At 37.8% G+C, this 71,441-nt stretch overlaps 3 protein-coding genes, 3 long non-coding RNA genes and 1 pseudogene across 9 annotated transcripts; 5 read left to right on the forward strand and 2 right to left on the reverse strand.

Moving 5' to 3' along the window:
* The first annotated feature begins 16,517 nt into the window (after nt 1-16,517).
* LOC147496946 (uncharacterized) lies at nt 16,518-19,289 on the forward strand. The gene is made up of 3 exons (XM_086562708.1): nt 16,518-18,194; nt 18,355-18,762; nt 18,906-19,289. Exons 1-3 carry the CDS (start codon nt 16,518-16,520, stop codon nt 19,287-19,289), a joined length of 2,469 nt encoding a protein of 822 aa, XP_086418834.1.
* Nucleotides 19,290-19,834: 545 nt separating this feature from the next.
* On the forward strand, nt 19,835-20,575 carry LOC147496947 (uncharacterized). Its single transcript, XM_086562709.1, has one exon. It carries the CDS (start codon nt 19,835-19,837, stop codon nt 20,573-20,575), a length of 741 nt encoding a protein of 246 aa, XP_086418835.1.
* A 10,441-nt stretch (nt 20,576-31,016) lies between these two features.
* On the reverse strand, nt 31,017-33,077 carry LOC147496948 (uncharacterized). The gene is made up of 4 exons (XR_015196680.1): nt 32,681-33,077; nt 32,284-32,549; nt 31,601-31,882; nt 31,017-31,072 (listed from the first exon to the last, which is right to left on the reverse strand). It is a non-coding gene; the product is annotated as an uncharacterized LOC147496948 (long non-coding RNA).
* A 5,557-nt stretch (nt 33,078-38,634) lies between these two features.
* Nucleotides 38,635-48,299, forward strand: LOC147496949 (uncharacterized). 3 transcript variants are annotated; one of them, XR_015196684.1, is made up of 6 exons: nt 38,635-38,764; nt 38,851-38,922; nt 39,011-39,031; nt 39,135-39,221; nt 40,396-40,853; nt 47,905-48,299. XR_015196684.1 is itself a non-coding variant. In XM_086562503.1 (5 exons), the coding sequence occupies exons 1-5, from the start codon at nt 38,698-38,700 to the stop codon at nt 47,952-47,954; spliced, it is 312 nt and encodes a 103-aa protein (XP_086418629.1). In that variant the 5' UTR covers nt 38,635-38,697; the 3' UTR covers nt 47,955-48,299. The 3 variants fall into 3 exon arrangements, 2 of the variants coding, with proteins under 2 accessions (XP_086418629.1, XP_086418630.1); XM_086562503.1 differs by lacking the exon at nt 40,396-40,853 and having other exon boundaries at nt 47,890-48,299; XM_086562504.1 differs by lacking the exon at nt 40,396-40,853.
* LOC147496950 (uncharacterized) lies at nt 41,300-43,598 on the forward strand. 2 transcript variants are annotated; one of them, XR_015196682.1, is made up of 3 exons: nt 41,300-42,271; nt 42,349-43,396; nt 43,486-43,598. It is a non-coding gene; the product is annotated as an uncharacterized LOC147496950 (long non-coding RNA). The 2 variants fall into 2 exon arrangements; XR_015196681.1 differs by having other exon boundaries at nt 42,349-42,639; nt 42,748-43,593.
* LOC147496951 (uncharacterized) lies at nt 43,695-44,584 on the forward strand. Its single transcript, XR_015196683.1, has 2 exons — nt 43,695-43,927; nt 44,039-44,584. It is a non-coding gene; the product is annotated as an uncharacterized LOC147496951 (long non-coding RNA).
* A 4,495-nt stretch (nt 48,300-52,794) lies between the features above and the next one.
* LOC147496952 (putative aspartyl aminopeptidase) lies at nt 52,795-53,931 on the reverse strand (annotated as a pseudogene).
* Nucleotides 53,932-71,441: the final 17,510 nt, after the last annotated feature.

Here is a 71,441-nt window from a genome sequence, read left to right on the forward strand (position 1 = left end):
TCCTCAAGCAAATATGAGAAATTAGAATAAGTAACCAAAAATGGAATTCTAACTAGTCTCGTTTCGCCGAGTGCGATTGCATTGACCATATGCAACAAGGCCTTAAACCACTAGGAATTCCTTAGTGGACGAGTTATAGCCTCGTGAGAGTTTTCCAGTCAAGGTACTCACAAACTTCATCTATACTACAACGACTAAGAAATAAAACTATTGTTTCCTTATTTATGTCTCAATTATCTATACATCTCACTAGCAATGAATACAGAATAATCAAGTCGAAACCTATGCTAATATATGCATAATAATCAATCATCTACGAATAAACATATATACAATGAGTAATACTATGAACTGCACTAACAGGTCCATTTCTGAAACTTTGGAATAACGTTCTTAAGTAGGTCCTCACATAAAAGTCAAGACAAAAATACTCTGATTTTTCCTCTCAAGTTTCGCTACTCCAGTGTGCAGTGGGCACACTTTACCTTACAAACTTAATGACACACAAGGAAGCTGAAGTCGATCAAACACATCTGCCACTTACTATCACACTAACCTATTCCTAATTGAGCTAGATGTCTTTATTAGGTGTTACGGGGATTAGAAGATGGTTTAAGAATGAAGAAAATGGATATTAAAAAAGAACAAGTCTGAGATAATAGGGTCTTCATATTACGTAACTAGAGAAACCTTTGTTCTTTTGCTTCTACACTTTGTTTCCATCCTTAGCCTTTTTATTTTGGCTTTTTGACTCTTTTTATTCTATTTTTGGAGTTTTTATTTTGTTTCTATTTTTATTTTTCTTTTCTTTGGATGGAAACTTCTTTTCTTTTTCTTTTCGGAAGCAACTAACTAATTTTTTTTTACACATGTTTTTCTCTTCTCTTTTCTTTACTCATCCTATTCTCAGACTCGTTCTAAAATGGGTAGGTTGATTTTTTATTTTGTTTTGTTTTTGTAAAAGGGTAAAGGAATTGTGGTTTATAAAAGGCTAAAGAAAGGCTCAGAGGGGCAACTAGCGGAAAATAATTCATAGGTTTGAATTTTTGGCTATATCGATCCAAAGAGGACCTAAATTCTCGCTTAGGATATGGTATAGTGATCAAGCAAGTGGACGTGTGATTTCTCTATCTGGAATTAACTTTCCCTTGAGACATTTCTCAAATATTTCACTCATATAAGGCTTTAGGATATATTCTCACAGGATTTGTAAAATAAGTACTCTAACCTAGATTTAAGAAACTTACTGCCAAACAATCATAGATACTCATGTAATATATTTATAGAAGATGCAAAGATTATTACCTACATATTAACCTAAGTTTCTAAAAACTATTCTAATGCAAAAGCTAACGTGAGACTTCTAGATTATTAAAAGCATAGAGAAAGAAAACAATACCAATATTCCTAAGTGTATAGCATAACTTTTTATTTTTTTATATTTTATTTTTTTTTTTTGAATTTTTGAACTTTTTACTAGAAAACAAGTGCATATTGTACATATCTATATCCTAATAGGTGTCTTAATTTACGCGTGTTTCTATGCTACCCCCAAACAAGAAGCATGCTTTGTCCTCAAAGTAAAGAATTAAGGAGGATATGAGTTACCATTGAAATGCGTCAAAATTTAGAGCATCTGCAAAACAAAGTTAAAACATACTAATATAGATAAAGAAAAATAGACGCAACTCTATATGAGTTCCACCCGTTATGGGGTTATAAGAAGTAAATTGCTAGGGACGTAAGCAGACACTAACTAAAATAAAAGCTTACCACTTATCTAGCATTTAAGTGTCATCACTCTCCTCTTCATAGGACCAAGGTTCTTTTGCGTCCTGCCATGCTATGATAACTTGCCAAGCCCTTCGCCGTGTATTATCAACCCGTGCTAACCTGTAAAGTGTTACTTGGTCTGATGGGGTGTAAGGAGCAACCAAATGAGGTTGCACCTGCCATCCCGGCCAAGTCATAACTCGAAAAGAATGAACCATGCAATTGGTGGGTCTCATGATTTCAACCCTAACCTAATCCATGAACTGGGTACAGAATTTAGGTAAACAACTACGCATGATGCGGCAAAACCAAAATAAGCATAAGAAGATACTTATGCCTCATGCTATGGGCTCTCTTTAGACTAGCCACTAAAACTCTGGGAATGTCATATAGGCGACGTCCCTCAGCTAAAGCAAGGAAAACGTCACCAACGGTACTATTTGCAAAAGTAAACTGCCACTCCCCTAAAATATTCATCGGGATGAATAACATGGTGGTGCCTACATTCAGGGACAGGCTACCAAGGGCTATGTTATATCGCCCTTGGTCCATTACACGAAACACCCTTCCCCCATAATACTTGTGGAAATACGCATAGTCATAGAGGTATGCATTATCAGTCATATATCCCCACGTGTTTGTAGGATTAGGCAAAGACAATCCCTAAACTAACGTTACCAAAGCTTTGTTGAATTCCATTGTCGTGTCATTAATTATGACGGAGAATTTTTGTTCTCCATCAGGTTGACAAAAGAAATTAACATTATTATAGAAATATGCAGTAAGCTGAGGTGAATACGAGTTGTCATCACTTACCAGTAGATGCCGCCATCCTAACTGCAAGATCCTGTTGCGGAACCAACCTCCATAGGTCTCGCTTCCCAACAAGTCTTCGAAAGACTGCTCATATATGACTGTAGGAGATGTCATCACAATAACTACTCTCTTTAAGTGCTGCAAAAACCCCTGGAACAACTCACAAAAAAATAATTCAGTGGCTACGAGGGTAGGGCGCGGGGTGCGCTCCGAAATGGCCTTTGAAGGGCGCGGGTCGCGCTCCTTTCTAATCTCAAGTTCTAGGCATTTTAGCACTAGGCGCGCTCAGAAGTAGCCTATGTAGGGCACGGGGCGCGCTCCGTGTGCTCTGAGCAGGATGAAGTGAAAAACAAAAGGAAAAATTTAGAGGTTCAAGGTAAGAGATGCTAGTGAGATGTGTGGGTTGTGAGTGTATAATGAATCAAGTATATATAGGGTTTTAGTTTCTAAAACGAATTAATAAGTTGCCCAAAAATTTTAAGGCAATTGTCAAAAATAAAATATTTCCAAAACCTAAAACGAAAACAACCCAGATTCATTATTCCAAAACAAACCTAATATCTTTTACATTGAATTTAGAATAGCAACTTCCTAACTCATTGAAATTTCATCCTACCACAATATCTAATCCTAGCTATACCAATATTGGCAACATTCTCAACCAACTCATTGCAAAATTACTTCTAAAATGGTGTATCAGATAAAAGCAATGCTAAAAATAATAATACCACCCCCAAACAATTCGGGAAGGTAGGATTTACGCAAAACTCATCGCATGCTTAGACAAAACCCATTTTAAATTAAAATAGAAATTCAAATAACAATTAACTACAAAATTCAAATTTAACTACTGAATTTAACAACTTAACATCCAATCTACTAAAAACAATAAAAACAACATCAAAACAACAAATTTCCTAAACCACTAGCCACGAGATGAAGATGGGCCCTGAGATGAAGATAGGCCCGAGCCATCCGTCCTTCGGCGACGACGCTCATGCCTCACAGACTCCTCTGAGGAAGAACCCCCCATGGGTGGCATGCATTCTAGAATTTCCACTTGGAACCGGCGTTGTGCCTCCATAAATGCCTTCATCTCTACCCAACACTCATCCTCACGCTTGACGATAGTCTCCATGTTAGCCTGGAGATCCATTTGACCATCGTTGAGCAATTCAAAATTTGTCTGAAGGTTCTTTTAGTTACGTTGAATTCTAACCTACCTAGTCCGTAAGTCTTCACAAATATTATTAAGGGAATGCAAGCCACGATGCAGCACTGACATGCATTCTACATCAGAAATACACCTCTCCAAGGCATTGGATTCAAAACATGTCGTATCCTCCTCCTCATCATCTGAATCAACTACCCTATCTTTCGACAACCTCCAAGTCTTCTGGATACACTCCGTATAAATAGTTGCATTTGAATACAACTTTAACATAATACAATCAGATTTTGTAACAGCCCCAAAAGACATCATGATCTTAGTGATCAATACAGGGAAGGGTGCAATACATTTTCCAACTCCTCTAATCATATTTAATATAAAATCAAGGATGCAGAATTTATACCTCTTCTCCTGCAATATCCAGAGAACGTGCAGACAGTTCAAACCGATGTCACTGACTTTCTCCTTCCCAATGACGTTCTTACCAATCCACTGAGCTACAGCCAGCTGGTTGGGTCGCAGAGATGACTGTCGGACACAATGTGAATTCGGATTGTACTGTCCCTTCATGACAGTGTCTCTCATCAATGCAGGAACTCCAGCATATTGGGATTCCTGCAAGGTGGCTTCGAGATAGGATTATGGCGTAATGCCTAAAATATAAGCCAACAACTCTCTAGAATCTTCTTTCCTCTTCCCAGTCACCTTCACAAAAAAATTCGGACCCTCCAACTCCTTCTTCTTATAAAATTGCGACACCAAATCGGAGTGGTAGAAGTGATTCTCCGAATACCACAAACCTTTCCAATTCCGTTGAATTATTTCATTACTGTAAAATAGCGCAAAGTGGTTAGCTTTAAAAGCTTGTTCCAGCAAAATTCGTCGTTTTTGAGCCATTGAAGTTTGGAGTCGATTTGTGGGCTTGAGTACAATGTGGGGAATGAGTTTGAATCAAGCTTACTCAAAATTTTGGAGTGGGCACGGTGGTGTTTGGAATTTGTTGGGTTTTTTTTTAATATATTTTCGGTGGTTTAAACTGTTGAGAATGGTGGTAGAGATGATGTGGAGAAGATTTGGAATGGGGGAAACCTTTTTGGCGTGGTGGTATTTGGATTTCTCTTTTTTTTTTTTTTTTTTTTTTTTTTTTTTTTTTAATTTTAGGGTTTGGTTGATGTTAATGGCGGAATTGGAGAAACTCACGATCTGTTTTTGCGTTAGAGGAAGGAGACGCACGTGTGTGGCACATGCGTGCGAGATTTGGGCCCAAGCCCAATCAATTTCGAAAATTTCCATTTTATCCTTATGCGTGCAAACTTCAAACTAAAATTTCCGATTCGTTACTAGTTCGATTTTTGCGAATGAGTTATGAAAACGATCAACAGAGGATTTCCAATGATCCATAAATCCTTTATTCTAAACGTGGTTGACATATAAAAAGGTGTAAAATATCTCGAAGTGCGTGAATGACATAAGTTATGCGAACAAATGAAATCTAAATTCATAGATAATGTCAACCCGAATCAAAATATGATTAAACGGCATAAGCAACCAAAAAGGGAAAGTTAAGCAATCAAGGATGGAAAGGCCAACATCCCACCCCCAAACAAATTTTATAGAACAGAGTTTAGAAAATTTGTTTTAAATGTGGGTCTTTTAAAGTCAGATTCCAAAGACTTCCTAAATTACTATTTTTATGGTTTTAATATATATATATGAATTATGTTTAATAGAAGGGAAAACGATAAAGTAATAAAGACGTAAATCACTCCATAGAGAAACATGACTCAAAAACCGAGAAAACATACAAGAGTGGAAAGCGTGAATTATGTTAAATGTAGACTTAGGATCCGGTACTTATAGCCACACACTCCATAGGGAGGGCCCGGTTACCTGAATAGTGCACTCACCAATATATGGAAGTGAAAGGAAGTACACCAAACAACAAAGGTTAGTCCTCATAGACAAGGTCCTGTAAAAAGACTTCCTCCACATCAGGGGACATTAACTCGTAAAAATGTTTTAACCATTGGCCATTGAATTGAAAGGTACTGTTGTCCTTGGGATTTACCAAGGTGATTGCCCCGTAAGGGGTGACTTCAGTAACCAGAAAAGGACCAGACCAATGGGTTTTTAATTTCCTGAGAAAAATATGCAAATGGGAGTTATAAAGCAAGACCTTTTGACCAACCATAAACTCTTTGCGCAAGATTTGCTTATCATGAACACATTTCATGTTAGCTTTATAATCCTTTATGAGATCATAAGAATCGCTACGGATTTCTTCAAGCTCATTCAATTGCAACTTGCGCTTGACACCCGCCTCATCAAAATTGAAGTTAAGGCTTTTTATAGCCCATATAACACGGTGCTCCAATTCAACGGGCAAATGACAATGTTTCCCAAATACAAGTCTGAAGGGAGACATACCTATAGGAGTTTTAAAAGCATACGCCCATAAGACATTAGTTAGATGCTTAGACCAATCTTTCCTATCAAGATTTACAGTTGTTTCTAAGATTTTTTTGATTTTCCTATTAGAAACTTCTACTTGGCCGCTAGTTTGTGGATGATAAGGAGTTGCCACCTTATGTGTAACTCCATACATTTTAACTAGAGACGCAACAACTTTGTTGCAAAAATGTGTTCCACCATCACTAATGATGGCTTTAGGAATGCCAAACCGACAGAAAATGTATTCCTTAACAAAAAAACACAACTGTCTTATGGTCATTGTTACGGCAAGCCATGACCTCTATCCATTTAGACACGTAGTCCACGACAACCAGAATATATATAAAACTATGGAAAACACGAAAAGGACCCATGAAATCAATGCCCCATACATCAAAAATTTCTACCACAATGATTGGATTTAATGGCTTCAATTACGCTTAGTGATTTGCCCAAGTTGTTGGCAACGAACACATGTCTTGCAATACACTTGGGCATCTTTAAAAAGGGTAGGCCAATAAAACCCAAATTAAAGAATTTTAGCTGCTGTTTTCATACCACTAAAATGTCCACCACACTCTTTGTCATGGCAGAACGATAAAACCTCATTATATTCCCACTGGGGAATACAACGACGAATAATCTGATCTGCACAATACTTAAAAAGGTAGGGCTCAACCCAGTAGTATAGCTTAACTCTGGCCAAGAACTTCTTATGTTCATTTCTTGACCAAACATTAAGAAGAATATCAAACACTAAATAATTAACAATGTCAGCATACCATGGTGCAGAAAAAATAGTATACTGATGATCATCAGGAAAGGAGTCAGGTATGGACTCAGAATCACTATCATCGTCATTTGTTAGTCTAGATAAGTGGTCGACAACTACATTTTTTGACCCCTCATTTGTCCTTTATTTCTAATGTGAACTCTTGCAGGAGAAGAATCCATCGGATTAATCTATGCTTAGCATCCTTCTTTGCGAGAAGGTACCTAATGGTTGCATGGTTCGTGTAAACTAAAGTCTTAGTACCAACCAAATAAGGACGAAACTTATCTAAAGCATAAACGACAGCTAAGAATTCTTTTTCCGTAGTTGTATAGTTCCTTTGAGCATCGTTTAAAGTTTTACTAGCATAATAAATGACAGTGGACTTATTATCTAGTTTCTGACCTAACACAACACCAACAGCATAGTCACTAGCATCGCACATGAGTTCGAAAGGTTTAGACCAATCGGGAGGCTGTAAAATGGGTGCAGATGTTAAAGCGGCTTTTAAAGTTTCAAAAGCCTATTTACAATTGTAATTGAAATAAAAAATGGCATCCTTTAAGAGCAAATTAGTTAAAGGCCTAGCTATTTTTGAAAAATCTTTGATAAAACGCCTATAAAACCCTGTATGGCCTAGAAAGGCTCTAATATCATAGACAGTCCGTGGTATAGGTAGAGACGCTATCTTATCTAGTTTGGCCTTATCTACTTCGATGCCATCATTAGATACAATGTGACCTAGCACTATTCCCTTTTTCACCATGAAATGACATTTTTCCCAATTTAAACCCAGACTCTTCTCTTCACATCGTGTCAAAACCTTAGACAGGTTAGACATGCAGTCAGTGAAAGAGTCTCCATAGATAGAAAAAACTTCCATGAAGCGCTCTACCATGTCACTAAATATGTGAAGCATACACCGCTAAAAGGTACCAGGAGCATTACAAAGGCCAAAAGGCATTCGTTTATAGACATACGTTCCAAAAGGACATATGAAGGTAGTCTTTTCTTGGTCATCAATATCAATAATAATTTGAAAATAGCCAAAGTAGCCATCCAAAAAAAATATAAAGTATGACCAGCTAGACATTCGAGAATCTGATCTATAAATGGTAAAGGAAAATGATCCTTTCATGTCATGGCATTTAAATGTCTGTAATCAATACAGATCCTCCATTTTATAGGGACATGTGTGGAAACATATTCCCCCTTAGTATTAAGTACCATGGTAACCCCAATTTCTTAGGAACTACATAAATGGGACTTACCCATTCGCTATCGGAGATTGGATATATGATACATGCATCAAGTAAACATAAGACTTCTTTCCTAACCACCTCTTTCATGGCAGGGTTCAAGCGACGCTGAGGTTCGCGAAAAGTCTTTGCATTTCCTCCAAATGGATATGATGAGTGCAAATATTAGGGTCAATCCCCTTAATGTTGTCTAGGGACCAACCAATCGCTGAACGATGTTCCCTAATTACCCTAATCAACTGTGCCTCTTCATCCACAGACAACAAAGAAGATATAATTACCGGATGACTACCATCCGAATCAAGTTGAATATACTTCAACTCAAAAGGAAGAGGTTTAAGCACCGGGGTGGTGGGAATGTCGATAAAGGCTTCTGGTGGTTCCTCATCTTGAGTAGTGAAGACTTGTTTAGGTAGCAGGTCTTCAAACTTAGTAGATGGAGCAACAGAAGGGTCTATGGTAGGTGTAAACTCGAAGAGGGCATTGACTTCCTCTACATAGGAGTCATCCTCAAAATCTGGACTTCCAAAGGAAAGGAATTTATGCATCGGTTTTTGGAAACGTGTTATTAAAATAGTCTTGAGCTAAACTCTCAATCATGCTAACCTCCCCATCTACAAACGAATCTGGTAACTGTTTCATCATTTTAAAAACATTGACCTCAACAGAAAGATGGCCAAAAGACATGGACATCAAACCATTGCGGCAATTTATAAGTGCGTTGGCAGTTGCCAAGAAGGGACACCTTAAGATGATCGGAATAGAGTCGTTAGCGACTTTTGTATCGAGGATAACAAAATCAGCAGGATAGTAGAAATCCTGAACCTTAACAAGCACGTTTTCAACCACACCCTTAGGATACTTAATAGACCGATCCGCTAATTACAACGTCATTTTAGTAGGTTGCATCTCCTATAGACCTATTTGTTTATATAAATAATATGGAAGTAAGTTAACACTTGCCCCCAGGTCTAATAGCGCGGTCGTCGTGTGGGAATCTCCTAAGGTGCATTGTACAGTAGGAAAACCAGGGTCCTTGTACTTAACGATTCCATTATGTTCGGATAAGGTTGGAAATTGTTCGGTTAAAAAGGCATCTTTAGAAATATTTGTTTTACACCTAGTAGTGCATAACTCTTTAAGAAACTTAGCATGGTGAGGTAACTTTTTAATTGCTTCCAGAAAGGGTAGGTTTATCATTAGATTTTTGAAAACCTCCCTAATCTCATCGAAATTCGTATCCTTGGTTAACATGGCTAATCTCTGGGGAAACGGTGGTTTCTCTCTATATTTAGCGTATGGATCAACAGGATGTCTAACCTTGGCTTTTTGTTTCTTAGGTTGTGGTTTAACTGGTACCTCTACTGGGGTAGGATCTTCAGTTATTACTTCAGTATCTAGTACAATATCCGGTGTAGGGACGACTGGTGGGGTAACTACAGGCGTTATCAACCACTCTGCCAGAACGGAGAGTGGTGATAGCCTTGAGCTCACCTACGTTTCCATTTTCATTACTAGTATTACCGTTTACCTCAAAGGTTGTGCTTGTTGTTTTAGGGTTAGGTATCGCTTGACCTGGAAACACACCTTTGGGTTGAACTTTCTCTTGGGTTAACTGCTGCAAGGAAAGTTGGATGGATTGTAAAATCTGTAGTTGGGTTTGCATAAAGGTGTCAAAACGATCCGGTTGTGGAGGAGTGTTTGCTATAAGTTGTGTGACAGGAACTATGTCACGTTAATTATTAACAGGTGGGTTGTGATAGTTATGATTAACCGGAATGATACCTCTATTAGCATTATAATTATTATAATTCTCCTGACCTTGTCCTTGTCCTTGTCGTGGTGGAGCTTGGTTGTAATTGTTTGCTGGCCTACCATTTTGATTATTATACCCTGGAGGTGTAACTTGTTGATTATTTCTCCAACTGAAGTTGGGATGTTGTCTCCAAGGGGCGTTAAGAATATGATAGCTATTAATGGAGCAAACATTATCTATTTGTGATGTTTGATGCTCGTAGGCGAGAGGACAGTAGGAGTCGGGATGCTCAGGACTCAAACAGAAATTACATGGATTAGAGTTGACATTCATAACGGGGACATGCTTTTGTTGAACAGAAATAGCTTTTACCTTTCTAGTGAGAGATTCGATTAAAATTTTAAGCTCAGGATCGGGTTTAATCTCAAACACACCGGCAGCATTAACTGTTGAAGAAGAACTAGCAGAATGGGGGATATCGTCACTACCCTATTTATTATTACGCTTTGTTTGATCTTCTAAAAACTTATAAGACTCTGAGGAAACTACCCCCATTCATTATATCTAGGACCTTTTTATGCTGGTGTAAAAGTCCCTTGAAAAAGGCACGAACTAATGTGTCTTTCGCAAGGTTATGATGTGGACATTCTATAAGCATGTTAGTGAAACGATTCCAAGCCTCTGAAAAGGATTCATGAGGATTCTGTAAAAAAAAATGAATCTTGGAAAGCATTTCATTTGTCTTCAGTGGTGGGTAAAAATGTTCCATAAATAGTTGAACAAGTTTGGCCCATGAATCCACAAAATTAGGCGCTTGGGCAGTTAACCAAGATGCCGCCTTGTCGGCTAGGATGAAAGGAAACACCCTCAGTTTAATTTGTTTCGCACCAACCGTAGGATGATGGAATGTGGTAAGGACTTGTTCAATCCTACGCATATGTTGATAAGGTTTTCAATCCTAACCCATGAAAAACAAGTAACAAATTAAATATATTTGGGGGGATTCGGAAATCCCCCACTTGGTCTGCAAGAACGATGCAAGATTTTGGGCTATCGTTCAAGGCTTTGTAAAAGTCAGAGAGAGGAGACTCTTTTTCTTCAGCCATTATTTCAGGTGTAGTGTGTGGTATACTAGATAGATTTGTGTGTTGACATTCACGATAGATTACGTTAATCGTTTTTTCTCTACCTGACCTTAATCTCATGCAAGGCTAAGTCCAAAATTAAAGAAACACGACAACAGTCAAAACAACCTTGATATGCTAGTATAAGAACTCCTATGACAGAAGATTCAAGGAGTGGAAGAAAAAAGTACCTGAATGCTTCCTTGCTTCGCTTATGAATATCGTTTTGTATACGCGAGCTCAGTGTATTTAACAAGTTAGAAACACTGAATAACTTGAAGAAATGGAAGTTTGTACTAACTGGTGAAAATTGGGCTGTTGAGGAAGAGGGGTCAGCTCACAAGTAACCCTAGATAGAGGCAAGTCGCTCCTTGTCAAACTTCGAGAAGCAGTTCCAGCAGCTCGAAACTGCCTTGGATGCTTGAACTTCGAGGGCTGGGCTTCTTTTTTTTTTTTTTTTTTTTTTTTTTTTTTTTTTTTTTTTTTTTTTTTTTTTTTTTTTTTTTTTTTTTTTAGTTTCTGAACCAAACAATCACTATTAGAACCAAATAAGGGTGGGTGGGTTTAATGGGACTTTGGGAAGACTAACAATACTAATGAAAACAATTCTAAACAGAACTAAGATGGTAGCGGCACCATTGGATAAAAGTAAAAATTATAGTTTTACCTACAAATACAATTACGACAAGGTAAGTAAAACTAAATCTATTTTCTTGCTTTACTATCAAAGGTTTCTACTCTCGTTATCGTTCAATATAGTTGGAGTAGAGAATTCGTTCCACTCCTAGTTTGTTTAGGTGTAACATTTCCTAGTTCGTGTAAACTAACAAAGTCGTGAGAGTAATGGAATTGAAATTAACTACGACGGTAATTCAACTAATCAAGATGGGATAAATGAAATGACATAAATTTAATACTAAATTTATAATATGAGGAGGAATTAGGGGGATTTGATTCCACCTTAATTCGACTTAATCAATTAGCGATGAATTGTCGTAATCCGAATTAAAATGTTTTTGCATAGCAATTGGGTCTTTCTAATCCCTAATTATTCATGGTAATCTCTACCAACTAACAACTATCATGTGAAGCAATAATCAAACTCATTCTCAAGGTGAACTAATTACTTTCTTGAATGGAATATATTATTACAAACAATTCTACACTAACAACAATCAAGTTTCATCAAGGCTTCCTCAAACCCCTCTAATGGAGGTTTTAGCCTTGAATTATTATACTACCATTTCTAAAATAAGAAAAAATAGAACAACTTATTATTGAATAAATGATTAAACTTTATAAATATAATTTAACAATAGTCTAAGAATTTAACTGAAATTAAAACTAAATTTAAGAAATGAAAGTAAGACAAACTAATTATGAATTTAGGACAAACTAAAGCTAAACAAGAATTGAATCATAAAACTAAATTGAAATGAAAAACTAATTCTTTATTATAAAACTAAATCTGATTCTAAAATAAAACTCATTCCTTGTTCTAAAACTAATTAATTGAATGTAAAAAAACTAGATCTAAAACTAAGTTCTTGGATAATTCACTAATTAAAAAACTAACTAAAAACTAATTTTACTAAGTAAAAACTAAGTAGCTTAAGAGCTATGTCTTTGTCTCTTCATATGATAAAAACTTAACTTTGATAGCAGCGGCGCCATTTGATAAAAGTAAAAATGATAGTTTTACCTACGAATACAATTACGACAAGGTAAGTAAAACTAAAACTGTTATCTTGCTTTACTATCAAAGTTTTCTACTCTCGTTATCGTTCAATATAGTTGGAGTAGAGAATTCGTTCCACTCCTAGTTTGTTTAGGTGTAACGTTTCCTAGTTTGTGTAAGCTAACAAAGTCGTGAGAGTAATGGAATTGAAATTAACTACGATGGTAATTCAACTAATCAAGATGCGATAAATGAAATGAAAGCAATTTAATACTAAATTGACAATATGAGGAGGAATTAGGGGGATTTGATTCCACCTTAATTCGAATTAATCAATTAGCAAGGAATTGTCGTAATCCGAATTGAAATGATTTCGCATAGCAATTGGGTCTTTTTAATCCCTAATTGTTCATGGCAATCTCTACCAACTAACAACTAGTGTGTAAAGCAATCAAACCCATTCTCATGGTGAACTAATTACTTTCTTGAATGGAATAGATTATTACAAACAATTCTACGCTAACAACAATCAAGTTTCATCAAGGTTTCCTCAAACCCCTCTAATGGAGGTTTTAACCTTGAATCATTATACTATCATTTCTAAAACAAGAACAAATAGAACTAATCATTATTGAATAAATGATTAAGCTTTATAAATCTAGTTTAACAATAGTCTAAGAATTCAACTGAAATTAAAACTGAATTTAAGAAATGAAAGTAAGACAAACTAATTATGAATTTAGGACAAACTAAAGCTAAACAAGAATTGAATCAAAAAATTAAATTGAAATGAAAAACTAATTCTTTATTATAAAACTAAATCTAATTCTAAAATAAAACTCATTCTTTGTTCTAAAACTAATTAACTGAATGTAAAAAAACTAGATCAAAAACTAAGTTCTTAGATCATTCACTAATTAAAAAACTAACTAAAAACTAATTTTACTAAGTAAAAACTAAGTTGCTTAAGAGCTAAGTCTTTGTCTCTTCATATGGAGGAGACAAGATCCACAATTTTGTGCATAGGCTGAGGAGCCATGTTTTGGGCCGAAAAATCGAGTCCAAAACCTCAGTACTTCAGTCCACAAAGGCTTTTCAGTTGGAAATGACTTCAACAGCTCTTTTCGTACACTTTTGCTCCTCTGATTGGGTCAAGGCTTGGACCATTAGAAATCTCTTTCCAAGCCGGTCGTTTTGACATAAGGTAGGCCGAATTCCGAGGTCTGAGTCCAAAGATACGACCTCAAAAAAAGCGACTTTTTGTCTTTTTGTTTTCTGCCCGCGTTGACTTTGACTTTTCAGCTTTGACCGGGATTTAAAAAGGTTTTTTCTCTTTGAATCTTGGCCTTTTATCATAGATAGCAACCAACCCTTGTTCCTTTATCTGTCAAAAGGGGCGCATTTCTACATATATTTGACTCCAATGCCTGAAATACATAAGAACACGATAACAATACTAACTCTTACTTATTAATCACATAATTGGTCAAAAGCGATATTGCAGTTTTGGGCTCTTATCAGTTATCAGCGAACTGGTTGCCATTCCTCAATTTGACAGATTATTTCAATCGAATTGTCGCTTCGATTGACACTACACCCTTATAAACTGTGGTAGATTTTTGCTTCGATTACACGCTTTGTGGGCTTAGAAATTAAAATCTTTAGAAAGATTGATTGAGTAAAGTAGATGAATTTCCAAGATATTTGACCTGCAGACGGCGCCAATGTAAATGTGCGTTTTAGTCACAACTTTACGAATCTAGATGATTGGGGAATAATGATGTTATGACTGAGTTCGAATGATCGAATGGCCTACGTATCCAGTTCTCTACCACAATCAAGTCAGTTGTAGTTTGTGAAGATACATTTTTAGAGATGGAGCATCTCACATGGAGAAGATGGAGAGTGGAGAAGAAGCATCGAATTCTCCTCCTTTACTTTGGTAGTTCCCTCGTCATTTATAGCCTGTGAGCTTTGGTCAATTTGGCTCTTGAATGAGCTTAAATGCGGATGCAATAAAGTGCATGGCTGCTATTATAGAACTACTGTAACGTCTGCATTTCCATCTCTGAGCGTTACGAGGTCTGGCTGAGCGACCTGACAGCAGGTCGTGACATGTGTGATCTGGTAGAGGTTTTAACGTGAATGACCTGGCGGGTCTTGATATGAGCAACCTGGCAGGTCTTGATATAGTTATGTGGTGAGTTGTGTTGGACACATGTATAATATACTTTGGTTATGTATATTAGTCCCTCAGAATATTGAAATTAACAAACATAATAAACATAAAATAAACATGTGATCTAACCTTTTTGCCAAACTTATTTGATTTTGACTTCTTCAATTCCTTCATCATTGTCGTTTTACAAATTGGATTCATCTCCACTACCTAGTTCCTTAAAGCCATGCTGAAAAAAAAATTCTAAGTTGATGCTTATGTGCTAAATCATAACACCGCATCAGTTGCTTACTATTTCCACATCTTCAAAGGAAGCTATATCAACACAACTAGATATTGTCATTTCTATACCAACTGGATATTGTCATTTCTATCTTGAAAATTGCAGCAACACAATAACCATTTTCAAAGAACAATATGGATATGCAAATACTAATTGGACATCAACCTTGTCATTGTCATCAAATACTTCGATAGATTCCAAAATGAACTCAACTCTGGTCTTAACCCTAGTATTACTTATAAAATATGAAACACGTAAAATAGGAAAAAGTAAGATGTGAAATGCAAACATGATAAGCGCCCAAAAAATGTATATTTAGCCCTTTAATAATATATCATTTAAGCCAATAATGTTAGTAAATATCATGAATAAACGAGTAGTGCTACATGAACCTACTTTTTAGACCTACTATTGCGATTCACTATTTGGATAACGTTGGTTTGCATTGCAATACACATGTACACGTATCTCTATGTAAATTAATGATTATGACTTTTGACACATCAGTAGGTTCAAATAGTAGGTCAAATAAGTGGGTCGGTGTAACATTATTGTGAATAAACACTATTTCTTTGCTTGTAGGTTTCATCATTCATTTCGTGAAATTACAGCAAAAATCGGAATTTTAGCAAAGAATATGGTGTAGGCCAAGCCTAGGAGCAAAAGAGTCTGTAGAGGCTGTATTCCTGACATAGGAGATTATAGGTGGTAAGTGGGCCAAAGGCAATTTAAGAAGGAGGAGACCTGCTGCAGTGGATCAGGTTTGCGGAACCCTAACCACTACAAAACCGCTGCGACATGTGGGGGAACAGAGGACGCTAGATTAAAGAGAGATGGACGGATGACAAGAGGCGGTTAGGAAAAAGGAAAGAAGAACGTGATAAAGGGAGAGAAGAAAGGGGAAGAGAAGGGGTGAGAAAGAAGAAGAGTGAGAGAAAGAGAGATCTGTAAGTTTATAGGTTGTAATTTTTGATAACACATTTGGCGCCGTCTGTGGGGACTAGCGAAAATGGCCACCATAGCAAAAAGAGCAGTAGGAAGACCTAGGAAAGATGTGGTTTAAGAAACGGAAGAAGAAGTAGCGAGTGTAGAGATAAAAGGAGTAGGGGAAAAAGAGACAGCGGAGGTAGTGGCGGATGCCACCAGACTCCTTCAAGAGGAGATAGTCAGGTTATGTAATGAGAATGATGGGCAGAGGAAAGAAAGGGAGGCCACCCAGGCCGAAATAGAGCGGAGGGATCTGCAAGGCAGTGAAATGGAGGGAGAGAATGAAGAATTTCCACCCGTGGGCGTGGAACAAACAGCAGGCATCACGCTGGAGGTTGTACAGGCGATGATTGAGAAAGATAGGGAAGCAAATCGGGGAGCAGAGAAAGTGAACCAGAGTGCAGCGCAGAAAGAGGTTGTGAGTCTCAATAAGAATCCATTGGCATATTCGATTTGGAATTCTGAAGTGCCTAAGAGGTTCAGCCAACCACGGTTTGAAAGGTATGATGGGAAAGGAGACCTGACAGATCATCTGCATCACTTCCGGCAACAGATGCCGTTATGGCAGGAAGGCAAGTATGATGGACTCCGATGCATGATGTTCCCAACAAGTCTTAAGGGAGGAGCCTCAGACTGGTATTACAGGTTAGCATCGAGGAGCATTAGCAGATTTGAAGAGTTAGAGCGCGCCTTTGTCGATCACTTCATACACCAGAAGCGGAGGGTGGTCGATATCGTGGCTCTGTTCAATATCAAGCAGAGGTTTGCGGAATCATTGAGGGAGTTTTTGTGTAGATTCAAAGAAGAGACACTGAGAGTGGAAAATTTGGATAAACATATAGCGGTCATAGTCTTCCAACATGGGTTGAGGCAAGGAACGAGAGTCCATGAGTCGGTTTCCAAGATTGAAATCACCACTTTGCACGCTCTGTACCCGAAGGTAGAAAAATACATACGATATGAGGACATAATGCAGAGAAACGCAAAGGAACAGAAGAGATCGGGGAAGATAATACAGGCTGTGGACAAAGATAACCGGAGGGATAAGAGTAGAAGAGAGGAAAGAGAAAAGATTTCATACAGAGGGCAGAGCCGGGGACTAGAGAGAACTGGTGATCGTGGTAGGAGGGACATTCGGGAAAGGAAACCGTACCGCGAGATAGAGCAAACTCCGTTTAACAGGCCTCTAGAGGAGATCTTGCCGCTAATTAAAGGGCTGCAGTACTATAAAGGTCCGCGGAACACGTCAGGAGAGATAGAAGGGAAACCATTTTGCACATATCATCAGATCCAGAACCACGCAACAAATGAATGCTATGCATTGAAGTGGTTGGTGGAGAGGATGATTGAAAAGGGAATGCTCAGAGAATTCGTCACTGAGGTGCGGCAAGCTGAGAGGTTGCCGACACCTGCAAGAATCTTAGGTACTATCAACGTTATTTTTAGCGGGGAAACACTTGGGAGGAATGTACACCGCGAAAAGATCAGAAAGACAGCAAGTCTACGGCAGGTCAATGAAGTGGTAAGCATACCGCAGTTAGTCAGTGGAACCGTGAAGAACAATGAAACCATAATGTTCACCCCAAAGGACCTGGAGTCTGTAATTTCACTGCATGAAGATGCATTGGTTATCACTATAGCAATGGGAAACTATATGGTAAAGAGGGTGTTGATAGACTGTGGAAGTTCGGTGGATCTGCTATTCAAAGGAGCCATGGAGTATATGAACATCGATAGAGACCAGATGAAAGCACTACAAACGAATTTGTTCGGGTTCAACGGCAGTATGACCGAGCCCATGGGGGAACTAGTTTTACCAGTGACTGCTAGTCCGACGACTGTATTCACCAGGTTCATGGTAGTGAACACAAACTCCCAGTACAATGCAATACTAGGGAGGCGATGGATTCATGAGATGAGGGCAATTCCATTGACATATTACCAGGTAATATAGTTCCCCACAAATGGAGGGATGTATAAGATAAGAGGGGATCAAGTGGCCACGCAGAATATCCCCCAGGTGACAGTAAAGAATATGATCCGAGGAATAAAGGGGGAGTAAAGAGGGGATCATGAGCCTAGAGCGGCATATATAGCAATTACAGGAAGCTGCTTTAACGGCAATATACGAGGCTCCACCTAGACCGAAAACTTTAGATGAGATTGAGATAGTGAACCTGGGGGTAGGAGACGATGAAAAATTTACTTCAGTGGGGTCTGAGTTGCCAGACATATGGAAAGATAAGCTAGTACAGTTTTTGTCAGAGAATAAGGATATATTTGCATGGGTGATTGAGGATATTACGGGGTTAGATCCAGAGTTTGCCTGTCATCGTCTCCATATGAATGAAAATGCTAAGCTAGTAAGACAGAAAATGAGAAGCGTGAGGCCGAACTACGCTGAAGATATTCGCGAAGAAGTTACAAGATTGAAAGGGGCCGGGATAATTAGAGATGTTGAGTTCACGGAATGGTTGTCAAATGTGGTCGCGGTACCAAAGAAGAATGGCAAGGTTAGGATGTGTGTTGACTTTACGGACGTCAACAGAGAATGTCCTAAAGATTGTTACCCAATGCCCGGGTAGATGAGCTGGTAGACAGAACGGCAGGGTTCAAGATATTTTCATTTATGGACGCGTCCATGGGATACAATCAGGTCACGATGTATGAGCCAGATCAGGAGAAGACCACCTTCGTGGTGGAAGGTGGTACCTACTACTATACGAGGATGCCATTTGGGTTAAAGAATGCTGGGGCCACATTTCAGCGGTTAGGAGAAAAAATGTTTGAGAGTAAGATTCGGAAGGGGATGGAAATTTATATAGACAATATGGTGGAAAAAAGCATGTCAGAACAAGAGCACTTAGAGGGACTCCAGGAGACTTTCCACATACTGCGGAGGTATAAACTGAAGCTCAACCCCGAGAAATGCACCTTTGGGGTAACTTCTGGAAAATTCTTGGGATACATAGTAACATATTGCGGAATAGAAGCGAATCCTGAACAGATTAGATCACTAATAGATATGCAGTCCCCTTAGAACGTGAAAGAAGTGCAACGGCTAGCTGGAAGGGTCGCGGCATTGAACCGATTTATTTCAAAATCATCGGATAAATGCCGACCGCTGTATCGTTTGTTGAGAAAAACTCCAGATTTCCAATGGACAGCGGAGTGTGAAGAGGTCTTTCAGGAGTTGAAGAGTTATTTGGGAAAAGCACCTTTGTTATCACAGTTGGAATAGGGGGAGAAGCTATTTTTGTATCTGGGAGTTTCAGAGTACGCAGTGAGTTTAGTATTAGTACGGGTGGTGGAAAAGGTAGAAAGGCCAGTTTACTTCCAGAGTAAAACCATCTTTGGGACGCGAAACCCGTCTGTGAGAATAGAAAAAAGTATGCTTTGGCCTTGATATTTTCGGCCTTAAACTTGAAGCCCTACTTCGAGTCCCATTCAGTGGTGGTAATAACTAATTTGCCATTAAAACAAGCGTTGAAAGCAGACAAATCAGGCAGAATGCTAAAGTGGGCGGTGATGCTCAATTGCTATGAGATTCAATACCAGATTCGAACTGTAGAAAAGGCATAAGCCATGGCAGAGTTTTTGGTAGAATTTCCAGCTGAGGACCCAACTTGGGGAGAGGAAATGGTCATGGAACAGGAAGGGGAGCTGAGCCACGATCCTTTGGATCCTTGGGACCCGCAGAATGGATGGAGAGTTTTTGCGGATGGATCCGCGACAGATACAGGGAATGGGATTGGAGTCGTACTGGTGACGCCGGAGAACAATCGGCTAGAGTTGTCGGTGAAATTGGGATTCGCAACTTCTAATAACGAGTCTGAATATGAGGCAGTGATAGTAGGTTTGGATCTTGCTAAAGATCTGGGGGTGAGTGAATTGTCTGTTTACTCGGATTCAAACTTAGTAATTTGTCAGATGAATGGAGGATTTATGGCCCGTTGCCCAAGGATGGCGAAGTACCTAGAAGTCCTACAAAGAAAAGCAAGCAAGTTTGACAAGATCAGGTTTGCACATCTTGGCCGCGGTGAAAACAGACATACCGATGCATTGGCTTATGTGGCCACAGTACTTCCTGGAACAGAGGGTCGATCAATTGAAGTGAGGGTGTTAAGTAGACCAAGTACTTCAGAGGAGGAAGGCGTTTGGCTTACGACCGAGAAAGATCAAGGATGGATGACACCCATTAAAACATTCCTGAAGGGAATAGAAATAGAAGACATACACGAGAGACGAAGAATGGAAAAAACGAGTCAAAGATACACATTGCTCGAAGGGGATTTGTATAAAAGGAACTTCAATGGACCGTGTTGAAATGCATAGGGCCGTCGCAGATACAAGAAGTTTTGGCTAAGATACACGAAGGGGATTGCGGCAGTCATTCGGCGGGGCGTACCCACAGATTGATATCACAGGGGTACTTTTGGCCATATATGAAGAGAGATGCCATGGTGTATGCCAAGAAATGTGAGAAATGCCAGAGATTTGCACCGCTCATACATTCACCAGCGGAGCCGTTACATAACGTGTTCAGTCCTTGGCCATTCGCCATGTGGGCATTGCATATAGTTGGGTCGCTGCCCATGGCAAGTGGCAAAAGAAGGTTCATGTTGGCCGCTACTGATTATTTCACCAAGTGGGTAGAGGGAGTAGCGTTGCAACAAGTTAAGGAAGAAAATGTGAAGAAGTTTCTTTGGGAGAACATCATATGTAGGTTCGGGTTACCACACACAATCATCGCGGATAATGGAACCCAATTTACTGGGAGAAAAGTGCGAGAGTTCCTACAAGCATTTAAAGTGAAATAGTGGTTCTCAGCACCATATAATCCAGAAGGAAATGGGCAAGCAGAATCTTCAAACAAAATCATAATGGATAATATAAAGAGAAAAATGGAGGAGCGGAAAGGGGCATGGGCTGACGAACTGAATCACGTTTTCTGGGCATACCGTACCACTCCGCGAACCTCGACTAATGAGTCACCGTTCGCAATGGTGTATGGGATAGAGGCAGTCATACCAGTGGAAATGATAGTATCTACGACCAGAACTAAAGTGGTCGAAATGGGAAAGAATGAGAGGATATTAGCCAGTGAGCTGAACCTAATAGAAGAAAAAAAAAGAAATAGCCCGCATACGCTTGGAGGAATATCATCGGAGGTTACAGCAGCAATATGACAAGAGAGTGAAGCCGGGCACCTTCGAAGTTGGAGAGTTGGTTCTGCGACGCATTACACCAGCCACGAGAATTGAGAATGAGGGTAAACTGTGGCCCAAGGACCCTATGTGGTGATGGAAAAGGGTACGTTTGGAACTTATCGATTGCAAACTTCAGCTGGGGTGAAGATCGAGAAACCTTGGAACATTAGAATGTTAAAAAAATTCCATGTATGAGATGAGGATTGTTAATTTTGTTTACTTATCATATAATAAAGCGCACTTCTTCCATATGTCTTATGAATATGAACAAAGGAACACAACTGGCTTGGGGGTAAACTGAGACGCTGGTCCAAATCAAACTAGGGCAAACAGAGCGGTCCCATAGGCTTCACAGCCATCCAAAGATAGGGGGATGAGCCTTTTGCGGACTATAGTCCGAATCAAACTAGGGCAAACTGAGATGCCCCACAGGCTTCACAGCCATCCAAAGACAGCGGGGGGGATAAGCCCGCTGGCGGAGTGTAGTCAAATCAAATTAAACGAAGCTGCCCCACAGGCTTCACAGCCAGCCAAAGACAGCGGGGGGAATGAGCCCTTCGCGGACTGTAGTCTTAATCGAACTGGGGCAAACTGAGCTGCCCCACAAGCTTCACAGTCACCCAAGGACAGCGGGGGGGATGAGCCCTTCGCGGACTGAGATCCGAATCAAACTGGGGGCAAATTGAGATGCCCCACAGGCTTCACAGCCATCCAAGGACAGCGGGGGGGATGAGCCCTTCGCGGACTATACTCCGAAACAAACTGGGGCAAACTGATATGCCCCATAGGCTTCACATCCATCCAAAGACCGCGGGGGCGATGAGCCCTTCGCGGAATTTTGTCCGAATCAAACTGGGGGCAAACTGAGCTGCCCCACAAGCTTCACAGGCATCCAAGGACAACGGGGAGGATGAGCCCTTGGCGGACTTTTGTCCGAATCAAACTTGGGGCAGACTGAGCTATCCCAGCATGGCTTCACAGCCACCCAAAGATGGATAAAATGAAGTAAAAAGATATAGGACGTTTTGCACTACTAAGTGAATTAAGCTTTCAATTGCAAAATGGGGGGAAATATGGTAAAATTTGAAGTTCAAAGGACCATGAGTTGTAACCTGCTGGGCTTACCCAGAAATCCAGGCAAAATTTATATACATAACGCAAAATGAGTAATAGTCAAAGTATATCAGGTGCAAAGAACAAAATTACAAAGTTCATTCAACATTCTGATCTTCAGGGACATGCTCATACTCCCCCATCGGCTGACCTTCAGACACATCCTTCTATGAAGAGACCTCAGTAACATCCCCCACAATTGTAATATCATCATCCTCGGCAATGGGGGAAGTGACCGCGCTGTTAGTGAATATGGGTAGCACAGGCATAGCATAAACGGATGGCGCCAACGTTTGAGTATCAATGACTTGAGGCAGAATTACTGGAGGGGGCAGGGGAAGAAGGCAACCAGCAGCAGTGAGCTCTTCAAGCTGTTGCTTCAGTGCACAACCAATCTTCTTCTCAGCTAGGACTCGAAAGCGGTCAGCGGCATCCTTCAAAGCTTTGTCCACAGCAGCCTGAGTGGAAAGCTTGTCCGTTTCCCTTTGACTCTCCATTTTGGAAGCGACCCCCGATACATAATCGCGGTGCTTATCCTCAGCTTGTTGGAGCGCTTTCTGAGCCTTCACTGCCACGATGCGCAGATCGTCTCGATCCTTCTCTAGCTTGGTATACTTTGTTTTCTAGCCATCAGGACCATTAATCTCCTGCTTTGCGACCTCCAGAGAGTCCAATGCACTAGTCAAGCCGCGCACCACATACCCAATGTCCAGGCTCAGCTAAAAAACAATATTCCTTAGCAACGAATGTAGCGGATTTTGGAGAAAAAAAAAAGAGGAACCTACCTTTTCCCAACCGGTATAGAAAGCCGACCTGTGAGAGGCGAAAGAGCCAGAATCGCCATATGCTTGATCCTTGGGAAGGTGTGAGTTAAAAAATAGAGACGCTACAATAGCTGGGTTGTCCAAGGCTGAGTCGCGGATAGTTATATCGCTATCTCTAGCCTTAAATCTAGGTTGCTAGACTTTAACTTTATCAAAAGGCAGGGAGCCCGAGGCAGTGGGTTCCTTCCCATGACGCCACCCTGGAGCTAGTGACCATGGCGGTGCAGCAGGGGGGTCAGAGACGCCAAGAGGTGTAGTCCTGGCCTTTTTCACGGGCAGACTCTTGGCCACCACTTCTACAGCCTCGTCACCATCGGAGTCGCTATCCTACAATTTGAGATTATTTGTTGCCATAGCAGCGACAAACTTAGTAGAAAGAGGAGGAACAATATCGTCTTCCCAGTCAGCTAACACAGAAAACGAAAAGGGGGCGGTATGGGGAGTAGAGGAACGGGATTGAGCGGTGGTGGCTCTTTGGGCAACGGCTTTGGAGTGGTAAATCTTAGTGGTGTATTTGAAGGATTTGTGGGGCTTTCTTTTAGGGAGTGGGGAAGATTTGGGTTTTCTTTCTTTTGGAGGCGGCAAGCGATAGAGGGGACCGTGGTAGTCGCCGATGCTTTTCAAGGATGGATCAAGTAAAAGAGGGTTACCTTTTTCTGGGTCAATGCCGAGAAGTTCGCACTGAGCACTTCCCAAGTCGCGGAGGTGTTGAAAAATTGCGGATGAAACACTGGCATTGAAGACAAGTTAGAAACGTAAAAAAGGAGTACTGTGAAGCAAAAGGCAGTACGTACCACTTTTAAGGAAACTGAGATGCCTTAGAGAAACTTCTGATAGAAGGTCCGCGGAAATAAAACCCCGGACACATATAATAGATAGTAATGCCACACTTTGTCAGATGTGGTGATGTGGAGGACAAAAGACTTCTTCTGTGGACGAGTACAGAAGGATTGGTACCCTACGCTACTGAACTTGGTACTCTTCTTTATGTAAAAATGAGCAATTATGTCGCAGAGTTGGATCTTAGGGGACTGGGTTTTATTATAATGGTTTGCAGCATACATGACATGCCAAAAGTTACCAATACCTTGGCATGGCGGAATATTGAAGTGGTTGCATACCTCGACATCTAATAGAGTTAAAGGAAAATGCAGGCTTGCCATTATCTGACCTACAGTAGCGACGAGACAACCAAGCCACGGCTTTACCAAATGTGGAAAATGGGTGACACCGGGCACATGCTCAAGGACCAAGTCAGCAGGAATGCCATAGACAACTTTGATCGCATCTATATTGGGTCTACAGTGATATGACGGTGGGGGAGGAAGAGCAGTCTTCCTTCCTGAGGTAGAGGGTTCAGCGGCAGAGCGGGAAGAGTCAGAATTCGAGGATTCAAATCTGTTCGCAGTATGTCTACTAGATCTGGACTCCGACCCGTCGGATCTAGTGGCCGAGGTATTCGCCGAATCAGATTCTGACATATTAGATTAAAATAAAGGGAGGAAATCGAAAGCAACAATGGAGGAACCAGCTACGAAGGGCAAAGAGTGGAACAGCGACACAAACGAACAAAACAAGATAACGAGAGAAGGGAATAGAAAGGGAGGAGACAAACCTGAAATGCAAGGCAGCAAAAGCCAACGAGGTAGTTCAAAAGAAACCCGAACGGAGCTTGGAAATCGCACAAAGGTGAAGAACAGCAAGAAGAAGTTGAAGAGGCTAGAAGAAGATGGAAAGAGGTAAAGCTAAAGTGTGGGATTGGGAGTGGAGAGAGGGGTTTAAGCGGGAGTCTAAGCGGTAGGGGCAAAAGAGTAATCACCAAAAAAGGGACCATGGGAAATAAGACATGTGGGGCATCGAAGTTCGAAAAGCCAGGCCGTATGTGCGTGCGCCTAAGGCACGTGGAAGCAATGATGGAGCACGTGCCAATAAAGAACGGGAAGGTGACATAACCAATCAAAAAAGGCGTATCGCGAAAGGAAGAGAAGTTAATAAGGGGGTTCTTGGTCCCATTGTCTATTCGCGGATCACCAAGGGGTTCACGCGACGTCTATGAGGCCGAGAGGGGCATCTGTAGAGGCCGTATTCCTGACATAGGAGATTATAAGTGGTAAGTGGGCCAGAGGCAATTTAAGGAGGAGACCTGCTGCAGTGGATCAGGTTTGCGGAACCCTAACCGCTACAAAACCGCTGCGACATGTGGGGGAACAGAGGATGCTAGATTAAAGAGAGATGGACAGATGACAAGAGGCGGTTAGGAAAAAGGAAAGAAGAAGGTGATAAAGGGAGAGAAGAAAGGAGAAGAGAAGGGGTGAGAAAGAAAAAGAGTGAGAGAAAGAGAGATCTGTAAGTTTATAGGTTGTAATTTTTGATAACACAGAGTCCAAGAGAAGGTCAAAGTCAAACCTTAAAAGCCTGGTCAAATGCGGGTCAAACCAAAGTCAAACTGGTCTTTACATGTGAAAAAGAGAGGCAAAACTTTCGAATTGCTTATCTTTTGAACCGTAAGTCCATTTGAGGCGTGTGACCTATCAAAATGATCTGCACGACGAGCTCTGCCCTATGATATATCACAAGACAATATTTGATGGAGAACTTTTGGTTGAAATTTCATACAGATCCAAAATCAGTAAAAGTGGGCCTATAAGGCCCATCGTTTTTAGTTTTTTTTTTTTAGGCTTTCTGCCTCATTTGGGACCTTCTTATAATATATATATATATATTCAGAAAATAATTATTAGTTTTAATTCAATTTATATTATGAGCTAATCACCCCCTAATGGGGAGTTGAATGAAGCCCCATGAGGACTGAATTAGTAGAGTAATTTAGAGTTGTTTGCTTACTTTATTAAGATTTTTCTCATACTCATATAGAGATAGAAAGTAAAATGGTAACCTATGAATTGTTAAGTCTATATAGAGATAGAAGGCTTAATAGTTCTACATGTCTATATTCAATTGACATAGAGATAGAGAATTGAATTTAGGGGATTAATTTTTTCAATATTAGGCTATAAAACAATTGGTATTGAGCAAACATGTTAATGGTTTAATTCTTCTTATTGGGTTGTAAAGCAATTGGTAGGTTGAAGCAAATCATACAAAGGTAATAAGTTCTATGATTGGGTTGTAAAGTATGGTAATTGGTCATAGTGTGAGCCTTTGTATTGCAAACAAGTCTAGATTAGTTTATTAATGAAGTAATCACAGGTGGTGGAGTTCCTCTCTCCATTACCTTATCCATCTTCATATATCTTAGTTTATTTGTTTTTGTAGTATAACCAATCCTTTAATTAAAATCCCACTCTCATCCCCTTTCTTTTTTTTTTAATGACTTGAGTGTTATCTTTCACCATATCAAGGAGTGTTCAATAACTTTTACTCCATATTACAATGATGTTTTAGAGAGTGATAGGTACAAAAACTTTCATTAGAAGTAAGGTAGAATAGTTTAGTTTAGGTGTGTTGAATTGCATGCATAGATTGAGTTATATTCATTTTGCCTCTTATCAAAACACGTAAGTTGCAGGTTTAAGAACCAATGATAATGAGATTTCTCCTTGAGCTAAATATTTAGAATCTGCTTCAATCAACGTGCTTTAACAGTGCATTGCCCACAAACACATCTAACAGCCCATTTAATGATCAGGTTTAAGGTTTGACATTCCCATCCCCAATCAAGCAATGCATCAATCTCAAAGCAAAAAGGAAAGCCAAAAGAGAAACTACTAAACAACTACCAAACCCAAGAGCTAATGTCACCTCATAATGTCAACTATTAAGCAATGCATCACTCAGGTTTGACATTTCAGTATATACACATTATCAGGGTGATTATCAAAGTAAAATAATGGTAATAATAGTTCAACGTATTTATAACATCTTCATTAAGTCTGGCATATAGTTACTTAAAATTCTTAAAGCTTTTAGTTAGAGAATCATGGTAAGTACAATTAAAGGCACCTTTAGATTTCATTACATACTAATTTTATGAACTCTTAAAATACCTTCGATTTCTTATTAACTAGAATAGAAAATCTCAAAGAGGTCACTTATTAACTCATTAACCCAACAAGTATTGAGATAGAGTTGGTGGGAAGATAAACATATCTAGCCATATAACAAAACTTAATGATGCCAACACTACAAAATTAACATTGTTAATCACATATGATTATTGCTTGAAATTTCAAATTTTTTATGTCGATTTCAAATAAAAGCTCATCTTTAGTAGTAGTGAATTTCAGGAACTAAAAATTACTAAGAGAAAATAAAAAGAATAAATTGTATTGAAAAAGAAAGAAAGAGAACATAGTGCAACTGACGTCTCGATGGGGATCTGGGAGTCTTGAAAGAGAAACCTCTAGGGAAGTTGCAAGCAAGTGTTTCAATGTTACTAAGCTAATTACAACACCAAACAATGAATCAATGGAACAAACACAAAACCCCCAAATCACTATGTCAACATAAAACAAAAAGCAGTACGTAACGTAAATAAACAAATACAACTTACATTAGGCGCCATAGTTATTGATTGAAGAAGAAAAGAGAAAGCTCGTGTGGAGAAGAAAATAGAGAAAACTTGTCACAAAGCTAGAAAACAATATTTGTTCCCGACTCTTCGATTTTGGAGGTGTGAAAACAACCAATTTCCAAAAACCTGTCATCGTTTAATAATTCAAACAATTTGAAACCAATAACATTTTTAAAATTAAAACAAAGTTCTCTTCCTTACAAATATGATTATGATACACACTTCCTTGAATAACTCTTCAAAATATAATTACATTAAAATACAACATTTGCCTCAACTAAAAAACTATTATTGAAACACTAAAGTAAACCACGTGCAACAATCAACCTTCTTCAACACTAATCTTGTCAAGACTTATTGACTATGTTCATTTTATGAACATACCCGATAAGCAAACATGCAAATAAGGTCAGCATTATAAACAATGCTGGTATGAGTAGTCTTAAAATACAAACAAAACTTGTACATACATATACATAATCAATAAGGCATATAGTTCCTCCACCGAGGCGCTTTAACTTCCAACTAATAATACAACATCCATATGTTCAATAGTTATGCAGGTAGTTCTTCCATTGAAGCGCCTTAGCTTTTAATCTAATAATATCAAGTAGGGGTGGCAATGGGTCATGTAGGGCCGGGTTCGTGTCGTGTCATATTCGGGTCACGTGTTAGGAGAGCAAACCCAAACCCAACCCAATTACTAATTGTGTCGAGTTTGTCAAACCCAAACCCAACCCGCCTATAACGGGTGACCCACTAACCCTGCGGATCAATTTCATATCAGTTTCGAATCGGATTCATAGACAACCTTGTATGCAAAATATTTAGTATTTCACAATTTTATTTATCAAAAAAAAATATAAAAAAATATGTATTAATTCTCAAAAACCATCCATAATTTAATTACATATTAATGAAAATTGAATAACGAAACATATGTTTATTGAATAAATCAATATAACGGCTAATCTTTCTCATTTTAGTCGTTTATTTTAGGTTGTTGGGATAATGAGATTTTAAAAAATAGTGAAACTTATCTTAAAACAGGTTATACAGAGTTGATGACCCGACCCATTAGACCCGAGAACTAATCGAGTCTACTAACGGGTTACTCGGGTTAACATGTGTGACCCTAACCCAACCCATTTATTTGACGGGTTCGGCGAGTCAACCCTTAAATGACCCAAAATCTCTTTTTCCCAACCCAAATCCGCTAATTTCGTGTCGGGTTAGTGTGTCGTGTACAAAATTGTCACCCCTAATATCAAGGCATTTAGTTCCTCTACCGAGGTGCCTTAGCTTCTAATTAAATATATATCATATAATAAAAAGAACAAAAATTAAACTTACTATACACTTGCACTTACATAGGTCTAATCACAGAGTGGGTCATTTCTTGCAAAATAATTACCTTAACCCACCCTTCGATCTGCAAAACAATTGTGACTAGAAATAAAATACAATAAAACAAAGTATATCATAAACATAATTTCCAATCATTCCATCAAACCAAATAGAACAATCTCCATGACAAATTTCACAACCATAATCAATCATTTATTATAAATTTAATGTACACTTTGACATATCATCATAATTATTGTTTAAAGTTTCTTCAAGTGTCCCCAGAATTACGTCGTCTCTATGTTTTACCTAGTTAGTTTCTTATCTACCACAATCGCTCCCCTCTATCGTGCCGAACATAAACATCCGCATGCCTCACTCACATAATGGAACCACACCGTCATAGTTATCCTATGCGGAATGTTGCATACAAGGTAACCCCCACATGGACGCCAAAACTATGTGAGTAAGCCTCTCTTAGGCATAAAATATCGCGCGTCTTGTACTGAATTGACGGCGAGATAAACAATACCATCATTTGGCTACAAGGGCTCCAAGTTCCCTTGAAACGAAATCACATTCTCTTTACAAGGGTTAATCATATAATCAAATGAGTTGTGGTAGCTAGAAACTAGGATTTTCATTACATAAATTTTTAAATATCTTGTAATTATATCTCATAACCATTTCACACTCTATCACGCACCAATAAAATATATTACACTAAAATACAATGTTTAGAAATATTACCATCCATCTCATAACCATTTTTATTCTTTCACGTGCCAAATAAAATTATTGTACTAAACCACAATTCCTTTTGAAATATCCACAAAGGCTACAATACCTCTTAGTGGCATCTCTCAAATATAATAAATGAACATTTACTTATGTTCTTATTTCTCAAAAAATGCTGCATATAATGAATGCGTAACTGACCACAGAATGCTACGTCACATATCATATCATACCATTTAATTACATCATTCTCAAAAACAACATAAGCGGTCAGAAAGTATGTATAACAGATTGTATCATTTAACACAAATTCCAACGTACATGAGAGTGTCAGAATTACTCCATAAAATGTTGCACACTAACTTTATAGCATTTCAAAAATGTCATGTTATATAAAAAATATTTATATACTTCGATTTGTGTCTAAATAATTTTTAATCCATTCCAAACATTTTTTTAAACACCAAATACATGTCTTAACACTTAATACATTTCTCATTATACACTACACCAGAATTTGTGATTTGCGACGGTCAAAGTCCGTCGTTTTTTCCAATTTGCGACGGTTTTTAGTGTCCCAAGTCCCGTCGCTAATCTCCCTGTCGTTAATATTTGCGACGGGTAAGGACCGTCGTAAATGGAATTAGAAAACGACTTATGTAACCGTCGCAAGGTCGTCGCAAGGTCAAAGACAAACAAAACCGTCGTATTTCAGAAAAAGTATTTTAAAAAAAAAATCGCGCGCAGCCAAATGACACGCAGAATCTGCTACACTAGTTGATTAAGTAGGGAGATCCCCACTCTCATTTCACAATAGTTCACATACAAACTAGGGAATTGGTCACATACCAAATTTAAAAAACATAGTTTAACTCCATTTTATAAATAGCATTAGTTGCTAAGTGGCTTATTCAATCAACAATTTAAATAAACAAATATAAAAAATAAAAAATAAAAACTCAAAAAGTTGTTAACTAAACTTCATAACAAACTAGTATTTAGCTTTCCATTACTTGCACCATATTCTCAATAAGCCCTTGTGTAGCATATAAAGAACCTGCAACGACAAAAGTTCTTTTAATAAGATATAACTTGATTCAAGGATCTAAAAATATGATATATTTAATGAACAAAAAATGTTATCTAAGGGCACCTGCCGAGTTCATCACATTTGAAGCAACGAAAAGCTAGAATACATATTCTTAGACAATTCTAAGCATGAAGTAAAATGGTCTTCTTCGTACACCTTAACGTGCATCATAACCTTATAAAATAATAAATAGACTAGCCCCTTGATAAATCTAAATTCGAATATATCGAGATACGAAAAATGACTTTAATTTGATCGGTTAGAACAATCAGTCCCTTATTAATTTATGTGCTTGCCTTCCATATTAATTTCCCTAATTATTGTTTACTCATAGTCTAGATAACGGTCTTTAAACATCAAAATCATAACATTCAAACAAGTCTTATTTCACAAATAACTAAAATCAAACAATCATATGCTGAAATTCTAACATGCACAGAAACAAGATAAGCACAAATTAACTAAACCCCAATTCAAAAAAATTAGAAACATTACCTTAGATATTGCTTGGATAATTAAAACTCGAACCTTCATTTTCTATAAACAGAGCGAGATGTGTACAAAAAAGTACCTAATCAATGTCACAAATATCCTCACATAACTATAATCAAATCAATACGATTTCACTTAAATTGACTCTAGCGTCAGTGATAGGAAAACAAAACGGAAGGTTTAAAAGCATATTGTTTACACACATTTCATATCCCATGTATGCGCGTACTCGATGAAAGCATATCCTCTTGGCTTATTTGTCAATTTATCAGTGACCATACGGACCTGTGATGCTCAAAAACAATCAAAAGCCAGAAAACAAGACCTCTTCTTCTTGAGATATCCGGACTATGGAACAAAGTAATCACCTCATACCAACTACTTTTGTTTCTACTTTATAACCTAATAAAGCTTTCAAACTAAAATATCATATATGGGCGTGACAGTACTATGCCTCACTAGTCATGTGCTCACCTTTTGGAAATGGATTGCCAAAAATCAAGGTAGATAGGAGAAATACCAAATGTGGAAACGAATTACCACCCTCTTACTAGGGATTTTGCCCATTAGATAACCAAATACCATATGAAAATGAAAAAAATAAACCAATTATTCAGAATGATAGGGGCATTGTTATCACAGTTTTGAACTGATAGAGTAAAAGAGGGAAAAAAAAGTATCATTACCACGTGATGGTCTTTTCCCCTCCATGGCTTCTTTCTTTGCTTCACAGCATAGCAGATTCCTCATATATTTCCTCCACCACGTCCGGCTCAGAGTAATCCTTATCCACAAGCGACAGTTTAGATAGCTTTTTGCGGAACATATTCTTGAACACACCCTTTCCATGCTTCTTTAGCGGTGGCACCGGAGGTGTTAGCTCCTTTGGGGGTAATATATCGATGACAATGCAAGTTGTGTCATCTCGAAGTCCTTCGAATTGTACAACCTCCTGGAGATGTAAGAAGTGGGGTGTCAAATAAAATTTTAAAAGTAATATATATAGACACACATATATATATACCCATCAAAAACTGCATTATCATCAGCAAAATAGAAATTTCAATTGGGATTATAGCGTACATGGACAATTTGAGAAGTTTCAACAACGGGTGACATCCCTCGGTAGCAGTTCATAGCCGCCTCTGACGATAAAGCATCCCAAACACCATCACTTGAAATGACAAGCCTACCTCCCACAGTGGATAATTGTAGTAATCACATACAACAGTTACTAACAAGATGGTAAATAGTTTGTTTATAACTTCTTTACCTCGTAAAATAACTAATGGTTTTTTACTCATAACAGAGAAAACTTTGTTTTGAAGGAATTCAGAAATGATAAGACATGCTAGAACAGGTAATGATAATGATAATACAATCCTGCCTTTGAAGAGGCACAGGGCCAATCTTAGGACCCTGATAATACAATGATGCATGGCCATCTTTCCTCCACATTGTCATCTCAGTCACATTCAAAACATCCATTTCGTCATGTGTATCTTACTTAAGTGCTCGATAGTGAATCACTAACTAATTTTACGATCGTCCATGTACCCGATAGAACCCGGACTTTAACTCTAACTTTCGGGCGGTGTCTCCAAGTGACAGTCCCTCCAAGATTCCAATCACCACCTCGGTGCATATTATTAGATCATTGGGACTTATTAGATCGATTCAAACATGGAGTTTTGGTAATATGCAACGAAGAGACAGAAAAACCAAATGTGAATGAGAATCACCGAAGAGGGTGGATATGATTGTCTGGATAAGCTACTTAACAACAGACCTGAAATGAACAGGAGAATATATGCGATAGAAGACACGGGTCTTGCTTGTATTTACTTCCCTTCCGATCCAGTCACCCAAGGTTTCAATTGACCTCTGTAAGCTCTCTACACTCATTTCCATCTTCACCGGCCCCTTCTTGGAAATAAGAACCCCGGTCAATATTAACCAAGCACCCGGATATATCATATCGCCATGCAATATTAACAACTGGTAGTTTCTACAATATTTCTTTGAAAACAAACCAAAACTGAGTAAGGACAAAAAAAGGTAAATCGTGGGCACAAATATTACTTTATAATCTCAAGAACTTTGTTTCCGAAATGCAAAATAAGAACTTTCTATGTTTTCTATGTTTTATAGAAGATGATCATTACTATCCGATTTTGTAATTTGGCCTAACAGATCAGACAACGCAGCCTAGCTTTGAAAGTCTGTTTTGACATAGAGCTAAAAAAGAAAGAGAAAATTGATAGTGCCATCACTTCTTAATATCTCTAGTTATTCTTCCTAGGCAATAATGGGTACTTGAAGCGGTGTGCATGGAGAGGCCAGAGGTGGTAAACTTACCCTCTAGTAGGACACGGATATAATCCTCTTCATATTCCTTAAAACACCGGACTAAGAATATAAAAATGAAAACAATCTAACTAAACGATAATCTATCACCAGTGCAGAGTGAAAAACAAACAACTCCATAAAGTATGTGTTGGGGTTCGAAAGGATGCGCTCTTTAAAGTGTTATAAGATGTACCAGGGCAACACCATTTACGTGCATACGTTGGTAAGCTGACAAGGTCAATGGACATGAGTATCAATATCAACTTCTCCGAGTATGAGCCCAATCTGAACTCTCACCCACTAACTATTACAATAATTTGAGACGTATGATCTCGGGATACTCAACCGAAAAAGTATAGTAAAATAAAATATAATAAAAAAAGGTGCTTCTAGGAGCATATCATGTTGTACAACGTCTTATTAAGCAAATCCTTGGTATCAATGAACCGATTTTAAACTTAAAATTAAGATGTATCCTTAGTATCCTTAGTATTAAGATGTAATATTTTGTAAACTTATTTTAGCATTGGAAACCCCGATGTAAAACTGAAAATTAAAAGAAAGGACAAAAGAACAAAATTAAATAAAGTAATAATGAAGAGTATTACACTAATGGGAAATGGAAACAAACAAACAAAAAACCAGCACCTAAAAAAATTCTACAAATATCAAGATCCCAAATGAAATGAAACAATAAAATTTAAGGTCGAGAATAAAACACAACAGCATACAAATATCTAAGAAACAATCCAACACCTGATTTGAGAATCCAACGCCAAGACCAAGCAAAAGCCAGCCAACATACAAAGTACTAATGAAATGAAATTCCCTGCTGTGTGAAACTAAGTAACACAGATCAGCATGTACAGGTAAAATATTCTAGAGATATACAACCAAGCACACATGGCAGTTGAAGTACAAATATAGAAGTAGCACAATTCAACAATCTAGACATGGATTAGTCATTATTCCATCTTTTAAACACTAGCAGTAGCCACATATATCTTAATCATCCCCCCATGCTTGTAAAGTTAATTATACATACTTTCCAAAATGCACACAAATATCAAACTGTTCACCCCTAAATGGAATGAAATGAGAATTATTAAAAAAGAGACCTTGAGAAATCCAGCACAAATCGCATAATTTCATCAATTGAATCACATCCTATTACTTAATAAGTATTTGAATTCTTAAAACTTGTAATGGACCAAAACACAAAATGAGGGTTTAGCTAACCTTGGAATTTTCTGCATAAAGTTAATGATATACCACGCATGCCAAAAAACCAAATCAGCCCTCATTTGGACTGACCGACATACTTATATCGAGAGAGCGTCATAAAACAACATCCAAAAAGAGCTCTCTTCTAACAACAACAGTTGTGCGTCTTTTGTACAACTCAAAAGTTATACTGTTATCTTCTGGAGAAGATTTGTCAAGTTTTTCTTTATAAAAAATGCGAGAATGATCTCTTCTCAAGACGTCAAAGACTCTCTGACTAATATGTAAAGAAGAGAATATGATTTACCATATATATATATATAGAAACGAAGAAATGGGGGAAGGAGTAATGTAATAATACCTTGAAAGTGTGACGGGCTTTGCAACCCATGAGTTGCAAACTACTCTGCAAGACAGACCTGGTATACCGAAAGGAGTCATTCTTATTTTCTTATTGTCAACATCAATCACTATTATATTCAACACTTTCGGTGTCTCCGTCATCTTCGATGTGTTCATCTTAATCTTAAACAATGCAGGACTTAAACGGAACGGAGGAAAAGAAATTTTTTAAATCGCCAACACATTCAAGGATTTTCAGGTCAGCCCCAACACGAAAATCAATTTCTCAGCCCTGGTCAACCAATTTTTTGAACCCTAACCCACAAACAAACAAAAATTAAAAAGGAAAAATCAATCCAAATGCTATTAACTAGTAAATAGAGAGTCTCCAATCAAAAGGAAAGAAAAATCGTACCTTGAAGCCTTATAGGAAGGAGATGAAGTACACTGATCCAAGAGAGGAATAGATAAGGAGGAAGACTACGGCTGGTGTGGATTGAATACTTTTGTCGATGGATAAATCATTGATGGGTCGAAGAAGTTTTAGGAAAAAAAATTAGCAAGAGGGTTTCTGGAGGCTGGACGGACGAAGAAGCCAAAAATTTAGTTTTGAGGCAACTAGGGTTCAATTGAGTGGCGACGGCTTCAAAGAAAATTAAATACACTTTTGCCCGTCCTCGATTAAGGACAAAAGAAGTTGTCGTCTATTTTTTGGGCTAAGGACGCGCGACGGGTTTCCTTATGTTTGGGACTCAAAAGCTCGTCTTAAAATTAAGACAGGAATACTTGTCTCAATAGGTCGTCCTAATTCCACAATTCTGGTGTAGTATATAATATTTCAACATTTTTACGTATATCACATGCTAACAAAATAAATATCATTACACATACGAAACCAACAAACACTTAATACATATATTGTAATAAATTTGAATATCTATCATTTATTCATTTCATCATTAAAATAAAACAACCAGTGAAAATGTCTTTTAGAGCTTCAATATAATATCTAATACAACTTAAAAATATCGGCTAATTATTAATACATACACATTTTTCTTTTATTATTCTCTATTTTATATTATACAATGATATTAAGGGTTATAGACTTCATGCAACTAAATGTAAAATGGGATTAATCTCCACCATCAATTTCATAACAACTATACACAAACTAATATTTAGCATTCCAAATACCAATATATAAATTAAATCGCGCATCTTTGTTTCTTGTATTTAATTAGTGAGGTCCACTCACATTTTGTTTACGCGAAAGAAAAATAATAGAAAGAGAAAGCCACTCCACGTAGAATCCAAGCAACACCAAACAATAAAAATAGTCCATACATAAACTTCAAAGAAACACAAAGTAGCGACGAACCTTATTTCTTATTTCTTCTTCTCTACTTCTTTAATTATTTTCACTATTAAATTTTGTTAATTGCTACTCCATATTTTTTTTTCTTCTTCTTCCTTAACATTCTAAGATTTAACAAAAATAAAAGGGGTTTTTAGGTTTTCCCCCCGATTATTTAAGTATATTTAGGTTTTGGTCCCTTTTTGTTTCATTTATTAGGGTTTGGCCCTTTTGGTCCAAAAATGAACTAGAACCGAACCGGAGTTGTCTTGAAATTACTTAATGGCAAAATTGTCCTTAGTTTTAGTGGTAAAAAGGTAAATTACATACTTTTCTCCCCAATTTGATCTCAACCCACTACTTTTGAAGCAAATTAATGATAAACTCCAACTAATATAACAAACTCAACATTTACAATTAATACCACTATATAATTGGGTGTTTTATCTTTATTTGCAAATCACTTTAATTTTCTTAATGATCTATTTGCAAAAACTCTAAAACACCATATTTCTTCAAATGGGTTCTTCAAATTCTCTTCAAATCTTCAAATTTTAATATAACAATATAGTAGAAGGCAATGAAAAAGATCAATACTTCAAGAAAATGAAAGAACCCATGACATGTCTTTCTTCCTCATATGGTTACAAATTACCACCCACCCCATTAAGGAATTTGAACTTTCTTTGAAGATATGTATGAGTTTGACACATTTTTTAATTAAATTCGACCCTTTATAATTTTATGTGTTGAAAGATGTTTATTTGTTAGTATGTTGTGATTGGAAAAATGTTGATTTGTTGAAAGATGTTTATTTGTTAGTATGATGATTGGAAAAATGTTGATTTGTTAATATGTTAGTTTGAAATTTATAAAGAGGTTATGAAAACCTAATCATGCTAAAATAGTAGGGGGCAAAACCTAAAAACTAATTAATGAATTTAAGGGCAATTTTGCTATTACGTAAAATTTAAACCCAACCCGGTTTGGTTTTTGGTTTCTTTTGAATCAGAAGGGCCAAATCCTAATAATAAATGAAAAAAAAAATGGGCCAAAACCTAAATATGCCTAAATAATCGGGGGCAAAACCTAAAAACCCCAAAATAAAATACAAGAAGTAACTATAGAAATAAATTATCTACATATCTTTAAACAAACAAACTTTCTCTTCGCTTTCCCTTGAATGATGTAACTTTCCATCTTTACAACTTTTCTACCATTTATTTCTTTATACAAAAATCTTCACCTCCATTCTCTCCCATAATACCTCACCTTAATAAAGAAATTGTTTCCTCAGAAAAGAATATTTTCTTACTTATAAAATCTCTACACAATTAATGTTTTCAAAACTTTTTTTTTTTAATCAAATCTCTACCCATTATTTTAAAACTTAAAAACTTGCTTTTTTAAGCCATTTTCAAAATAAACAAACTATTCTCCCTTTTTTTGCATTCAAAGTTGGTTCCAATTCAATTGTTAATTTATGGCATAATAAAAAATATATTATAATCACTCAAATAAACAATATTGGACATTATTAAAAATAGGGGTGTTACAAAACAATTTTATGTGCTCTTAATAAAATCAATCTCAACGGCACCATCAAGCTTTGGGGTTTTTTTTTTTGGTATATAGATATAGACTATAGAGAAATCAGAGACGTGATAGATATCATGTGCTTCTAAAAAAAACAACTATTATTTGGGCTTCTACTAATTAAAGCCCAACAATTTTAAAATCCAGCCCAAGACATTTAACAGCGGTTATCCATAAGATGTTTGTTGATTAAACCCTAGAATAAGTAGGAAAGAAAAGAAGGAAATTAAAGATGATCGCAGTGGAAATTCATGATGATGATCACTTGAGGGAGATCGTGGACCAAATTTATCACATAGGTTTATTTATTTTCTTTTCCACCAAAAGTCCATTTCCTTTTATTTATTTATATTTATATTTATATTTTTTCTCTCACCATGTCCAGATCCAGATAATCGAGATGATCCGTCTTTTGCTATTTCTTCCTCAAGTCTTGACTACTTTACTTCCTCCTCAAGTAATCACTTCTTTTCTTCCTCAAGTAATCACTTTTATTCGTTAATTCCATCGACTTTATTTTTATTATTTTTTATTTCCATATCTAGGTGATTCGGATTCTTCCTCAGGTACTCAAATTTCTACTTGTTCTATATTTTATGTCTTTTGTTTTCTTATATCTTCAATTTTTCCAATGTATACACAATTGCTTCTTTTTCTTGTGTATTATAGCACGTGTTGCGTATGACCTCCCCGAATGGGATGATGGATTTCCAGATTATGCATTTTTCTTCCCTGGACTTATGAATTTTTTTCCTGGTAAGTAAATTCTTTATTCTTGTGTTCTTTCTCGTTCTAGTTGATTAATTCATATTGAATTGTGACCTACCTTTGTTACTACAATATACTTTATATACTTCTTGTGAAAAATATTTTTTGTCCGCATCAACGTGTAATGTGTGTAGTGTCCATTTGGACACCAATTTTATTTTTATTTATCTCCCCTTTAAAGTGTCTTGCATGGGTTAAAGTTTGTGTTTTCATTGCCAAATGGATCTTGTTTTTCAATGCGAATGTGAAATGTTGCATGATCATGCCTGCACCTATATAACGCAATCCGGAAATTTCTTTCAACATGTACATTTCCAAAAGAAAAGAAAGAAAGAATAATGCAGTTATAATTTTCACTTCATTGGTATAATGAACATGCGATGATATCTTTGGGTGATTCTTTGGATCTTTTAACCTAGTGATATACTGGGTGATTGACAGTGCCTCATGGCTTTATGACACCGGGCCTATTATATGGAGGTTTTTTAGTAATAAAATGTGCGCTGTGTAATGCGTTTGTGAATCTGCATGAGCATATGTTTGTTGCATTCTTCATGTTGAAAATAAAATGGAGCTTTTTTCTGTAGTTTGTTGTTATAGGCTGCCAGTGGATCAGTCCAGAATACTTGTATCCAATTTGATTCAAAACCTTTTAAGAAAAAACCAAAATGTGTTCAAGCCAATTGTAATCAAACCGAACTAGATTAAATGTCAGCCGTGTAGTTGTGAGATTATACAATATAATCATGTAATATAAAATTTAATTACCAGTATCAAGTTACCACGATATAGCTCATATATCATTTTGGGTTTCAAGAAACATCTCAAACTCAACCAATATCTAATGGGTATTACTTTTCGAGAACCATTTGGAAGTTGATAATATATAAGCATTCCTCTAAAGTCGAAACTGATATTGTTGGTTTTTGTTAATATTGGATAAACCAAAAGTTTCCGTTGGATATCCTTTCCGATCTAGCAGTCTTAGTAGGATTTTCTTCTTAATCTAGTACTTCTTAATGCAATAACTAGTTGGACACGTCTACACTCTACTTGAACCTTTCTATGTTCCAGTTTTATGTGATATCGTCTCTTGATGACTTCTGTTGGTTTCATTTAGTAGTGGTAATTTTTTATAATTTTGAGTTTTTTTTTATGAAAGGTGATGACTATTTCCCACGACTGACTTATTTTGAGCTTGATGATGAGGAGTTGTTAGCAAAGCGCAAGGAGATATTAGTACAATTATGTAAAAGAGATCCAAGTTGTTATACATTAATCATTGCTCAGTATAATTTTACTTTGCTAACAACACTCCATGCGTTTTTGAAGAAAATTCTCAAGTGTGAAGATTGGTCTTATAAGGAGGGGATAGTGGTTTATAAGAACGTCAAGAAAGCATTTGATATTCTTGTTTGCCCGGTGGAAGATGTTACCGCTATTTGTACATATGCCGAGAAATGCATGATAAAATCTATCAAAAAAAAAAAAAAGGAAAGAAAGGCAAGAAGATAACTGCTGAGGAAAATTTTAACATTTTGCGTGATATGGTTGACTCTTGGGTGAAGAAAACAGAAGGAAAAATTGTTGATTTGGCAGTAGCTGAGGCTTCTAGATTAGGTAAGTTATGAATTGCTTAAGATTATTAGAGTCTTTATCTGTGCTATAAAATCGCCGAGTACTCCCTACTCGGTGCCTAGCCGATCCGGTCAGCCTATTACTCCCCATGAGTGATCGGGGATGAGAAATCGGCCGATATTTCATTTTTTAAGTAATCGGGCCCGGGTGAGTTAATAGTGAGAAATCAAAATCAAAACAAAAAAATGAAATATCGCGAAATCAAAAACTTTAGCAGTTCGTCGTCTTCTCCAGGTAAGCTAGCACAGTTCTTCTTCTCCATTTTTTTTTTCTTCTTCTTCTCTCACTCCTCACTTCTCACTTCTCCTCCTCACTTCTCAAGTTCTCATCAGTCATCACGTCCCTTTTCTTCTCCTCACTTCTCAAGTTCTCTCTTCACTTCCCCTCACTTCTCAAGTTCTCATCATGTCCCTTTTCTTGTAATAAGAAATTGTTGATGCACTTGTAATAAATAAAAAATCACGGAGAGAGATATAGAGCTGTTGGACGGTTGATGCCAAGTTTAGTTATGAATTATGAAAATGGGTTGGACTGTGTTTAGATATAGAGCTAGATTGTTTCTAATTGCAGCTGTGCTGCTGTGGTCATAATTTGGCTCAGTCAGATTAATTAAAAATGAAATCAGAGAGCGTCGAACAAAAATAGAGCTTCGAGTGTTTGACCACTGTGAGTCTGTGATATTTGAACAAAAATAGAGCTTCGAGTATCTACTGTGAGTCTGTGATATGTTAACTGATTTATTCATTTGATTTTTTTTTTCTGAAATTTAGAGATGTCGTCTTCGAGAGCTTCGAATGAGCCCGTTGCGAGTGCTGCCACAACCACCTCAATGAAGAGGAAGTTGAATGATATGGCATGGGAATGGGGTGAGTGTAGGGACCCAAATAACAAAAAATTTGTTTGGTATACATTGTGTGATAAAAGGATTTCTGGAGGGATAAATCGGTTGAAGGAACATCTAGTTCATAAGAAAGGAAATGTGACATCATGTCTAAAGGTGACCATAAAGATTCAACATAAAGTCAATACAATATTACGGGAAGTAAAAAAGAAGAAGCTTGATAAGGCTAGAGTACATGACCTTCTTTAGAGACAAGATGAAGATGATGATGTAGTAGAAGAACAAGATATTTGTAGTGGTGGTGGTAATAGAAACCAAAGTATTTCCATTGGTAGAAGAAAAGCCATTGATAATGTTAGAGGTCCTCTTGATCAATTATTGACAACTGACAATATGAAGCAATCTACTTTGGATAAAAACAACCCTCAGAAGCAAGTTTTGAAGAAAAAAGCATGGCTCTGTATAACAAAGTGGGCATACGAAGTTGGATTACCTTTCAATGCAGTACGCCCACCAAACTTCACAAAAATGATTCATGCTATTGGAGAATATGGAAGAGGTAACTTATTTAGAATTTAAAAATACTTAGTTATTTTGAAATATTGTGCTTATATTATTATTATTATTCTCTTATAGCTATGCCCCCGCCTAGCTATCATAATTTGCGGGTGACTTTGCTGAAGGAGGTGTATGCGGAGACAAGAATTTGTTAATTCTTTTAGACCACACTGGCAGCTATATGGATGTTCACTTATGTCTGACTTTTGGACCGATGATAGATGTTTGATCAATTTTATGGTGAGTTGTCCGAAAGGCACAATTTTCTTGAAGTCAATTGATGCATCAGAAGAAGTTAAGGAAACAATCTATATTGTGAGAATAATTAATGAAGTGATTGTCGAAGTCGGGGCTGAGAACATTGTTTCGGTAAGCTACTTAGACATTTGTGTGTAGTTGACTAGTTGTGTACATTGTACAAAACAAGTTACTAAAAATCCATTTATCAATTTAATGATGTATTTCTTTTTTCAATAGTTTGTGACCGACAATGGATCAAACTATAAATTGGCGGGAGCAATGTTTGAAGAAGAGCATGGCTCGATGTTTTGGACTCCTTGTGCAGCGCATTGCATTAATTTGATGCTTCAAGATTTTGGGAGTGGAGAGAAGACCGTATTGCCCAAAATAAAGTCTGCATTATCTGAAGCTAAAGTAGTGGTGGTTTATCTCTATAACCATGGGAGAGTGTTAGTTTGGTTGCGGAAGTTGACCGGAGGTAGAGAGTTACACAGATCTTGCGTGACTAGGTTTGTTACTCAATTTTACATATTGCGGAGTATGTGGGAGAATAGGCACCACGTGTAGGTGTTGTTTGTTTCTGAATATTGGAGAAATAGTGATTTTGCAAAAAAATCCGATGGAAAGAGAGTTGAAAGAATAGTTGCAAAAGAGTCTTTCTGGGATAATGTTTATTACTCTTGTCAAGTGATGGCCCCATTGGTGGATGTTTTGAGAATAGTGGATAGAGAAGAGAAGCCATGTATGGGCTATTTATATGAGGCTATGAAGAGGGCAGAGGGGCAAATTGAAAAGAACTTAGGGTTGGACATAAGGACATGGACGAAGGTGAAGACCATTATTGATAAGAGGTGGGAATATCAACTCCATCGTCCATTGCATGCAGGTAACAACTTCTAAAGTTTTTTTACATGGATGTCAGCTTGAGCCTTGAGGTATATATTAAGTACTAACTCCAAACATTTTGGTATGAAGCCGGGTTTTATCTAAATCCATCAATCTATTTCAAGGAAACTAAAGCTCTTATGGAGATAAACAATGTAGTTAAGACGGGTCTTTTTAAAGCTATATGGCGGTGCTTATACCCGAGTCCGAGTTGGATGCTGCAATGGATGAACTGAAATTTTATAGAGATGCAGAAGGGACATTTGGAATAAAGTCCGCCATAAGTCGAAGAGCAACTATGCAACCTCATAAGTTTTCATTTGACATAATAATTTTATTTAGTAGTTTTTTTATTGTATCTTTTCAAGTATTGACTTTAACATCATCAATTCATCATAACATGTTAAATATAGACGAATGGTGGTTGCAATATGGGAGTGATGCTCCTAGCCTCGCAAAATTTGCAGTTAAAGTTTTATCGCAAACATGTAGTGCATCACCATGTGAACGCAACTGGAGTGCCTTTGATAATGTAAGTACATTAGAGTGTCCAAAACTACTTTAGTTATATAGTGGTTATCTCTATCACTATGTAATTATTTTTAATATGTTTTCTTTCTTTCCTCTCTCATTTCAATTTCAGTTATATTCAAAGAAGAGGAATTGCCTTCTTCAATCAAAATTGAATGATCTTGTTTATATTCAATACAATCGAATGCTAGAGAAGCGATTCAAAGAAAGATTGGCCGACAGTGATAGTGATCATATTCTTTTGAAGGAAATTGATAAAAATGATGATTGTATCATACCGAGCGAGACGCAGTTTGAAGACTTTGTTGTGGAAGGTGATGACCTTACTTGGAAGCAGGTTCGAGCAGCGAGGGGAGCCGATATTGATGTGGGGCCAAGTACAAGGAATAGAAACAGAAACTCGGTTACAATTCGTGACGAAGCCGATGATGAAGAAGATGAGGTGGACTTTGAGGCCCACACAGGAGGTGGAGAGCAAGGTGAAGGAAATTAAGATGATGATGATGTCAATGGAAGTGATGACGATATTGATATTGAAGTTGGAGATGATTAGTAGTCATTAGTCATGGACGTTTTTGCTGGCATTTTGAGTTTTTGTTGTTAACATATTATCTTTGTTTGAAGTTTGAACTATTACTCTATTAGTAATTTACTCTACTACTCTACTAGTACTACGGAGAATTGCTCAAGTGCTTTTAAGCATTTTTTATCTGATAGTGGTATATATTCTGCTAATTTGTTTTATGGCGTGCACTTTTGCTATATTCTGCTTCATTGGATTTGGTTGTCAGATATGCTAAACGGTTGTGAGGCTCTATTGTGTATATATAACTGATACTCTGATAGTTGTAGACTTGTAGCAACTTACAACTTCAATATCAATAAGTTGTAGTTGTATATATAACTGATACTCTGATAAGTTGTTTGAAGTTACAACTTACAAGCCTACAATTTACAAATATCTAACTGGATACTTTGATAGTTGTAGACTTGTAGCAGTCTATGCTCCGTTTCTTTGTTTCTAAAACTGCTGCTATTATAGAATTCATTTGACCCTTCTTCTGCTTCATCCCATATTGGCTACACAAATTCACAAAATTTTATATAAATTTTAGTGGTCAATTACCAGTTATCATATTGGTATTTCAATGTTAATTTATATGTAACATGTATTTGTAAAGAAATATAGTGTTTTAAAAAATCACCCGAGTAATCCCGATTAATCTCCAACCGAGTAGACCTACTCGCTCTTCCACCGAGTAGCGGTTTAAAAATCGTCCGAGTAATCCCGATTAATCTCCGACCGAGTAGACCTACTCTCCACCGAGTAGCGATTTAACTGCCCAGATATTTATCTTTAGCTTGATTGATTCTTTTGTGTGTTTTCATCCGTGTGATAACTTATGAGATTGCTTTTTAATAATTGTTTTAGAGCCTGGCTATCCCAGGTTTGGGTTTTTTGTTTTTCCAATTCTTATTAAAACAAAACAATGATTTGCATAGGTTATGGAATCCTAAGGAAGCTTTTTATTAAGTATTAAGAACTTTAGGCTAGAGTAGTAAGTATCAACGTGAATGACCATGTGAACATCAATCAAAATTAGAGAGAGATAAATCAAAATTGGGAAGTGCAATGAAGCTATAGGTAACATATGATTGGTTTGGTTAGTTGAGTGGTTGGTCACTTGCTCTCATTTGGAAGAAGAGAAAGCAGATATGGAACTAGATCAACACGGATCTAGGACTCTAGCAGTGATTAATTTCTTCAAATTAATGGAACATATATTTTAATTCTACAGTCTAACTTGGTAATATTCGAAGTATGTGCGGTGTGGATGAGTAGATCTTACACTAGCAATTTTGATTGATGTTAAAGAGAATTAGAGAGAGGTTAACTTGGGAAGAAGACGAGCACTCAAGCATGTACATTTTCGTCACTTTACCATCTGTTTTGGTCAGTTAATGAAGTCTCAGGATACTAGCAAATCTAACTGCACCAGTAGCTCATCCCTATGAGGATATCCCAGGATAGCTGGGCTCATAGTACAAAATATCAGGATATAGGTATTTATCGATATTCAATTTTTGGATATGTATCGTGGATATATCCTCCTCTTTGGGGATATTTGACATTGTTCCACATGCAAATATCGTGGATATATTCAAAATATCGACAAATATCGTGGATATTTCTTGATATATCATGATACATTATTTATATTTATTTGAAATATAATGGTAAATATTAAATAAAATTATTATATACATAAAATATCACCAAATATCGCAAATATCATTAAATATTACAAATATCACAAATATCATCGAAATATCACCGATATTTGCAGTCGTATATATCTCTGTACATATCGTGATATTTATATATCTTTCTCTGAAATCTGGATAGATATCCCCAAATATCGCGATATATCGGGATATTTTGTACTATGGTTGGGCTCATTGTTTTATTACCAGAATTATGAGAGTATTTTTTTTCTTTGGGGAAAGTGATTCAAAGCAAAGCCCAAAATATCGATATCGATGAATATATCGGTGTACTCAAAAACCGATATATATCGGATATATTTATTTTTTTGGTGACCAGTCCAAACTATTTAAAATATCGAAAATATAATATCGGAAATATACTGGAAATATCGGATTTATATTAAAAAATGGTCAAAAAGTCAACCGATACATATCGTAAATATCAGATATATTGATTATATCGGCGATATAAAGTTTTATATCGGAAATTCTGATATATATCGGAAAAAAAAATTCTATATTCGGTGGATATATATCAAAAATATCAATGTTGGTGTACCAAAATACCGATATATATATCGGCGATATATAGGATATATCGGCGATATTTTGGTCCTTGATTCAAAGTTGGAGTTAAAAGTAGGTACATTAAGATTTGATAAAGTAAGACTGATATGAAAAAACATACATCAATACTTATAATATTCCAGCCATAGTACAAAATATCAGGATATAGGTATTTATCGATATTCAATTTCTGGATATGTATCGTGGATATATCTCCTTATTTGGGGATATTTGTCATTGTTTCACATGCAAATATCATGGATATATCTAAAGTATCGACAAATATCGTGGATATTGTGGATATTTCTTGATATATCATGATACATTATTTATATTTATTTGAAATATAATGGTAAATATTAAATAAAATTGTTATATACACAAAATATCGCCAATTATCTCCAAATATCACAAAATATCTCTAAATATCGTAAATATCATCGAAATATCACCGATATTTGCAGTCGTATATATCTTTGAACATATCGTGATATTTATATATCTTTCTCTGAAATCTAGATAGATATCCTCAAATATCGCGATATATCGAGATATTTTGTACTATGACTCCAGCAATACGGAAATAATACCCCATAAATCCATCAAGCCCTGGTGAGCTTTCATGGTTTAATTCAAATACCATTGTTTGAATTTTTTTCATCAGTAGAAAAGTAGCTCGTATTTTGAACTTCTACTAGGGTAGTGTTCATAGCGTTGTGATGAAATTCTTTACTGCGAGTTGGTTAGGTGGTCTGCTCCTTTCTTCTTTATAATAGAAATACAGTTAAAGTCTCCAATAATTCTAAGAGATCAAAGGCCATTTGATTCAATTAAAGGTCCACCGACGGATTAAATCAAAACTACTCGACTCTAGTAACCCTTTTTAGTCTTCTGCATTCTCCTTTCTTGCTCCTCTCCAGAAAAGGATCTTTTTTAGAAGAAGTGGAGGGTTCTATTGTGGTGTTGGTTTTTTTTTTCATTTAACCACTAGTAATACTGTCGCTGTGTAGTAATTCTATTATTTCCCAACTTTGATAATCACTAGTATACTATGCTTCGAAGTGCTTAAAATTTTCTGTCTTTGATGATTTTGAAGTATACTTCTGATCGCTTTAGTTTCTGATTCAGTGGAATTTGTTGCAGGGAAATCTGACCGTGCATGTGGAGAATTTGGGACACGTTCTACTAAATAGTTGAAAAGCCACAAGTCTTGCATGAGATGCTTCCGCCTAGAATTAATATTTTTTATTTTAGTTTCTATCTATTATGTTCGGTTAATCAGGAACTTTGTTCGGGTTATTTATAACCATAGTACAAAATATCAAGATATGGGTATTTATCGATATTCAATTTCTGGATATGTATCGTAGATATATCCTCCTCTTTGGGGATATTTAATATTGTTTCACATGCAAATATCGTGGATATATCCAAAATATCGAAAAATATCGTGGATATTGTGGATATTTCTTGGTATATCATGATACATTATTTATATTTATTTGAAATATAATAGTAAATATTAAATAAAATTATTATATACACAAAATATCTCCAAATATCGTAAAATATCTCCAAATATTATAAAATATCACAAATACTGTTGAAATATCACCGATATTTGCAGTCGTATATATCTCTGAACATATCGTGATATTTATATATCTTTTTCTGAAATATGGATAGATATCCCCAAATATTGGGATATATTGGGATATTTTGTACTATGTTTATAACCATCTGGTGTTTAAACACTTTTGATCATGGCGCTTCTTGACACTTTCACAGCAGTAATGTTACATTACTAATTTGAATAGGTGTAATTATTTGCTTACATGGCCAATCACAACATGCTAAAAAAGTCCGTGCTACCAAGTAGAAGAAATCCTATTAAAGGTCATGATTACTAGATAAACAGCATAGCCAGTGGGTATGAGGGCGGTGTAATAATTCTTTTTCTAATATCTATAGAGGAAAATAGTGGAAGAGAGCACGCAGAGATGAGGAAATATACAACGTTTCATTATTTTTCAGTTACCAAATCGCATAGCGGTGGCTTTGAGGGCGGTGTAATATTTCTTTTCTATTATCTATATCTATAGAGAGAATAGTGAGACAGCACGAAGAGATTAGGAAAATATATAATATTTCATTTCTTTTTTATCGGTTACCAATTCGTTCAATTTTATTTGTGGGTATTTTTGGGTGGCTAGTGGGGTTTTTTTTTTCAAGAAAATAGTCGAAAGGGTAGATGACCACTTTTGGGAAAAAGTAACTCTGGAGGACACAATTTTTTTTTTAGTAACTCACATGGACAAATTCATGCATTAAATAACCCATGAACTCACAATTTCAATTTTAGCAACCCTCTAGGACAAAATAAGTTGACCTGACTTTTCACCTTTTTTAAAATACCAGTTTTACCCATCATTATTATTATAGAAATAAAACATAATTTTTTTTTTTTAAATACCAGTTTCATCTCTCTGTGTTATGTTTATAAAAAAAAAAGAAATTTGGCAATTGTTCATACTCAAATATGTGAACATATCTCATACACTATGTTGTTGTATGAATAATGATTGTTTGTACTCCAATAGGTATTCTTACTAATTATACATTATGTTGATGTATGAACAGTGATTGTGCATGTCGCACCACAATACCGCGACCTCCTCATTTATTTAATCTCTCTCTTTTTAGATCGGCTGCACCAATTAGGTTGCCTCACGTACCCTTTCGGGATCAAGCGCCGTAGTTCACCTCTTCCCTCACTATGTGCCTCCATTCTCAGCCCTTTTTTCTATCCCTCTCCCTCCTTTTTATATCCCTCTTTTAGGGTTACTCCTAGGGCATAGTTTGGTCTTGGGCCCATTTTCTGGGGGCCCAATAACTACGGTGATGCAGGGATCTTTTGTACTTATGTGATACATCCCCGAATATGGCTACTACAAATTGCCCCTTCCGGGTTGGCGGCGATGACGGCGGACCGGAGAAGTCCTCAACTTCCTTGTCTCTTTTCGAATAGATATCCACATTGTCCGCGGATCATGCGTAGCCTTCTTCTCCTCGGGACATCTCATATATCCGCGTGCTTTCGGCTACTTGTATATGCGTGAAGTGTCTCACTTTATCGGTTCTCATTCATAGAACTCCAGCGTATCCACGAAGGTCTCATCCCCTTCACTCTCACTCTTCAACTCCATTCTCATGCTAGCGAAGTGTCTCCCCTTGCCTATCCACTCATCTACAAAATTCACTACCGCATCGAGTGTCTTGTCGGCCATAAACTCTCCTCCACATAACTTACTACTATGTGGAAGTGTCTCACCCTTTCAGAACTTCAATATTGTATCCGCCAAAGGGCTCATCCCTTTGCCCTTACTCATGGACCTCGATATCCCGTTTCAAAGGACGTCGTCCCTTCAATTGCAGTTTGGAACTCCGAAACTGCGGAAGATGTCTGTCACGGAAAGAAGCGATGAGGGCCAACCCGGCTTGCCCCATGTTTGATTCGGATCTCATGTCCGCGTATCTCTTTGTAACTTGAAAGGCTTCGGGGCTACTCTTTGACCTGCCTCTTTCTCTTGCCTTTCCGTGAAGGGCTCATCCCAACTCCATGAGCTCAAGATTTGCCCCATGTATCTCTAAAATCTCGATCGGCGGAGGGCTCATCCCACTTCGGACAGGGATATCGCCGGTTGGGTCATCTCTCTCCTTGCCCCATGTATCTCTAACATCTCTATCACGCGGAGGGCTCATCCCGCTCAGCGGTCTCGAGGTTGTTATGCGCCGGTTAGGGCTCTCCCATTGCCCCATGTATCTCTAGCATCTACGATCCGCGGAGGGCTCATTCCACCGGGCTCGACCGGGTTGTCGCCCGGTTAAACTCTCTCATTGCCCCATGTATCTCTAAGCATCTCGAGCGGAGGGCTCAACTCCACCGGGTTCGGCGGGTTATCGCCCGGTTAGGGCTCTCTCATTGCCCCATGTATCTCTAGCATCTCGATCCGCGGAGGCTCATCCCACTCCACGGGCTCGACCGGGTTGTCGCCCGGTTAGGCTCTCTCATTGCCCCATGTATCTCTAGCATCTCTCGATCCGCGGGAGGCTCAACTCCACGGGCTCGACGGGTTATCGCCCGGTTAGGGCTCTCTCATTGCCCCATGTATCTCTAGCATCTCGATCCGCGGAGGCTCATCCCACTCGGGTTTGCTTTCGGGTTGTCGCGGAGGGCTCATCCCCGCTATCTGCCTTTCGGGAGTGGATGCGGTGAGGGAATCGGCTTGCCCCCATGTTTGATTCGGATGTCATCTGCGGGGGCTCATCCCGTTGTCTCTCGCTTTCGGGAGTGGAGTCGATGAGGGGCAACTTCGGCTTGCCCCCATGTTTGATTCGGACGAGGGTTCGCGGAGGGCTCATCCCCTAACGGCTTAAAGGCAGCTCATCTCTATCTCTTCCCACATAAGAATAGACCAACCATCATCTAGTAAATATCAGCTCAATCTCCACTCGTTCCGCGGTACGCAAATCTTTCTCTTTCTCAGTAACCCGCCATATGTATCTCTGCATCTCTTACGTAATCGTCTTACCATTTGTATCCGGACGGCTCCAATCTCGGTTGATCTCGGTCCCAAACTCTAGATCTCTTTGTTCCCTCTGGATTTTCGAGTTATTCATTGCATGCAACTTCCTTCTTATATCTATGCAACCTCCATGAAGGATTCCCTTTTTCACATGTACACAGAACAAACATCTTTACGCGCATTTCGCCAAACATTCCACATGCACTTACTTTGGCTGTGAAACACAACTATGATTTCTCCAGACTTTATGTGGAAGCCAAGGTTCCATCTCCAATACATACAAATAACTACGCCGTCGCCCTACAGTTGATCGAGAGCAGTTACGAGAATATAGACACAATGGTTGGCCATGTTACCCATCCGGGTCCGCGGACACCTAGATAACTTAGCGCTAATACCAACACCCACCACTACCGTGACAACAAACAAAACCAACATCACCGAAATCACAATCAACAGCACAGATATCACCACCAATAACACAGACTAGTCAACACGCCCAGGCATCCATCAAACCAACACTACCAAGACCAACAATTAAAACCAACAGCCACTAGTTCCAGGCACCCATCTCTAATCACCGCTAGCACCTTCCATCGATCAGCACAACTGTCACCACTTTCTCAAACCGGAACCACCGATCAGTACCACCAAAACAACACCATCATTTCATATTTTACCCATCGTCACCACCCACCATTGTCACCATCGTCACAATCGAGTTGCAACAGCAACACCTTTTTACCCCACCGAGGATTGTACTAATGTCAGAGACACCACCAACTCTTAACTCCCCGGTGTAGTAGAATGACTCACAAGGCCCAAATTTCAATAGAAACCTCATTATTCTCATTTGTCACAAAACCTCAACCAACTCATTATCTTCATCACCATCTTTTGAATCAATAAGCTTAGATAATTATCCCCATTGCCACATAAGTAAATTTCACCACATTCCATCCTCATTGTTCTCCAATTGTCAAACACTAAGCATCCGACAAGCGGTCACGGGGATCAAACACCTCCCATGTATCTTTGCTCATTCCATTTCGGCACCTTGCTCAAATCATACCAAACTTCGACCCAAGAAATCCTCCTTATTAAAAAATATTTCTACCCCTGAAGACTGTATACAATCCTTGGAGAAGGCAAACATTTGATCCCACTTTCGGGACTACTAGAACCACTCTTTGTTGCCTCGGCGGATAGAACACTCACATGCGCAAGTGATGATACTAAGAAATGCTAGAACATGATCTTTCTTCATTATTCAGAGTATATGGTTCCAACTTCCAAGCTAAGCCCAAGGTAGTAACGAGGAGCAGGGAAGTAGTGAAAGGACCATAGTTGAAGCCAACGATCGACACACCCTTTTAATCCCAATATCATAGATCCGATTAAAGCCCCTTGTATAATTACTAATGTATCTTTGAACACTAAATCTTTTTTAATAATATATCATCGGATCCAAGCTCCAACTCGAATAGGCGTAAACAAAGGTAGAAGCCAACTTCGGCGACATAAGCGATCGATTGATTGAATTAATTGCACGCTCAAAGGCATTCTCACGCACATACTCACGAGACAAGCAATCAACTATTCTTCTCATGGCTGAAACCTTGTAGGGCACACCTGCTCCTTTATCTTGAATCGACCCCACCTCTTCATTGTCAAACAAAGCAACCATCCGAATAGCATGTTCACTTGCCAAGTCTCCGAGGAAATTCCATGAACCAACAAGAGCTTTTGGAGATTATCTAGCCTTCCAAAAAATATAAATTCATCATTAACCCTCCAAAGGCGGCAATGAAAGTGTCACAAACATTCAACTCGACATTTCATTGATCTCATCAACGCTGCAACCCGGTTCATCGACAAAACCGATCAAGATGAATTGCCAATGTAGGTACGCGTAGTAGAGGTCTTTTCACTTTGACAAGCTTGTGAATAAAGCGACCCATCACTAGCTTTCAAAATAACCGCCCCGCAACGCTTAAATCCCTATCAAACCATGTATGCCAGAAACCACCTCCATAAGTCTGTACATTCACCATATGATATCCAGATTTCAACGACGCAGACTTTGGTAGAGTTGTAAAAATAACACGCGAGAGGCTGACCAAGGTCAGGAGTTCGACTTCGCAGAATTTCAGTTTCAATTTCAAACACGAACTATCTGTGTGTGCAGCAATCACATGAAAACCACTACCCACATTGTACTTTTGTCCAATGGCAAAAGCAACCAAAGAAGACATATTCCTAGTAAAAAAGTATCACCCACCGGGCTTTAAATCCCAGGCATCATTCTCCTTTAACAAATGAAACCCCGCAGCTATTAATTGGCGTTTTGCTTCATGATGGCGTGAAAATGAGTCAAGACTTCGTTGAGGTAATCAAGTAAGTCTCCTACTATTGATCTTTGAACTTTCTTTCGAATCCGGAGAATTGGTTGATTTGTTGGATGATGAGAATTTCGAAGAGGAATTTGAGGGAAATAATAGGGGTATTTTGGGGATAAAGAAGATGGAGTGATTGGAGAACAGGAATAAGATTTGAGGAAGTGAAAACTGTGCATTGCCGCCATTTTGTGTTTTGGTATCCATCTTCCCTGTTTTGGTTTTGGTTACAGTACAAATTGATTTTTCCTTGTTAAGCTGGTGGGTGTAACGATCTTCGAGTCTCTGGATGAGCAGCTATTTTACTAATCGTCCCCACAGACGGCGCCATTTGTCGCACCACAATACCGCGACCTCCTCATTTACTCATACTCTCGCTCTCTTTTAGATCGGCTGCACCAATTAGGTTGCCTACGTACCCTTTCGGGATCAAGCCGTCGTAGTTCACCTCTCACTCCTCACCCCACTCTGCCTCCATTCTCAGCCCCCTTTTTCTATTATCCCCTCTCCTCCTTTTTATATCCCTCTTTTAGGGTTACTCCTAGGGCATAGTTTGGTCTTGGGCCCATTTTCTGGGCCCAATACACACTACGGTCTGGGCCGTATCTCTTGGCCCTGTACTTATGTGATACATCCCTGAATATGGCTACTACAGTGCATATATAACTCATGTTGAAGTACGAACAATGATTGTTTATAATTCATGTTGAGGTATGAACAATGACTCCAAATAGGTATGAACAATTAATGTTCATACGAACATTAATTGTTCAAAGCTCATGTTTGAGGTATGAACAACGTTGATGTATGAATAGTGATTGTTCATACTCCAAATATGTGTTCTTACTAATCATACATTATGTTGATCATACACTATGTTGAAGTATGAATAATGAGTGTTCATATCTCATGTTGAAGCATGAATAGTGATTGCGCATAGTTCGGTTGGGCCGGACCGTTTGTTACTTCGCATCAAGGTATACTTTCCAAGACATGGAATTCTTTAAAGATGTGTTTGTTTAGTGGCAAATCTCTAGTGGAAAAATATTAGATTTGCCAGCATTTTCCCACTAGAGTTTTGCCAGGCTAATTTGTAGTGGGAAAATTTCAGTTTGCTAGTGTTTGTTTGCAAAAATTTCTAGTGGGAAAATATGGGATTTGCCAGTTTTGCCAGTGTTTGTTTACATGGTTTTTTTCCCATGACAAATAATTTTTCAACTTTTTGGAAATATATTTTTTTTTGTTTTCAAACTCAATAGTCTAAAAAAAAACTAAAAATAAAATACAAAATAAAGATAATTAAAAACAATACAACTCAACATTAATAGTAATAGTGTCTTTGAAACAACTATAAAATAAAGTCAAAGTGCAATACCCCTTAACAACCATTGTTATCCAAACACATATAAAATGTCATTGTGCCTTGGATAAATTTTATTTCTATACTTTCCCATACTCGGATCACGTGTTATGGCTTGATCCCAAACCTCGTTGCTAGCTATGATCTTCTGTTCTTCATAACTCCATTCAAACCCCTGTTGCATTGTTACACTAGCAATATCGCGTGCTATCCATCGTAAGGTCTTCGTTACATGACTAATAGTCAAGTCGATACCAAATGTAAATGTGTTTTGGAGTGTTTCTCTTGCATGCTCTTTTGATATTGGAAGAAATCCGTTCTCATTCTTATGACCTAGAAATAGCTCGTTATGGAATATATCGATAAGAACATTGTCCATCTTAGTTGTCCATCGCATTGCTATATCTAATTAATAAGCATACAAATTTAGTTAATATACTTAAAACAATGACAAGTTAAGAAAGTGCATTAGGATAATTAGTAAAACAAACTTGGTCCAAATGTCATTACAACCACATAAACATAAATTTAATTAGAAGACTCCACAGACATATCAGATTAGTACAACTATAGGACGAATAGTAATTTGATCATTATAGCAATTAAAATAACTAAAAACACCATGACCAAGTAGCGGACGTAGACCCAATCGTCGCGTTGCTCAGTTACATGACCTCTCATATTTTCTATGTGAGGTGCATATGGAACTTCTATGTGAGGTACATGCGGAACGTGAAAAGCTAGCACTTGGGGTGGTTGTGAATTTGTCAAATTGGTCTCTTCGATGGGTGCATATGGAACTTCTATGTGAGGTGCATGTGGAACGTGAGAAGCTAGCACTTGGGGAGGTTGTGTGCACCTACGAATAATGGATTCCGAAGACCTCTTACGTTGAAGGTGAGTGACCAATCTATGTTCAGCTTCTTCTACGGACTTACATCCATAGTAATCTGCGTTACTATGACCATTCACCTGGGCTTTACAGTCATCCCAATTTGTGTACACTCCGCGACTCTTTCCCTTGAGTACTACGTAACACACAGGTTTTCCCATTCCTGTCATCATATTAGAAAATGGCCATAGAACATACAATTATTTTTACAACATACAAAAGGCCATAGAAAACAATTATATATATAAAATAATACAGGCCACATGCATAAAATAAACAAACACAACTATATATTATATTAGTGGTCACTTGCTAAATATGCTAAATATGATATAAGTGGTCACTTGCTATATATGCTAAATATGATATCAGAGGAAGCTGTGTCCGCATCCATAGAAATAGAGAAGACAGTGGAGGAGCTAACTCTGTCAGAAAATTACTTCTATCATAAATTAAATTACTTCTGTCAGCTTGGATGGTTGGGTAACTCAATTTCGGAATGGACAAGATTTGGAACCAAATGACCGAGTGATCTTTGAGTGTGTCTGTGGATCAAGCTGCTAGTGCCAAGACTAGTTCTCATGGATAAGGGTCATACTCAAAACCCAATTTAAAAAACTGTGTATGAACCATTTTGCATACATATCAACTAACGTTGTCAATGCATAAGGGTCATACTCAAAACACAATTTAAAAAACTGTGTATGAACCATTTGCCCTTGTTGCCGTGACAAAAAGGAAGCACAAGCTGCAAAAAAGAAGGTAAAAGAATGTGGGTTTGGCCAGCAACCTCGTAAACACATTTGAGTCAAGTTTCTGTACTTCTTGGATAATATTATGTATCTGATACTAGTTCTTGTGATTTCTGTACACATATCATATAAATGCATGGTCTCTGTCTCAAGATGTACGAGATTCAACATTAATTACCCCATCTCTACTCTTTTTTTTTCGATAATCATTACCCCATCTCTATTGAAAACTTCAAAAGTCTCAAGAAGAAAGATGCGATGTGTATTGGTGCATTCAAGAAATATTGATGCCAGGAGCCAAGAAGTAAGACCAACAAAAGTGCATTTTCCTTTGAGTCAAAATAAGTCTTATTCAATCTCGAATAATTAGTCTGAAAAATGGGAACATGAGAAAATAAAGATGTCAAGTACGTGTGATGTGTTGATTGAATGAAAGAAGAAAGAATCAAAATGAGTTTAACTGCTAAACTAGTTACTAGTCATACCGGACTAGCATCTCCCAGAAAGTCACAACATATGCATTATTAATTCAACCCAACGTAACAATGTAGCAATGATAAACCTTTCAGTCGCATTCTAGATATGAAGAAAAATCTTGCTAGAGATCAGTCCAATAGAGAAGAATTTGCAATAACATATTCGATAAGGTAAAGAACAAGCCTACCTATTCGCCCTCTGTGCCCAAGAGAATGATTCCTTTGTTTGGCTATAAAAGAAAACAAGAAGAAAAAAACTCCACTTCTCTCACTCTTCCACTTCAATGACATCACTTCTCTCCAACAACTTTAATAGCCAAGTCTCAAAAACCCTACCTGATAATGAAACCAACAGTAACAAGGTCCAAAGTTCTGTTTCAAACTGGTTCTGTCCTAACTGTAGGAGTTATCTCATGGATCAAATAACTCCTGACTCAGCACACTCTCTGCACTCATAACACTCTCAACACTCAACACACTCTCTGCACTTAGCACTCATCTAACTTCAGCACTCTGCACTCTGGACACTCAACACTCATCTAACTCAGCACTCACAACATACTCTCTGCACTCAGTACACTCTGCACACACACAACACACTCTCTGCACTCACCACACTCTGCACACACACAACAAACTCTCTCGCTTTTCAAAGACACACTCTCGCACACTCTGACACTCAAGAGACTTTCGACACGGCACACTTTCGGCTCAAAGACACACAAAGACACTCTCTACACTTAACACAATCTCAGCACACTCTACACACTCAGCACACACAACATACTCATCACTCTGCACACTCAGCACTCATCTAGAATCAGCACTCAGCACTCTGCATACACAACACACTCAACCCACCACCGCCAGCACCAGTAGCAATTGACAACAACTAAACTGACAAATGAAATAAAGTAGTTGTTGAAAACAAGAACTAGAAACAAAGCCCAAAAATGTAAAGCCGCAAAATAAGAGAAAGTGCCAAAACAGATGTCATATATAATCATACCACTAACAGTAAGGAGAATTAAATCCAATAATCCAACACTTGTACCTCAATACAAAATATCCAGCTAAACTCACACTTGGTCTTACAAATCAAATAGATGCATGTAGGACATAAATAAAAACTTATTAAAGTTGCAACTTGCCAACGTAAAACCTTAGAAACATCTTCTGCTCAGAGACCTGCTTAGTGTAGCTTAGGGGTGATAAAAGGGCCAGGCCGGGCTAGCCCGCCCCTCAAACCATAAAAGCCCTCATGATTGAGGGCCGGGCCGGGCTAGCCCGCCCCTCAAACCATAAAAGCCCTCATGATTGAGGGCCGGGTCAGCCCGCCCCTATTTGATATTGAGGGTCGGGTCGAGTAGGGTCAAGCATGAAAACTCAAGCCCTTAACCCGCCCCTCGACCCTCATTTTTTAGGGCCAAATGAGGGCCGGGTTGGGCCCGGTCTAATTATACTTCACTAATTTACTATTTTTTTTGTGATTTTTTTTTAAATTGATTTAATGATATGTATATAAGTATACAAAACTAATTCTTATATTTTTAGAAAAAAAATAGATAGAGATGGTGGAAGAGATGATATTCTTAAAACATCTACATTTTTCATACTTAACTATGTTGTTAGGTTGGATTTGCTTTATGTATGACTTATATACATATCATTAAATCAATTACAAAAGTGCATATATTATATTATGTTATAATTTATTCCCTATTGAAAACAAATTTAATGATTTTTTTATACAATTTAGATAATTATAGTATAATACATAAATATATATTATAATACATAAATTATCACTCCTATTTTGGGTTTACACAAAATAATCATAGTTCACTTTTCGTTTTATATTTGACCTCTTTTACTCAAATTACAAAATACCCCATATGATATGTGGTAAACTACTATTATTAAACATCATTTGTAGTGAAAATATTTAGTTCAAATAGAGATAATTGTGGTACCCTACATATATAATGTAAAAAAATAAAATATATCTTATCGAAAAAAAAAAAAAAAAACTGAGGGCCAAGTGAGGGCCTGGAAGGGCCAAATCTTGGGCGGGCCTATGCTCGAACCTAGACCTAGCCAGCCCTCTAACAAGCATGAGGCGGGACGGCCGCCCTCAAATCTGTGAGGGCCAACTTTTGAGGGTTTTGACGCGCATTTTTGAGGGTCGGGTCGGGCCGGGTTGAGGGTCGGAGGGCCAAATTATCACCCCTAGTGTAGCTTCCTAAACAGCCAAGCAGCCTTGATATCCTCTTCAAGGCCCAAGAAGACCTCCATTAGTGGCAAATCAACTGCCAGCAAGTCAAGTGACCTTAGGTAAAGTTCCAGATTCATATCCAAAAGAGAATGCAAAGCATCCTTCAACAATTCTATTAGCTTTGGGGCAACTACTACTGGTACAGGTTCTGGTGGTTTCAAGGCCTTGGCTAATTCAACTACCGCATCAGTGAACACCTTAAACGAAGGGGGTTCGGGTATATCCTCAAAGAACCGAGACTACCTAGATTTCTTGGCGGTAAGTGTAGTGGTATTCGAAAGCACTCTCGGTTTGAGAAGTAGCAAAGCACCATCGCCTTCGGCTCTCGGAACCGGGTGCATCACCCCACCTCCTTGGGTTTCCTCAATATTATCTAAACAAGTTATAGAAACAAAAAGTTAATTTCATAACAAGTTAGATGCACAAAAATCAACTCTATTTACTTCAAAATCAGCTAACCTCTCGAATCTGTTTCCATATCATCGAACCCAGTATTACCCCCTTCTCTAGTTGCATGGTCATTCCCAAAAAGAATACAACATTCATCATAGAAAGGAAACATCTTCTGCTTAAAACTACTTGCCCCAGGATGAGCCTATATCCTACAATATATCAATCAATATGACACCCCAAAAATTTACAAAGAAAATATATATAAAATATTTTATTACCTTTATGTAACTCTCCCATGCATTATCATCCGCATCAATTCTCTTGGTTTCTTTGTTGAAAGCTAAACCAAACCCACTAGCATCGACTGCATGTTTGGAAACTAACCAAGCAGCCTTTATTGTTTTCAACCTTGATCTTACATTGTCAGATACACGATTCATGCCAAGTCGAGAATTGATTTCATCAGCAGTACGCTTCAAGCTTTCTTTCCTCCACCCATTATCAGCCCTCCTGCCCCCATTAGCTAACTCCTCTTACAATACCTTTACCAAAATGGTTTCCATGTTGGGAAACCATCTAATTTGGGTTGATCTCTTCTGTTTTCTATTGTCAACACCATTTAAAGGAGTACTCACACCACCTACCATACCTAGTTTGAAGCAATGAACCAACGATAAACATAGCAAACAAACATAACCAATAAACAATATTACATATTAATAAAAGTACAAAGCCGTAGAAGAAGGCCGAGACAATAAAATATTATAAGTAGTTAAACCATTATCCAACAAAACAAGAACACCATAATAAAGTCATAATGTCTATTACAAAAACACCCTACTAAAATCATAATGTTTATTACACAATCTTAACCACGATTACTCCACATCGTTTTCTTCCCAGGCCGCATTGCAATTGACAACTCATCCCTAAAATTAGTCCACCTAGTGGCTGGTTGCATATCAATATTCATATTTGGATCATTAAGAGTGTTGTCATCCTCTTCCTCCTCATCACTTAAAGTACTGCTAGGATATTCTTCTCGCAAAAAATTATGCAATGCACAACATGCAACGATTACCTTTGTGTGTGTCGTGGGGTCGTGGAAAGCTGGATGCCTTAGATAAGCAAATCGCTTCTTCAAGATACTGATTGTCCTTTCAACAACAGTTCGCAAGGACGAATGGTGAAAATTATATTGTTCTTTATGATTTTTCAGGTTGAACTTCACCTATCTCTCTAAGATGATACCGCGACACCACAAGAAGGCGTGAGAAACCTTGGCACTAAAGCTTAACCCAAAGATCCAAGAAGATAGTACTTACCATTTGGAATAGTAAGTTTATGGCCCGGACGAGACAACGTACTCTTAATAACCTTCCATCATGGTAGGATCCCTCCCCCCCGCAAAGCACGTATGTGAATCTCATGTCAAATGTGCAAGCTACCAACACATTTTGGGTGACTTGACCTTTCCTATTACGATACCTAGCCTGTTGCGCCAATGGTAAATTAATTTGAAAGTGTGTACCATCAACCGCACCCACCGCATCCTAACATAAAAAAACTTGATTAAGATTGACTAAACTATCAAACCTTGTAATCAAAATGATCCTAACAAATTTTCCAAAAGTTGACTCACCTTAAAATAGCAATGCCAATGATGTGTGTTGGAACACTTTTTCGAGGAGAGTTCTCGCCGTAGCATTTCTTACTAACTCTCTACGAATAGGCGAAGGATTGTAGCCAACACAACATGGAAATAGCGGATTATCTTTGTTTCTCGAGCGGAAGAATTGAAATGTTTCATTCCGATTGCGCATATCATGCCCAACCGTGTTGAGAAATAGGGCCACTTGCTCTTCCACCGTAACATGTCTGCTATCGGCTAGGCCATGACCACGCAAACGATTGCACAATCAACAAAACACTGACCGTCTCATCCTCAACTGATCATGGCAGAATCGGTCAGTGGTTGTATACATCTTATGCAAAACAATTCTCCGCACTTGATCATAATTCGTACGAGGAGCTCTAGTAAGAGTTGGTGGAGCCCTACGCCTAGGCTTATACCTCCCCATATACCTTCTCCTATACCACCATGTCATCATCATATGGGCACCCATAATTATAATTAGAAATGCCACTAACCTACGCTCACGTTCGATCATTATTCTACAATACCTCAAAAAATAAAAAATTAATAAGGTATACAAATTATTAATTGAGTGTCCAATATCCACATATACAAAATCATATATCAACGTTCTTTGATAAGAGCCCAAAACTGTAGTTTTAACCCCTTAATAATCATACTGTTAGACCAATTATGTGAATAATAAGTAAGAGTTAACACCGATTACGCGTTTTTATGCATTTCGGGCTTCAAAGTCCATTATATGTGAAAAATGTACCACTTTAGCGAGATCTGAGGAGCAAAAGTCGTGAGAACTTCCGAAGCCGTATCTTTGGACTCAGACCTCGAATTGGGCATACCTTATGTCAAAACGACCGGCTCGGAAAGAGCTTTGTAATGGTCCAAGCCTTGACCCAATCAGAGGAGCAGAAGTGGACGAAAAGTCTGTGGAAGTCAACTGCAGCTGAAGAGGCCTTTTGAATTTGAAAAGAATGGGTTTTGGGGGCGATTCTCGGCCCAACCCATGGCTCCAAGCCCATGCACGATTTTTGGATCTGGATGTATAAAAAACAAAAGCTTAGTTCATTGTTAATGGTAGATAGTTAGGTTAGAAAATAAATTAGATTAGTTAGCCTCCATTAAACCTTAGTTCTAGATCTAGTTTTTATATTAAAGTAATTAGTTTTATTCTTGTTTTAAATTTAGTATTGAATGATTGTTATCCCTTGAATTAGATAATAAAATAGTTGTTCTTGATTCAATTTCGATTTGTCAATTACAATTGTTAGATCTAATTTCATTTACTACTTGTTATTCAATGCTTAGTTGTTAATTAGATTTTTTTTGTTATTGTTTAATTTAGATTAGTTAAATTTCATAAAGTTAGAATCTTTATATTATGTTTAGTTTAGATTCAATGGGAAATGTTAGTTTAATGAATCAAGGCTAAAACCTCCATTAGAGGGGTTGATGAAGCCTTGATGAAAACTTAATTGTTAGTGTAGAATTGTTTGTAGATTCTATTCCACTCTAGAAAGTCGTGTTTAAGCCATGAGAATGGGTGGGCGATTTCACATGCTAGTTAGTACTTTCGGTAGAAATGCCATGAACACTAGGGATTAGAACTTCGAATTTCTTGCCGAAGAAGCGTGAGAATCGAGATACAAGAATCTATACTAGGTTATTAAGTTGGATTCGAGGTGGATTCAATTCCCCTCTAATCCTTTATCTAGATTCAAAACCAAGTATATTTCCATAGTATTAAGTAGTTAAATTCAACGTAGACTCATTTTAGTTTCATCGTGAGTATAACACCCTTCAGTAAAGCTCTCATTGACTTAAGAGCGACTAGTTAGACTTAGAAAACAATCCATGCTAGGGAACTAGGAGTGGAACGAACTTCGTACTCCATTTAGTGCAATTCGCATTGGGAGAGTAGAAGCTTTGATATAGACACGTAAAAGTAGTTAAGTTTAGTTTACTTACGTTGTGGATTCGTAGTTCATTTAAGTAGGTAAACTAATCATTTCTGATTATCAAATGGCCGGCTGCCGTCTTAGTTGCACTTTAGCATTGTTTTCATAATAGAATTAGTAATTTTTAAGTCCCATTTCACCCACCCACCCTTGTTTGATTCATCTTTGTGGTTTGCCGTTTGGAAAATTTTGGAAAAATTCGCGAAAAAGCCTTGGCTTCGGCCACAAAGAGAGCGACCAGCTATCTTCTTGGACTTTCTTATACTTATATAAGCGGCCAGCAAAAAGAGGCGCGACCAGCTATCTTTACTGGACTTTCAAACTTATACATCGAAAGGCCGCGCCCAGCGCCAAAAAGAGAGCCGACCAGCTATCTTTATGGAGCTTCGACTTTGCCTTGAAGCGCCCGCTGCCAAGATAAGGCGCCAGCCTTTAGCTGAAATTTCGGATTTCCACGAGGTTTGATTCGAACTTCGAGTTGTCAAGTTTTCGGTGTTCTAATCTCTTATATACACTGAACACGCGTAAACAAGGCGCTATTCAAACGCGTAGCAAGGAGGCATTCAGTACTCCTTCTTCCACTCCTCGCATCTTACGTCGGAGGAGTTTTAATTCTAGTATAATCGGGCTTGTTTTTGGTAGAAATAAATACAACACGCCTATCTAGAATTTCACACACTACACCCGATATTATGGTGAAGAAAGAGAGACTCTCTCTCGACTTTTTTATAAAGCTTTGGCGATAGCCCTAAATCTTGCATCGTTCTAGCGGACCAACGGGATTTTTGAATTCCCCAAACATATTTAATTGTTACCCGTTTTCCATGGTCTAGACCATGAAAAACCTTACCAACACATCGTAGGATTGAACAAGTCCTTACAACATTCCACCATCCTACGGTTGGTGCGGAGCAGATTAAACTAAGGGTATTCCCTTCACCTTAGCCGATAAAGGCGGCGTCTTGGTTAAGCGCCTGGCGCCCTAATTTATGGACTTCGTGGGCCAAACTTGTTTATTTGTTTATGGAACATTTTTACCCACTTTAAAGGCGGATGAAATGCTTTCCAAGATTCATTTCTTCCGACAAAATCCTCATGAATCATTTTACGAGGCTTGGAATCGTTTCACCGATCGCTTATAGAGTGTCCACACCATAACTTAGCTAAAAGACACGTTAGTTGTGCCTTTTCAAAGGACTTCTACACCACCATAAAGAAGTCCTTGACATAATGAATGGGGGTAGTTTCCTAAGTAAAGGAGCCAATGAGGGCTTACAAATTTTAGAGGATCAAACTAAGCGAAATAACAACTGGGGGTAGTAGCGATTACTCCCGCTCGCTAGTTCTTCTTTACGATTAAGGCTACCGGTATGTTTGAGGTTAAACCCGATCTAGAACTTAAAAATTTAATCGAATCTCTAACTAAAAGGTTGAGGCCATTTTACGTACAACAAAAGCCTATCCCCGTCATGAATGTAAATTCAAATCCATGTAGTTTACATTTGGAGTCACGAGCATCGACTCCCTTTGTCCTATAGCCTATGAACATTCTTGTTCCATTAATAGTGAACCTAAGCGCCCTTGGAGACAAAATCCCAACCGGTTGGAGAAATAACCAACAAGTCACACCTTCGTGGTACAATAATCAACATGTTAGGCCAACACACGGTTATAACCAAGCTCCTCGGGGACAAGGGCGAGTCGGGGGTAATTATAATAATTATAACAACCAAGCCACAACCTCGACAAGGTCAAGCACAAAGGTCAATATAGTTATAATAATTATAATGCTAATAAAGGTATCGTTAGGTAAATAATAACTATCACAATCCGCCTATAAATAATCAGCGACATAGTTCAGTCCACACCACCGTGACTATTACACCCACACAACCCGGATCGTCTTGACACCTTCATACAAGTGAGCCAACAACTTTTCCAAACCATGGCTCAATCTAACCAACACATTCTACAATCGTTAATAATTTAAACCAACGGTTAGCCCAAGAGAAAGCCCAACCAAAAGGCGTGTTTCGGGCCAAGCGATACCCAACCCCTAGAGCGCAAACCACGCCTTTTGAGGTAGCGGTAATACTGAATGCGGAAACTACAAGCGTAGGTGAGCTAAATGCCATCACCACCTCTCCGGATTACGGAAGAGTGGTTGATAACAAAGTAACTATGCCTATAGTTACCCCATGATACTCCTACAACGGATATCGAACTAGATGCGAAATAGAAAGCTGAAGAGCCTACAACCGTAGAGGTACCCGGTTAAACCACAACCTAAGAAACAAAAAGCCAAGGTTAAACATCCTGTTGATTCATATGCTAATTATAGAGAGAAAACACCGTTTCCCCAAAAATTAGCCATGTTAACTAGGGATACAAATTATGAGGAGATTAGGAGCGTTTTCAAAAATCTAACTATAAACCTTCCCTTTCTCGAAGCTATTAAAAACTACCACACCATGCTAAGTTTCTTAAGGAGTTGTGTACTACTAGGCGTAAGACCAATATACCAAAAGGCGCCTTTTATGAGAACAATTCCCAATTTATCGAAAATAATGGAATTGTTAAGTACAAGGACCACTGGTAGATCTCTCTTTACAATGCACCTTAGGAGATTCTCTCACACGACGACCCTTATTTATTAGACACGGGGGCTAGTGTTAACTTACTCCCATTTTATTTGTATAAACAAATAGGTCTAGAGGAGATGCAACCTACTAAAATGGCGTTGCAATTAGGTGACCCGGTCTATTAAGTATCCTAAGGGTGTGGTTGAAAGCGTCTTTGGTTAAAGTCAAAATTTTTACTACCGGCCGACCGTTATCCTCGACCACGAAGTCACTAACGACTCTGTACCTATCATTTTAGGGCGTCCCTTCTTGGCTCTGCCAGCGGCTCATAAAGCTGCCGCGATGGTTCGATGTCCTTGTCCTTTGGCCATCTTTTACGTTGAGGTAAATGTTTTCAAAGCGAGGACCACGATATCGATTCACCTACAAATGGAGAGGTTAGCATGATCGAGAGCTTAGCTCAAGATTACTTCAAAAACATGTTTCGGAGAAAGCAAATTTTAACAAATTCCTTTCGCCGGAAATTCCGACTTTAACAATGACTCCACGGTAGTAGGCGAAATCGAAGAAGAATTCCGCAACTCTTTTGCACCACTTCTTTACCACAGCGAGTCCCCTTGCCAACAACCATTCATCCCTTGATGCTATGGCCGGAAGATGAATTTTTCAATCTTTATCGGTGATCCTTTTGACCCACCTATTGAGGAATGTCTTGCATATATCAAGATTTCGATGATATGGACTTGAGGCGCTTAGCTGAGAATCATTCACCTTCCATCACCAATATTCCCCACCCTCCACCTTTTCAAAGGAACCTCGAGTTTGCACTTTCGATCCTTTAGTTTCTCCCGTGCTTCATGATTTTTTAAATCCACCTAGTAAACAAATACTTCCCAAGGATAAACCACTTGACACTTTCATTTTCGGGACTTGAGGCGGTCCCTAACTACACCATGAATGAGTTTTGTGCTAAACCCACATCCTCATTTTTCCATGCTTTTCTCTAAAACTTATCCCAATCCACGATATCTTCCACAACCATTCACTTTTCCACATTTATTCACTAGGACACCCTCTCGTTCAAAGATGAAACCAAAGGTGTATGCTTTCGGTTATGTTATAGGTCTATCCGGCAGCTTTCATTCCACTAGGCTGTGTCCTAGGAAATCTTGGTGCTTGATTGTGTTTGGATATGTTTCTTTGTGATATTTATTTATGGAATGATCCACAACTATTTAGGTTGTTGATATATGATAAACTGCATGTTCATACATATGTTTAGATAAAGTCTCGAGTATCGACTATAAAGCGACTCAATTTTTGTGTGTTTGGTGCACTTCCTTTCATTTCAATATATTATTGAGTGCACCATTCAGGTAACGGGCCCTCCCTATGGGTGTGTGGCTGTAAGTACCGGATCCTAAGTCCACGTTCACATAATTCCGTTTTCCACTCTTGCATGTTTTCTCGGTTGTTGAGTCATGTTTCTCTATGGTGTGAATTATGTCTTTACTGCTTATTGTTTTCCTTTATATTAAACCTAATTCATAAAAAGTAAAAAAGTTTAAAGATATATAAAAATAGTAATCTAGCAAGTCTCGGGAATCTGACGTTAAAAGACCCCCGTTTTAAAACAAATTTTTACAAACTGTTTTCAAAAATTTGTTTGGGGAAATAAGTGTTTAGTTTTTCCATTCTTGATCACTTAAATTCCTATTCTTACCCCACCTCGCTCCCTTGAAGAGTAGCTAGATTTCTCCTTGTATGTTGTTTTGATGTTGTCTTTTATTATTTTTAGTAGATAGGATATTACGTTGTTAAAATTCCGTAGTTCATTTTGACTTTTGTAGTGAAATGTTGTTTGAATGACAATATGAATATAATGTCGTTATTTTCATTATCGTGATTAGTTAATGTTGATCCCACCTTCCCAAACTGTTTGGGGGTGGTGTTATCTATTCGGCATGATTTTATATAAACTTCATTCATTCTACACTCACAACCTACACTACACCTAACTTCCATCACTCACCTTTCACTCCCGTTTTCGTCTCAATTTTCAATTTTCAGTGACTCGGGCTTTCTTCATCCTGGGGAGGGGCTTTCACTCTTCTGTATATATTTTGTTCTGAATTTTGCTCGAGGCCGGCGCCATTTCAAGCTGGTAGCGACCGCCCTCATCTCTGGACCTAGAAGCGGCGCTAGCAAGTTAAAGCGACCGGCGCTAAAAACTAAAATTCTAAAATTTCAGAGCGACTCGGCATACGACTTCGTGGACGAAAAATTCCGTTTTTCACGGGTAGTTTCGGATCATTCATAGCTATTCGAGGCGTAATGTTGAGATGACATCTCCTATAATAATACCGGAACAGTCTTTCAAAGATTTGTTCCAAAGCACTACTTATGGTGCTTGGTTTTGAGGTGATCACACACGTAGGCTAGGAACGCTTATGGGTCTTGCTAGCAATTGTTCTTGGACTTGCCATGCCCGGCTGAAATACAAGACCCATGATGCTATTGGGTAGATAATATGCATGTCGAGAGTGGAGGTAAGTTTTAGTTTACGTTAGTGTGCGCTTATGTCCCAAGCAATTTAATTACGCATTAACCCCATAATGGGTGGAACTCTTATAGAGTTCGTCGGCTTTTTTATTATTTCCTATATTAGTATATTCTAACCTTGTTTTGCAGATGTTCCGAATTTCCGCATTTCCATGGTATTTTTCTACCCTTTTTATTTAAATGCTTTGAGGACAAAGCATGCTTCTTGTTTGGGGGCATAGAAACACGTGTAATTAAGACATCTGTTAGGATATAGATATGTATAATGTGCACTTGTTTTCTAGTTAAAATTTCAAAAATTCAAAAATATAAATAAAAAAGTATGCTATACACTTAGGAATATTGGTATTGTTTTCTTTCTCCATGCTCTTAACAATCTAGAAGTCTCAACGTAGGCATTTGCATCGAGAATAATTGTTAGAAACTTAGGTTAATATGTAGGTAATAATCTTTGCATCTATCTATAAATTTATTACATGAGTATCTATGATTGTTAGCGATAAGTTTTGAAATCTAGGCTAGAGTACTTATTCTACAAATCCTGTGAGAATATAGCCTAAAAGCCTTATATGAGGAAACATTTGAGAAATGACACAAGGGAGAAGTAAAATCTGGATAGAGAAATCACCGTCCACTTGCTTGATCCCTAAACCATATCCTAAGCGAGAATTTAGGCCCTCTTTGGATCGATATAGCGAGAAATTCAAACCTATGAATTATTTTCCGCTAATTAAGCCCCTCTCCGAGCCTTTCTTTAGCCTTCCATAAACCACAATTCCTTTACCTGTTACAAAAACAAAACAAAAAAAAAAATCAACCTACCCGATTTAGAATAAGTCCGAGAATAGAATGAGGAAGAAGAAGAAGAGAAAAACACGTGTAAACAAAAATTAGTTAGTTGCTTGAGAAAATAAAAGAAAAAGAAGTTTCCATCCAAAGAGAAAAAAAAAAAAAAAAAAAAAAAAAAAAAAAAAAAAAAAAAATAAAAAAAAACTCAAAAAAATAGAATAAAAGGGAGTCAAAGGCCAAAGAAAAAAAAAAAAATATGGCTAAGGATGGAAACAAAGTGTAGAAGCAAAAGTAAATAACAAGGTTTTCTCTAGTTACATAATATGAAGACTCTATTATCTCGGACTTGTCCTCTAGAATATCCATTTCCTTCCTTCTTAAACCATCTCCTAATCCCCATAACACCTAATAAAGACCTCTAGCTCGATTAGGAATAGGTTAGTGTGATAGTAAGTGGCGGATGTGTTTGATCGACCGAACTTCCTTGTTGTCATTGAGATTGTAAGGTAAAGTGTGCCCACTGCTGCTTTGGAGTGTGAAACTTGAGTGGAAAAATCAGAGTGGTTTTGTCTTGACATTTTATGTGAGGACCTACTTGGGGCCATTTATTCAGAAGTTTTCAGAAACGGACACTGCTATTACATTTCATAGTATTACTCATTGTATATATGTTTATTGTAGATGATTGATTATTATGCATATATTAACTTAGGGTTTTGGTGGTTATTCTTGTGTAATTGCTAGAGATGTATAGATAGTTGAGCATGAATAAAGGAAACAATAGTTTTATTTTCTTAGTCGTTGTAGTATAGATGAAGTTTGTGAGTACCTTCCTTTGGAAAACTCTCACGAGGCTATAACTTCGTCCACTAGGGAATTCTAGTGGTTTAAAGGCCTTGTTGCATATGGTCAATGCAATCGCACTCAGTGAAACGAGAGTAGTTAGAACTCCATTTTTGGTCACTTATTCTAATTTCTCATATTTGCTTGAGGACAAGCAAAATCTTTGTTTGGGGGTGGTTTGATAAGAGCCCAAAACTGTAGTTTTAACCCCTTAATAATCATCTTGTTAGACCAATTATGTGAATAATAAGTAAGAGTTAACACGATTACGCGTTTTTATGCATTTCGGGCTTCAAAGTCCATTATGTGCAGAAATGTACCACTTTAGCGAGATCTGAGGGCAAAAGTCGTGAGAACTTCGAAAGCCGTATCTTTGGACTCAGACCTCGAATTGGGCATACCTTATGTCAAAACGACCGGCTCGGAAAGAGCTTTGTAATGGTCAAGCCTTGACCCAATCAGAGGAGCAGAAGTGGACGAAAAGTCTGTGGAAGTCAACTGCAGCTGAAGAGGCCTTTTGAATTTGAAAAGAATTGGGTTTTGGGCGATTCTCTGCAGCCCAACCCATGGCTCCAAGCCCATGCACGATTTTTGGATCTGGATGTATAAAAAACAAAAGCTTAGTTCATTGTTAATGGTAGATAGTTAGGTTAGAAAATAAATTAGATTAGTTAGCCTCCATTAAACCTTAGTTCTAGATCTAGTTTTTATATTAAAGTAATTAGTTTTATTCTTGTTTTAAATTTAGTATTGAATGATTGTTATCCCTTGAATTAGATAATAAAATAGTTGTTCTTGATTCAATTTCGATTTGTCAATTACAATTGTTAGATCTAATTTCATTTACTACTTGTTATTCAATGCTTAGTTGTTAATTAGATTTTTGTTATTGTTTAATTTAGATTAGTTAAATTTCATAAAGTTAGAATCTTTATATTATGTTTAGTTTAGATTCAATGGGAAATGTTAGTTTAATGAATCAAGGCTAAAACCTCCATTAGAGGGGTTGATGAAGCCTTGATGAAAACTTAATTGTTAGTGTAGAATTGTTTGTAGATTCTATTCCACTCTAGAAAGTCGTGTTTAAGCCATGAGAATGGGTGGGCGATTTCACATGCTAGTTAGTACTCGGTAGAAATGCCATGAACACTAGGGATTAGAA

Source organism: Coptis chinensis, chromosome 5, assembly GCF_015680905.1.
Source record: "Coptis chinensis isolate HL-2020 chromosome 5, ASM1568090v1, whole genome shotgun sequence".
NCBI classification, from domain to species: Eukaryota; Viridiplantae; Streptophyta; class Magnoliopsida; order Ranunculales; family Ranunculaceae; genus Coptis; species Coptis chinensis.

Bases quoted from the DNA above. Each gene is read 5' to 3' on its own strand.
- LOC147496946 (XM_086562708.1), top strand. From the start codon at position 16,518: ATGGAGGGAGAGAATGAAGAATTTCCACCCGTGGGCGTGGAACAAACA. The intron at 18,195-18,354 runs GTAATATAGTTC...TAGCAATTACAG, and splicing joins TTCCATTGACATATTACCAG to GAAGCTGCTTTAACGGCAAT. The intron at 18,763-18,905 runs GTTAGGATGTGT...GGATACAATCAG, and splicing joins TACCAAAGAAGAATGGCAAG to GTCACGATGTATGAGCCAGA.
- LOC147496947 (XM_086562709.1), top strand. From the start codon at position 19,835: ATGGCAGAGTTTTTGGTAGAATTTCCAGCTGAGGACCCAACTTGGGGA.
- LOC147496949 (XM_086562503.1), top strand. From the start codon at position 38,698: ATGATCGCAGTGGAAATTCATGATGATGATCACTTGAGGGAGATCGTG. The intron at 38,765-38,850 runs GTTTATTTATTT...CACCATGTCCAG, and splicing joins GGACCAAATTTATCACATAG to ATCCAGATAATCGAGATGAT. The intron at 39,032-39,134 runs GTACTCAAATTT...TGTGTATTATAG, and splicing joins TGATTCGGATTCTTCCTCAG to CACGTGTTGCGTATGACCTC.